This window comes from Tripterygium wilfordii, chromosome 11 (assembly GCF_013401445.1).
Source record: "Tripterygium wilfordii isolate XIE 37 chromosome 11, ASM1340144v1, whole genome shotgun sequence".
Taxonomy (NCBI): Eukaryota; Viridiplantae; Streptophyta; class Magnoliopsida; order Celastrales; family Celastraceae; genus Tripterygium; species Tripterygium wilfordii.
The window spans coordinates 10,986,850-11,051,136 of NC_052242.1; the positions used below are offsets into that span (position 1 = coordinate 10,986,850).

Below are 64,287 nucleotides of genomic sequence, written 5' to 3' on the forward strand. Positions count from 1 at the left end.
CAATCCTAGCGAATATCAAGTGTAGGTGTTCAAATTGGAGAAGTCATCAATACACACCACAATAAATCATGAACGACAAGAAAAGAAGAAGAAGTGGTAATGTGTTATATAATAGTTGGAATAACTCATATGACATTTGTACTTTTGGCCTAATTATTCAAATTTGGAATCACTCATGCAACGTGCGTGTTGTGTCCGATCTAAATACATAGAAGGACAAAAAAGAACACAAAAACATCTTTGTCAACATTTATTCGCTGTCCCCGGCCATCTATCTATTGTTTAATAAGCCAAAGTGACTATCATTGATAGGTTATAGATATTTTTTTTTTCATGGTCAAGAAGGATATCATACAAAAATGTTCAAACTTAAATTGGGATCGTCAAGTTTACACAAACATAAATTTTTTACCTGAAAAATATGATAAATTGGGTAAAAACTCATCGCGTGATCGCAAAGGTATTGATCTAACTTAGTGTGAATCAAACTCATGATCTTCTAAATCCATACGATTTGGCCGTAGAGAGATTCACCACTAGGATTGATAACAGTAACATGAAATTTTTTGATCCAATATTTCCTGCCTTGCTTATCAAGAAAAGAAAATATTTCCTGCCTTGATTTTTTTTCACCATATAAGTAAATTATATTATAAATTGGGTGTCCACACCTACGTACAACAATTTGTCCGTTTTGGACACATTGGAATTGGACCCTCACTGATTTGTCCTCCCTGGGTTAGGCCGAGCCCAACCGGCTGTTGTAAGTTAATGGAGTGAGCCACCCTTATATGTTGGACTATTAGTCCACAAACCACTGATGTGGTAGTTCTAACACTCCCCCGCACTTGTGGACTCATATGAGAACCAACAAGTGGACAGAATGGGTTAGGGTCCATCATGTGGTACTCCTCACCTTGTGGGTGGTCCATATCCAAAAGGCTCATAGGGATCCAAACGCCATTAGGTGGAGGTCCTAAGGATTGAGCAACCTCACTCTGATACCATCTTATAAATTGGGGGCCTACACCTACATACAACAGTTTGTTGGGAAATTTTATCTACACACCATGTAAACACTATCTTTACACCATTACTTAACTTTTTATAATTTACATAAATATATTTGTATACAATGACATATTTACGCACAAGACACTCCACACTCCTTTATCCAACACAAAACACATTCATTTCTTCACAACTCAAAAATGGTCAAGCCTTTCAACCTCAACAAACCCACAATTTGCCTCCTATTGCTATCAATCGCCCTTGAACTTGCCAGCTCAGCAAGAATTCTCGATGACTTGGACCCACAACGCCAAACATTGACCACTCCCACAGCAACTACTTTGCCTAGTAGCCAGGTCCCAGCTGTGGCCACGACCATCACTAGTGCTACTCCAGCAAATTCTAGCCCAGATGCCGTGGCAGCATCGGTAGCCCCTCCTGTTCCGGTGACAGCCACTGCTACAGGTGCAGGAACCACCACCACTGGTGCCACATCAGCGAATCCTAGCCCACACAAGGCTCACTTGACCTTCTTCATGCATGACATCCTAGGAGGGATCCACCCATCAGCCAAAGTAGTCACCGGGATCATAGCCAGATCAGTAGAAGAGGGTGGGGTTGAATATGAGTTTAGAGAGACAATGTATGTAAACTTAACAATAAAAATTCTAATATTTTATAAATCAAGGGTATAGTTGTCTTATCACTACAATTTAGTGTGTAAACTTATAATTTTTTAGTGTAAACTTATCATGTTTAAAAAATGATGTAAAGATAGTGTTTTTGTGAGTAGAAGAGGGTGGGGTTGAATATGGGTTTAGAGAGACAATGTGTGTAAACTTAACAATAAAAATTCTAATATTTTATAAATCAAGGGTATAGTTGTCTTATCACTACAATTTTGTGTGTAAACTTATAATTTTTTAGTATAAACTTATCATGTTTAAAAAATTGTGTAAAGATAGTGCTTTTGTGGTATGCAGATAAAATTTCCCTAGTTTGTTCGCTCTAGATCCATTAGAATTGGGCCCACACGAATTTGTCCTCCCTGAGTTAGGTTAGGGAGGCCAGGGAGGCCTGGCCCAATCGACCTCCAAGATATACTTAGAAAACCGATTGTTGTAAGTTAAGAGAGTGTGTCACCCTTATATGTTGGATTATTAGTCTACAAACTACCGATGTGGTAGTTTTAACAAATTATGCTCCTTATGTGAATGAAAATGACGTGAGGGGGAATTTGTGACACAAACAAACAAATTGAAGTTATTTTAGACATATCATGACCACATTTTAATTAGAAACTTTCGGCCTTACACTACAAGAAACAACGAATTTAGTCATGAAATATTCCGTCGTCGCTGACCATGGAGTAAGTTCCTCAAAAAAATTTGATTCCAATAAGTCTACTCAGATTTGATTTAACCCATAAGGTCCATTATTTTATAAGATATATTCTATTAAGGATAAATAGTTTAAAATATCTTCTTATTGTGTTATAGATTTGTCAAAAACGCCAAAGTAAGACCTATTGACTAACACCATTGTTAAATGCAGGGACCGACCCACGGCAGGAAGAGTGGGGTCAACTGACCTCAGTATAATATTTTTATTTTCAAATAAATATATTGTAATTTTGAAGTTGACACCACTAACATTTTAATTTTGACCCCACTGGGGTTAATATTTTATGTATTTATTGGGCCAAAAACAAATTGCTATGTCTTGTAAATCATAACAAATATATTTTAAAGGTCCGAAACTAATACAAACACAAAAAGCCCAAACATGAGTATTTGATGAGAAATTTTATCTACGCATCACAAAAACACTATCTTTACACCATTTTTCTAATTTTTTATAGTTTACATAAATATCCTTATATATAATGACATATTAACCCTTAAACTAAAATTTTAAAATAAATAATTTTTACATATTTAATTAGACACTTTTAAGTTTACACCAAAATTTTCTAGAGGAAAAAAAACAACATATGCTGTTGTTTTTCTGGCAGAAAAATAACACGGGCTGTTGTTTTTATGGCAGAAAAACAACACGTTCCTATCATTTTTTGGAAGAAAAATAACACGACCCTATCGATTTCTGGAGAGAAAATCAGACCTGGTTTGTTGATTTTCATTTCAACAGTTTTTAACAAAAAGTCAACACATGGAATACGTACACACCCACTAATGCTATGTAACAATTACTTTACCGATCTTGTTAGATTTTTTTGAGAGATTTTTAAGAGTAATATACATATTGGAGAGATTTACAAATCAATGGTCTTTCCTGTACTCGATCTCCGATTGTTTGACCTTTGATATCGAAACTAAGATCCTCAACGAAGCTTGTTGGATGGAACAATGTGAAAATTGAGATATGGACACATGCTATTGGTAGGAAATTTTTTCCAAGCAAACAAATCTCCTTGAGTTAAATTTTACTGAAAATTAGTTTGATCATCTCTCATTCCATTACCACATAAGCCCATTGAGATTTGAAAGAGATTGAATTGTGGATTAAATATGTGTGTAAACTTAACACTAAAATTTATAATTTTGTATAAAACAAGGGTAATTTGGTATTTTCACTATAATTTTGTGTGTAGACTTATAATTTTTTGACGTAAATGTGTCATATTCAAAAAGTGGTGTAACAATAGTGTTTTTGTGGTATGTAGATAAAACTTCAAATTCGGCGGATTCCGACAGCGATTCGTCATACCACCATCACTATTGAACTCCTCTCATTGAAGCATACAATGTCCAGTCATATACGGTCCAAAACGGCCATCGGATATCTCTTTTGAAATAGTAACATTGGTTGGCTAATGTTACTGTTTTGAAATAGTAACATTGATCGAATAATGTTACTGTTCTAAAACAGTAACATTAATCAACTAACGTTATTGTTTTGAAAAAAACTTCAGATCTGGTTGATTCCGACGGGGGTTTGCCACACTATCACCACCATTGGACTCCCCTTAAGAAGACGCACAATGCCTAGTCATATTTGGACCAAAAAGGTAGCCAAAAAAAGAGATGAGAGAGAGAGAGAGAGAGAGAGAGAGAGAGAGAGAGAGAGAGAGAGAGAGAGAGAAAGATGTAATAATAAGAGAGAGATGCAACAGGAGAGATAAAGATGCATTGATGAGAGAGATGTAGTAGAGAGAGACGATGTAGTGAGATGAGAGAGATATGCATAGAGAGAAAGTAACAAGAGAGAAAGCATATTAGATCTAATACTCTTTGAAAAAAGGGCAAAAAAGAAATTTGATAAAATTTAAATGATTTAAATAATTATAAAAAATAAAAATGGACTTAGAAGGGATAAAGTTTTTTGGAATTGACCTAGATATCCAACTGGTTTTAAAGTGGTATTAATATGTCAATTTTCATATATTTTAAAGGTCCAAAATTAATACAAACACAAAAAGCCCAAACATGAGTACTTCATTTGTCTTAATTTTTAACTCTAAAGACTATATTTTAAAGGCCCAAGACTAATATTTTGTTTGTTTTTGTTCATGTAGCAATATTGCAGTAGTATAATTTGTCTGAAGTTTTAACTCTTACGACTAAATGTGCCAATTGCCATAATTTGTCTAGTTTTATTATTATTATTCTTATTTATAGTGTTGTTTTCCATTACACTACAGTAGCATAATGTAGATCAGTTTTTAATTATTATTCACCTATGTTCGATTTTAATTTTTAATGTTGTTTTCCATATTTTTTAAGACATACTTTTTAATTTTATTAAACACAATTTAATATCACACTTACATAATGTAACACAATTAAAGTATTGTTAACCAACCAAGAAATCAAACAAAAACCTAACAATAAATCAACACGAAATTCAAAATTAGATATGCCTTGCATTTATATAGGGTGTTATTGAAGAGTAAGAATGTTACAAGAGCACACAGACACAATGAACAATCATGGGGTGGTGGGACCTGCTGTATTTTTATTATAACAGGTACTGTTATAATACAAACTAGTTGCATGATCGCGTTTCGCGTGACACATAATTAATTTAAAAAATAAAGATTTTTAATAATTTTTCGATACTTTGTTATCATGATGAACAACATAGCTTGAATTATAGAAAATGAAGATAATTGTGAGATGAACAAATAACTACAATACCTTTTTCTCAATATGTTAAGAAATAATTTCTTAAGAGGGAGCGAAAAATTTGATGTATAAGGAAAAAATATGCTCAGAGTTTAACAATTATTGTTTGCGTTGGTTTTTTAAACAAAGTTATCAAATAACTAAAAACAATCTCATAAATTCTAAATTCTACAGAAAATATAGCGCACCTCCTTTGTCTCATAGTTTTTACTTCTCATTTATTATTGCTTCTTATGTCAGCACAATTTTTCATACTATGTCAATAAACATATATAATATATAATTTGTTGTACTCTGTATCTCACATTTGATTAAATTCCTCATTTGTACGATCATCCACTAAGGGCATCCTAAACTGGATCTTTTTCATCATCAGGGTTTATTGAATTGTATAATTTGGTTGTTGTTTGACAACTAATTCCATGATTTGTAGGGTCATATCGTTAGAAATTTTCTTGAAATTGTTCATTTTTCCCATGAAGTTTTTGTAGTATCTCTTAGAATTTTATTGTGATCTTATATGTTTTTGTGTGTTATTTTATACCTATATTGTGAATATGTTTCATTTAAGCTTTTATCTTTTTGTTTTTCTATGCAATTAATAGGTGATAATTGATATAACTATTTATTGTATCATTAAATATGATTTTAAAATTATTTGTATATTATTAACGGTATGTGTTTGTGGGTATTAAAGTTATTCAATATATTTAATTTTTTCTTTTGTCCGTTACTTTTTGTTTTTTGTGTAGGTTTTTTTAGAAGCATCCACGTGGCACCAAGGAGAAGCCTTTTGGATCTTCCATTATATATATATAGATTGATGATGATTGATGATGATTGATAGATTGATTGATGATTTAAGTTAGCAAAACATTTTATTTTTATTTTTATTTTTAAAAATAATAAATGTGTAGTATTCTTCCTAACGAACCCAACGATATATTTTTTATTCGAAACAAAAATCATATTAAACATGAAAAATACAAGACAATTTTAGACCGTTGGATATAAACACAAAACATTCGTTGTCTCGATCGTGATAAATTTGATTTTTGTTTCTAACAAAAAAATTATCGTTGGATTCGTTAGACCGAATACTACACTTTTACGATTTTTAAAAATTAAATAAAAAATTCTTTGTATTCCAAAAGAGTTACAGTGGGGTATGTTGTAATTTTTACTATAGTAGACCCCGGCATCCACAATCATGTGCATAAGAAAATTTCAAACAAATATGTACCAAAAGTCCAAAAAGTGGTATGCCTTCTTGCTGGACAAAGCAAGTATGCAAGATGTCTGGATCCTGTTTTAAGAAGAGAAAGAGGATATTTATCTTGCATTTATAAGAATTGCTTCTTGTTAGAACTAACTTAAAGGAAAGATGAATGAAATAATTAACAAAAACAGTAACACGCCAATGGTACTGTATTTTTTACAGATGCAGAGTGCGTGATTAACTCAATATCTCCAAAACCAAAGAACTCACAAAGTAGAGCAAAAGATAAGAGGAAACCTGCACAACCCAATTTCAACAGAAGTTTTTTATAATTTTTTTTTCCAGAATAAGATATCAAAGACATGGAAGTGCAAGCACATACACCTGCAATTGCAAACCTCTAAAGTCACCACACAAAAGTGATTGAAGAATTTCCTCAGGGATCATATCAAAAGGCACGAATTCTTCAGAAAGAATTAGTCCTAGATTTAACATATGCAAAGTTCATTAAAGGTTACAACCACAATCCCTCAATGCCTAGTCAATTAATCTTTTTTCTTTCCATGAACTCTTGCAATTAAAATTTATCAATAGGAATACATCACTTTCCCCTCCAGTTTAATGTCACATAAGAAATCTCACTTTCCAAAACCTATTGATTTAGAATTTTTTTTTCACATCTTTCTGATTTGCAAAGACTAAAAGCTTCAGCTTTAAGTGATGGAAAACTACATAGGTATCAGAAATCACAGAAAACCACCTCTACACTAAACCCTAATTACCTACTTGCTTCTATAGATGAATAATGCAATATATAAAAAAATTATGAAGCTCCAGAGTTAATCTCCCATCTTCCATATTCTTACTACATCAACACTTTTTGTTTTTACATGCAACTATATTGGGTGCAAAGGCCAATTAACAGAATTGCATCTATAAACCTTATATTGAAATCATAGTGGTCATACTATTGCTATTATTCTTCTTCTATAGAAGACTCTGCCATGACTTCTGATTTCACATGGCATAATAATGAGAGTCCTCCTGAATGGCAACTTGAGAAGATGGTCGACCAAGAAATTTCCAACAAGTGGGTGCTAACTTATTAAACTGTTGAGTGAGTTAACATGCATAATACCTTTCTGGTAATGTTAGTACCAGATAAATCATCCTTTGAATCTGATTTAGTATAGCCCGATTCTTTTTCCTCCGCAACCACGTCACTCTGATTCAGTATAGCCCGACTCTTTTTCCTCCGCAACGACGTCATTGTAAGCTGGTGTTGTAATATCCTGACCCAATTATACACTGTTCATAGTATTTTGACACGTTGATCGAGGTGGGGTGAACCTCGGTAATCGTGAATCGGGATTTGGGGAGAATAAAAAGTAAATCAAGATAAAAATATGAAACTATTTTTAATAAATGGGGGATTTAAAAAGAAAATTTTTGGTGCAAGAATTACTTAAATCGGATTTAAATTGGATTTGTTATGAATTTTTGAAGTTAATTAGAACAATTTAGTTAGGAGTGTTTTTGAAAGGTGAGTGTTTTTGTAAGTAAAAGATTGTATAAAAGAACAATTAAAATAATTAAAAAATAAAAATTGCAAATAAGCCCTCTTCCTACGATTTTCTCTCTCTCTCCTATTTCTCTCTCTTCTTCACGGTCACCGACTGTTTTGACGTTTTCGGCGACGGTGGTGGTGGTGGTGGTGGTAGTAGGTACCAAAAGAAGCGTATTGACGATACGAGTGTAACCCAACTTGAATCACGTTTAACGGAGCTCCAGTTTGGGAGAAATCTGAGATTGAAGTTCCGGCCACCGTGAACTTCCTTTGGTCGATCCGGCCTATTCCGACGACCGTTTGGCTTGATTTGGTACCTATGAGTTCATTTCATCGAGCTCTTCAATTCGATATAAGATTTGACATGTTTGGGTGGCCGGATCGTCGGCGGTGGTGTTGAGTGGGTTTCGGCCGAGTTGACTCGGTTGACTGGTGTGTTGACCGGTCTGACCCGGTTTAACCCATTTGACCTGGTTAACCCGGTTTTGACCCATTTCACGCGGTTTGACCCATTTGACTATTGACCATAGTTGACCGACCGTATTTTAACTGTATTTTCGTATATCGTGTTTTTCGGTGTAGACGGTGATCCCGATTGAGATTCGGAGCGGGTTGACTTTTAGAGTCAGGGGTTTGACTGGGACGCGTGCGTGGTATTTGCATTCCGATTTTCAGGTAGGGGTTTTCATGTCTCTCGTGTGTGATTCTAGAGTTCCGATTTCACGGACTCTTATTATTTTATGGTTCTGTCGGTTTTCGGGGGGTGGAAATATGACCTATTTGTATGATTTATACGTATTCTCTATTGATTATCATTGTTGGTATGTTTTTGGGAGTGGGGTGATTGGAGGTGGTTGATGTACACTGTGGGGCCCATAAAGGAGCCAATCTATTGGATATGGATTTATGATGGATTATACAAGAAACTGGGTACGTACCTGTAGACCGTCTGAGGTGAGGTGCATCACAAGGGACGCTCTTTGATGTAGGCTATGCTATCGGGATATCCGATCCTCATCCAGTTTCGGTGTGGACCTGGATTGGGAGACACCCTACGGGGATTAGGGTGGGTTCAGGGGTGGATTATGTATTATGGATTACCGGAGACTGGTGTTTGTGGTTACGGTGCTGTATAGCCTTATCGGCTGTCATGTTACTTGGTTGAATTACTGATAGTTACATATTTATTATAGTTCATATTATGCATCATATTCATTGATTTCTTATTTCTGGATATCGGTGTTTCCTTTCTATGCCCTACTGAGCTTCTTGGCTCACCCCTCTTCTTGTTTCCCTTTCAGGTGAGTTGGATATAGGTGACGATGGTTAGCGGCGGGAAGCATGAGCTGGTGTGTAGCCTCGAGCTGTTTCTTTAGTAAGTTTTGAGGATTTTGGGTATTGTATTTGTATATGTGTTACTTATTTACTCAGTCTGATATTGGGTAGATATGTTTTCTTATTTCCGCTGTTGTATAGATACTCCGACTGTTTTTGGTGGGTGTATGTATGGTATTTTGAAGAGATTGTTTCCTTATATGTTTCAGGAGTTGTTTTCATTTTATATACTTTATTAGGTTTATATATTGGATTAAGGCATGGTTCGGGGGATGGGGTCCCCTGCCTATCATGTTCTTATGGGAATAGGTACACTTTGGTATACCTTAGGAGAGAGGGGCGTGACAGGTGTACCAATGAAATTGTTGAAAATGCAACTCAATGTCCTGCTGCAACAACAAATTATAAGAGGAAAAATCATCGTGAAAGGATGTGCGGATCTAGAACAACTTGAAAATAACCCACCAACTAAAAACCCAATAAAAGATAATGAAAAAAAAAGAACAAACCCAATATACGGAAAAGAAGATCAAACTCAGGACATAGAGAGAAGCTTTGAAACAAAAACACTAACACATATTTTCTCCAACTCGATCTGTGCTCCCGATTGTTTGGATTTCGACATGCAAGACCAATCGAAATCGAAGATATTGTCAAACAATGGATTCTTCTCTGGTTTCTCTGGTTCGCTTTGGATGAAGGTCATTGAGAACGAGTTTGATCTTCTTTGCCCTAATGCTTTTAGGCTTCTATTATTGGGTTTATTCTTTATCACTTTGGGCCTGCAACAAGACCTAATGTGACTTAGCCTTTTAGTTTGGCTACAACCCATACTTAGACTCAGCCAATGATACATTCTTTGTATTAAATCCTTTACAACTATGATTTGTACTTTATTATACTTGTACTGCTCCTGTCAACATCATGACAGTAGCCGTTACATTCAAATCTTCTCCTTGTCTATGTAAAGGCTAACTCAGCCATTGTAATGGTAACTTGAGATACTTAGAAACAAAGAAGTTAATCTCTGGTTTCTCTGGTTCACTTTGGATGAAGATCATTGAGAACGAGTTTGATCTTCTTTGCCCTAATGCTTTTGGGCTTCTATTATTGGGTTTATTCTTGATCACTTTTGGCCTACAACAGGACCTAATGTGACTTAGCCTTTTAGTTTGGCTACAACTCATACTTAGACTCGGCCCATGATACATTATTTGTATTAAATCCTTTACAATAATGCTTTGTACTTTATTATACTTGTACTGCTCCTGTCAACATCATGACAGTAGCCGTTACATTCAAATCTTCTCCTTGTCTATATAAAGGCTAACTCGGCCATTGTAATGGTAACTTGAGATACATGAATAAAGGTGGTTTCAAGTTTCTCTCCTCTTCTACCTTTCTTCATCTCCAACCTCTAATTCTTCTATTTCGCAAGTATATTGAAATTCATCATGGAATCGGAGACTATTTACAGAACTAAAGTTTCAAATTGGCCTTGCTATGAGACTTCACTACGACATTCAAGCGGCAATACATATTGCCAACAATCCAGTGTTTCACGAAAGAACTAAACACATAGAAATAGACCTCCATTTCACATGAGACAAGATCGAGGAAGGATTACCGAAATTGTCTTATCTCAGAACGGATGAACAACTGGGCGACATCTTCACCAAAGCAGTGCCTGCACATCGTCTCCAGACTATTTCCTCCAAGTTGAACATGATCAATCAAGTGGATTATGCTCAACTTGAGGGGGATGTCAAACAATGGATTCTTCTCTGGTTTCTTTGGTTCGCTTTTGAAGCAACCGGCTTGAAAAACAATGAAGTCGCCACCAATTGATTTTTAGGATGCAATTGGACATCCGTTCTGGTCTACGAGAAAAATGGGCAGGGGTCTATTGAGCATGGGGAAGGTGTTAGGCACCCCACAACTCCCGAAAACGGTTACCTTTAAATGTTTTCCTATTTGACTCTAATTTGTTTTTGGAAATCCCATTTTGATGGGTCTTATTGGAATGTAAATGAAAAATCCACTTGGAGTGGTTTGGAGAACAAGGTGCACGGGATCATTGGGGCCATTCCCGGCTTGGCCAAGGATTGGAAAAAACACCACTTGGAGTGGGTTTGGGGGTTTTGAAAAAAGGGGTTGCACGGGATCATTGGGGCCATTCCCGGCTTGGCCAAAGGTTGGATAAGGTACCACTTGGAGTGGTTTTGGATATTTGGGGAAAAAGGATTTTTTTGGGGACTTGGTTGATGTACCAAAAGGGCCCACAATCAAGGAATAATGTTCAATTCAAGCCTTACTCACAATTATGTTCTTCATGAGAAAAGAAAGAATCCATTTATGGCTCATTGAATGGGTCAAATATCTTTAAACCCACCGTTGAGTCCGTAAATAAATTCTCCTAATCCCTAAAAACACATTTGCTTTCCGGATCCACGAAATCCAAATGTTTTCAATGAATGCCTATGAAACCCCAATATCTTGAAGGCTCTTTGGTATTTAAACAAAACATAAGGATTCCATAATTTAATCTTGATGTGTTTTATTAATGTGAGACGGCTTGGATTAATTCTAATGACTAACGCGTTGCATTCATTTTTATTGCACTCAAACATGACCTAGCATATGTCCAAGCATCATGGCATAGTGTGACAAATCAAAATCCTAAGCATGCATTCTAATGCAATCATCATTCACAAGATCATTTCTTAATTTCTATATGCTTCTAACACCCTACAATATCATGTATGCATTTTCTATTTAACATTTCACTATTTTTGCTATACTATTACAAAGTTTACATCTTTACAAGGATATATACATGATAAAAATATAAATACAAATATATACAAACCCTCTGATATTGCCCATTGCTCTTCTTCGATCCAAATCTTCAAGTATACTTGCCACCTCAAATAGTGTCCAGCCGGGTCCATGTCCAAAATCAAACAAGAGAATGGTCAAAAGGTGAATTCACAATTATAAACATATACACATACATACACCCTATATATATAAACACATACAATACTATGATATGCACATATAGACACCTTGCACACACACATCGTGCATATGCGCACACATAAACCCAAACCATATGTATATCATCCATATATACATAATATAGCACATATAAACACATATATCATATACTTATATACAATCCTAAACAGTATCTATATACACGCATATGCATATTCGGATCAAAGAATAACAAAGAACACATTTTATTCAAATCAAACTTACAGACTTCGACACACTCGGACATATTTAAAATTAAATTCCAATCAGCATATGACATACAGGAAACAAAGTTTCAATCACTCATCATCACTAGATAACAAACACATGTTCACGATATGAACCTGACTAAAGCACAATGGCATAAAACTGCATACACGGGCAAAGCAAATATACTTCTAGAAATTTGCAGAAATGAACTCACATGCATCACCAGAAGCATAGAGTAAAGAAAGGACGGACATAGGGGAAAGTTTTTTGTTACTATTTCAGATATGAAAGACAGCCTGTGCAAACTAGAATCAGAACATAACAAAGAAATGAAATCAGATTCAGAGGGATGGATTACTACCCTCCCAGGAGATGAATCCCGATTTTCATCTTAGCTCCTTCCATCGGTCTTCATCTCCCAAACGGGATTTCTCCTTCTTGCAGCGCCTTCTCTCTGTTTTTTTCTCCTTCGAGTCCTTCTTCCCCTTCCAGTCTTTTTTTTTCCTTTTTTTTCCCTCCGCTGCTTCCCTCTTCTTCCTTTTTTTCTTTCTTTTCTTTCTCCTCTCCTTTCCCCCTTTTCTCACGCCATTTCCTCCTTTTCCTTTTCCACTTTCGGCCACTTTCGGCCACTTTTTCCTTTTTTATTTTTTGTTATTTTTTTGTTATTTTTTTAATATATTTTTTAATCATTGAGAACGAGTTTGATCTTCTTTGCCCTAATGCTTTTGAGTTTCTATTATTGGGTTTATTCTTTATCACTTTGGGTCTGCAATAGGACCTAATGTGACTTAGCCTTTTAGTTTGGCTACAGCCCATACTTAGACTTAACCCATGATACATTCTTTGTATTAAATCCTTTACAACAATGCTTTGCACTTTATTATACTTGTACTGCTCGTGTCAACATTATGACAGTAGCCATTACATTCAAATCTCTCATTGTCTATATAAAGGCCAACTCAACCATTGTAATGGTAACTTGAGATGCATGAATAAAATTGGTTTCAAGATTCTCTCTTCTCTTCTACCTTTCTTCATCTCCAATCTCTAATTCTTCTATTCCGCAAGTATATTGAAACTCATCAGATATAGCAACGACCCGAACCAGAAGAATCCCCAATCCGTTCCTAAATCAAATAAAGAAACAATTAGAACTCAAATGTTGGACGAGTTACACAAACATAAGAGACAATGCATGCATAGAGACGACAAACATAAGCTTGGATAAGAGAGAAATGATCAATCAATCCAAAAGCCCCGTGAGAAACAAGAAACATGCATGTACGAAGAAACGATTGAAACTGGGGATGCATGCACCAAACACAACTTAGACTTCGAGTCTGACTGTTGGATTCGACTTCGTCTTCGACTATTGCATCCCTCTGGAAAAATACATGAACCCTATCCCAGGAAGAAGAAAGGTCGCAGACCTCGTATGCAATTTCAAGGAGAAAGACTGCATTTCTCTGGCAAATCCATGAAATTGTGGCAGCGTTAGATCTCTTCTTTTCCTGACGAAGTCAGGTAATTGTAACAGTCGATAGATTGATATGAACTTGCGCTTATATGTCTTAAGCAATCCATGTGCTGACGTGGCCAAAAGTTACTGGCCCACATGGAACGAAACGTAAACATCAGAACCGTACAGATGCCACACTCCCGCCTTCACTAGATTGATTCCCCTCCAAAACAGGGTTTTGATTGACAGAGTAGGGTTTTTTCAATCACATCCTCTCCAAATTTCTCTTCTACACGGCAATTAGGTTGGGGCAGGCTTCAATTTTAGAGTGATTGAGCAAAGAAAACGAAGCGGAGAAAGCGATTATGGGTGCACCGAAAAAGGGTGCAGCTAGGGTTACAGATGACCCAGAGGAGTTAACCAGAACTCCATTGCAGGCTATTCTACTCGCCGATAGCTTTGCCACCAAGTTCCGTCCTATCACTCTTGAACGCCCCAAAGTATGTACTTTACGTTGTGCCTGTACGTGTAAATTTGCCATGAGGATTGTAGTTGGATTCAATATCTGATTCTGTATTACTGTGATTGTAGGTTCTGTTGCCGTTGGTGAACGTTCCTATGATAGATTATACATTGGCATGGCTTGAATCTGCTGAGGTTGAAGAAGTTTTTGTTTTCTGCTGTGCACATTCCAAGCAAGTAATTGATTATCTAGAGAACTCTGAGTGGTTTGATCAACCGAACTTCAGGGTCACCACGATAGAGTCCCACAATTCTGTAGGTGCAGGAGATGCTTTGCGGCTGATTTATGATCGTCATGTAGTAAGTGTATCTCCCCCACTTGTGAATATAAGTCATTATGTCTGTCTGCATAGGAAGTTAAAACATCTTTGAATGTAACATTTTTTTTGAATGTCTTAAGGTGGTGTCTACCTCCCTTGCACATTGGCCTTGCTTTTTGTTAGCTTCTTTTTTGTTGTTAATCTTATCATCCAACTTGCATCTCTTTCTCGATCTCAAGGAGGCCGAAAAGGGTTCATGACCCCTTGGGGCTTTAATCAAATTTAGCCTTCCAAAAAAAAGCAATATGATATTATTTGGCAGCTACGGTAGCATATGTAGTGTCATGTGTTTGTTCTATTGCAGCATTAAAATTTCTTATCTATTTGATTTGTGAAGTCTTCAAAGACTGAATACTGAATAGTGAACATAAAGTGTGATGGTATTTTGTAGACTTGGTACTCAGGCTGGCGCAGCTTTTATTTTTTTAATTTTAGAAGTAGTTTTAAGTTTATATCTATTCTCTCTCTCTCTCTCTCTCTAAAAAAAAATGTTTTTTTTTCCTAAATGTCTTGAACTGGGATTCACTCCATCCCCCAGTTGACAGTTGTCTTGGAAAGAGTTTTTGAAGGAACCAAGTTCAATAAGTACATTGCATTTAGTTATGCTTTAATACAGCATCTTACTTTGTTGAATTTGTTTCCCTTGTAACAATCTAATGATTCTTCTTCCTTATTGGTTTTTGAAGATACATGGAGACTTTATCCTTATTAGTGGAGATACAGTGAGCAACATGTCACTTACACAGGCACTCCAGGAACATAAGGAGAGAAGGAAAAAAGATACTAATGCTGTGATGACGATGGTTATCAAGCAGTCGAAGCCCTCTCCAATTACTCACCAATCACGACTTGGTACTGAGGAACTTTTTATGGCGATTGATCCCTATACTAAGCAGCTTCTGTATTATGATGAAAAGACAGACCACTCGAGAGGGACCATATCCCTTGATTGTTCATTGCTTGCTGATAAACCTTCCATAACTCTGCATAATGACAAGCAGGTTTCTTTCCCTAGTTTTTCCCAAAATCTCTTCATTTTGATATTATAGGTTACCCAAATCCTATCGCCTCTATTCTAGGTCGATGTCATGCAGTTTTGTTTCATTCTTTTTTGTTTTTTAATAACAAGCAGTTTTCAACTATTCTTCTGGCATTGGAATGCGACTGTCCTCTGTAGCAATGAAAGTATCTTTAAATACATTTAATTAAATGTGTATCTAGACATATTAAATTTCTATCCAATGTTGATGCTAATCACTGTGAAATTAAATTCAACCCTCTCTCGCCTCACTCTTGGGGCTGACATCTATTTTGGAATTTAGTTTACTAGGATAACTATATCACCATTGTCTGGCGCTTGTGGCGTTTGTGGAGCTTGACTTTCAGTTCTGATTGTTGTCATTTGTATCTTGTGTTTAACAGTGATTGTGATGATTTTGTGTGGAATAAAGAGTAGGTTCCTGGCATGAACATTCTCATTGTTGACTAATTCTTCTTTTTGGTGTAAGGTCATTGTAGATAGTTGCATAATGGGTGCACTTTATATTTAATACTGGAGAAACCTTTCTTAAGAGTGAAACTTTGGCCTATTGGTAATGTTGCTTTGCCGCAAGTTAGAATCATGGTTCATATCCTTGAAATAGCCTCTCAATAGTATGGGCTTATGGTTGCGTATGTGTTTTCCTTTCCTGACCTTGCCCTCCATGTGGGATCCTTGTGCATGGGAGTGGTTTACCACTTTACCTAGATGATTTTTCATGTAAGGCTTACTGATCCAGTCTCTCTCTTCAGGGGTTGCTCCTTGTTATAGGAACAGTTGTCTACCTTTGTGGACTGTGATTTTCAACTTTTTGAAGGAAAATCTTTTTAAATTCCACAAATTTGTTCTTGCCATATTTTAAAGGGCTCTTGCTGTGTGGACTTTCTTAAAAGTTCATCAATCTTTTTGGTGACACTCTTTGCTTAATCTATTCAAAATTTGGCTTTCAATCCCTCACATTTGTGTCTCGTTTCTTTTTGGCTTTAGTTTCATCTGTTGGCAGGGTTCTGTTAGTCCTCTTCGTGTTTCCTTTGCTTCTTCTTTTTCTTTTTCCTTTTCTTTTGTTTTTGTTTTTGCGTTAAGATAAAGACTAGAAGATGGGCCAGCTCCAAATTTTCTGTGTTTTGAATTATTACATGGGCCTAATGGAACTAAATTAGGCATGTTTTGAATTTATTACTTGGCCTGTGCAAATGCTAGCTTTGAAAAAATGGATATGTATGTTTTGGCTCAACCTACATTTATGTTCATGTTGTTGTTGCTTCAGTTTTTTTTAGTTTATGTGTTCTTTTATGTTTTGCACTTCTCTTTTATTTTTCTCTCTTGAGTCGGGAGTAAGATCCACTTTATGAAATTTATTTTACTTTCAAATGATCTTATTGAATACCCATGATTTCTTGGCAGGATTGCTATATCGATATATGCTCTCAAGAAGTTCTTACTGTTTTTAAGGACAATTTTGACTATCAGCATCTTCGCCGCCATTTTGTCAAAGGATTGCTTATGGATGATGTATGTGTTGCTCGATTTACAGTTAAATATACTTTCCTTATGATTCACTGATTTTTGTGAACGTGCTCACATGCTTGCATTAATCTCCATTTGTAGTAGCTGTTCACATCCACCGACTCTAATTACTATAATACTATGAAATCGTTAAACGTTTACTAACAACTTACAAGGTACATCTAGTGTACAAGGTGAATAAAAACTTCAATAAAAGAATAATAGAATGGAAGTAGGGTAAAATAAAGCTGAAAGTTCAAGTAGAAAGAACCTGCTCTAAGGGGGAAAGGTGTAGAAAAAAACTTTTCATTGATTGGAAAGTAGACTTTTCTTAAGGCATCAATGAGGTGTGAATACATAAAGTTATTGTCTGTGCTTCGTACAATATACATAAAATTATTGTATATTACGTTATTGTACAGCATCATGTGAGGAGATTTGAATGTGTGCCTTGAACTGAACTTGACTTTTGCGCATTGTCCAATTGAGGTAGGATAGATGCATCCTTCTCTAGTTCTCTTCCATTTCTTCCAATCCAAGTCTATACTGAATAGACTGAATACCTAATACCTGGTTAACTTATTACCGAAGAACTATCAAAAACTCTGCAAATGAGGCTTTGCAACTTGATTAAATTCTGGGATTTATTCCATATTACTTTGAATTACTGACAATTTTGTGTTTCACTAGCAAATATACCCATAATTAACGTAGTCATACATTCAGTTGTCACTGTTCACAACATAAATATATTACGATGGCTAGAAGCACCTTGTTGGCTTGTCTCTCAATCAACAAAAGAAGCAGTTGCTAGAATTTCTGATATTCACTTTAGGATTCATTGGCTTGATTTCTTGAGCATCATTTGGTTGGAGAGGGATCGTTTTTATGTTTGAATAGAAGTGGGCTCTACTGGAAATGCAATTATTATGGATATTGTGACAACCTAAATTAAATTGAGAGAAGGTTGTAGTTTAATGTATTTAAGTTATGCGACAGTAAAGCTTAACTAAATGTAAAGCTTTTCTCTCAAAAATGGTTTTGCGCGATTATATTAAGATGATTGCTTATGCTTTCAGATCACAGGCTACAAAATATTCAGTCATGAAATTCACTCGAGCTACGCAGCTAGGATTGATAATTATCGAAGTTATGATACCATCAGCAAGGACATAATTCAGAGGTGGACATACCCATATGTACCAGATGTAATATTTTCCGGAAATTATTCAGCTAAACTTGAAAGACAGGGGATGTATCGAGCATCAGGTGAGGATGTTATAAATGGGATTCATCAAGTTTCATGTATTTGCTTGCAAGAGTTACTTTCTATGGCCAACAACACCCCCCCCTTCCTTTTGAGTATAAATAATTGCTCGATGTAGCTATCTGGCCAATTAAAAATTTAATATTGCTCTATTTATCATTTTTCATGTGTAAAACGAATTAGGGCAACTCTGAGTATGCAAAGGAGGATGTAAAACTTATAACTGCAATTTTACATTCTAAAACAAAAAGCTTATTCCAACAGAGTATGTAAAAGAAAATGTAAAATTGCATTCAAAACCGGTTCCCAAATCGACAAACAGATTTCAAGAGAGAGTAAAGCTTAATGCTGTATATTTTGGAGGGAAGTAAACCAATTTATGTTCACGGGCTAAATTATTGGGCCGGGCTAACATACTTGTGGGCCATATATTATACTATATGGATAAATGATAAGGGAACTCATTTCATACCTTATCGTTGGGATGAGCTTTGGTCAAAATATGTAAATGAGTATATGTAAAAGTCTTTTAGAGTATGTATAGTACAGTTTACATACCCCATCATACAACTCCTTGTTGGAGTTACTCTTACAGGTTCTGTTATGCCCTATTTCTTTAGATAAATTTTTTTTCTTTTTTTAGTATCATCCATGCTTATTAATGTCTTTTGTAGATTTCTCTTCTGCTTTATGTTGTGTGTTGGACGCAGATGCATAGAAGGTGGTTCAACTTCTATGATGTTTGAGATTTCTGAGAATTGTATTTTATGATGTGCATGATTAGTTATTTCATATTGGTGCTTTACTCCTTTGATTTGTGTTTATTATTGCTATTGTTTTGAGGTGCTCGTGGTTTGGTAAACACTGAAGCCAGTTAGGCAGTTACAAAGTGAAGAAGAAATTGGATAACAAGGTTGAATTTTTTTAGTTAATGGGTGCCAGATTGAAATGCTGATGATAATCTATATTAAATATATAAGAGGGATTTTGTGCTGCTTGCATACATCTCTGAACATTAAGGATCTAAATGAGCTGAACTGAGGTGAGCCGCTTGGCTAGACTTAGGATCATCTTGCTTCTAAGATTACTGAGCTTGAGCTTCTGCTTGAGTCACGCATTTCCAGCCTTAAGATACTCATTTAAAATTAGTTGATCCAGAGCTCTAGCCCGAGCATAAACTCGATTTGACTAAAATCTTTAGAAGAGTTTGAATTTAACTTTGTCATTAAAATCAATCTAATTGAAGTGAAAACCACCACCTGAAATACAAGCAGGAGGAAGAAACTTTATCTCATGCTAGTTTGTGGTGAAAGATTTGCTCAACCTTTATCATAATTTTAATGTCAAAAAGTTAAACAGGAAAATAATGAAATAAGGAAGGAATATTAGGCAGTCCTTCAGTGATGTCATTTCTTTCTAATTTTGTGCCTTAGCCACCATATTATCGTTATATTCTAACTGGCACCTTTTCAATTGCCAGTTGTGATATCCATTTGCATGATATAAACTGAAACTATTACATTCTTTCTTTTGTAGTGAGAAACAATAATTTTTATGTTGTGTCCTTCCTAAAAGCTTCTTGTCGACTTTGATTTGATGTTAATTGTTGTCAGAAATAGAGCAATCACGCTCTGCACGAATCGGTCCTTTTACTGTTATTGGAAAGGGTACGAGAATAGGGAATGACACCAAAATTGCAAACTCAGTTGTCGGAAATGGGTGCAAAATTGGGTCATATGTCGTCATAGAAGGTTCATATATATGGGATAATGTCATCATTGAAGATCACTGTGAGCTCAGACATGCAATAGTATGCAGCGGGGTAACAATAAAGTCAGGAGCAGTTTTGGAACCTGGTGTTGTATTATCTTTCAAGGTACGTGCCACTACATATCTGTCATATCCTGTTTATTTTGGCTCCCTCTCATATTGTTAGATTTCCTTGTGAATTTCATTGAAAGGTCAGTATCCGGAGTTCCTTCTGACATGCCTCCAGATGTTCTCTGACTAAAATTTAAATGCTTTTTATTTAATTCACCAATATTAATGTAGTTTTACTTGTTCATCTTGAGTATGTTAAATTATCTTAATGTTGGTGGCTTTTGAAGAAACTTAAAATTTATACCTGCTATGGTCTTTTTTTTTGAGAGTTTAATTTTACTTGAGACGTGTTTGTCGTTGGTGCAGAGTATGATCTGTGTTATTTGAAGCCCTTAATTTTAGTTACATTCTTGTCTTGCCTTTGTTGATTATTTTTTTCCTTTTGTTTTTTCCTGATAAATTTATTATCTGAACAACAACAACAATAAATGGGAAGTTATGTCGTTTCAGTGACCTATTAGTTAATTTTTCCTATGTTGATCTTAGAGACTAACCCAATTTATTTTGCTCCACAGGTTATAGTAGGTCAAAAATTTCTCATTCCTGCTTACTCAAAAGTGTCTTTGCTTCAGCAGCCAATTGAGGAAGATAGTGATGAAGAGCTTGAGTATGCTGAAAATAGCAGTGGAACTGTAGATTCATGTAAGTTGCGAGTGTAACCTTTATTGTAACTTGCCTTAAATGTTCTAATTTTTTTTAGAGGATTTTTATGGAATTTTGTTCTAGCTATAAATATTCCTAGGTAGTTTTGGTATTGTCCTCAACATTTTTCCTCATCTAGCCTTTGTAGTGCATACTTTCTTTTTTTTTAAAAAAAATTTTGCTTCATGAAATTTCACAAAATTGTAACAAAATCAAGAAAAGTTGGCTTGAGTCATATCGTTCTTTTTTAGAATCAAGGAATCCTTTGTGGAGAAGGTTTCACTTTTAGTTAGGTCTTTTATTTAAGTCGTTATGTTTGTCTAGGTCAGTTAAGTTTACGAATCATAATGTTTCCTTAAACCAATGTTTGCAAACCTCTATTTAAATGCTTGCTTGCCTCAGAAATAAAGGAAGAGTTTTTATGCAAAATTGCTATAGGAGAGATTCCTTGCACACGCTCGGTGAGAGATTGAGAGGAGAAAGTGAGTTTATCCAACCCTACCTGTGAGATTTAGGGAAAATTTATTCAACTTAGAATTATTAAGTTTATGATCTTGTTTGCTGAAAGTTCTGTTTCAGTTTTAAGAAATCTAGGAATTGAGAATTTGTCCTAGGGTTCTCGATTTTGGTATTAATTTGGGGTTAGGGACTGGTTCGCTCAATCCTAAACAAGATTTACATCAGTAATTTAAAAGCTACATCAGTTGGTATTAGAGAAGGGTTCCAACCAATAACGTCTCTAACCTGTTTATGCCAATAATGAGCGGTATAAACTACTGTCTTAACATTGAGAAGATGACTAAACCTACTTCTAAGGGGGATAAACAATCCTCTGAAGTTACATTGGAGTCCATTGCAGCAGCCATTGATGAACTAAAAAGGGTACAAATTCAGGACCATAAGAACAATTTAAGCACATCTAAGCGTGTGAACTTTTTGTGGAGTAAAATTTTTTGAAAGACGAAGGAAGAAGTTGGTTTTAAGACAAGGGCGAGTTTAGTTGCAGTCAAAGCTGAGTTTCAGGAGGTTAAGGGACAAGAATGTGAGCAAGTGGCTTCAACAATTGAAGGAGTAGCATGACAGCATGCTATGGGTGTAGAAAAAGTAGCATGTTGTTTCAAAGGAATCTACTGCAAATTCCCACTGATGAAGATGTCAAAGAGCATGAATTTGCAACAGTGGCAGGAACTAATTTCGGACAGCTTAGAGTAAATGAAATTGATACCAATTCAAAGATGATTGAGATGCAACCCTACCTGAGAGAGTTGGCGAAAATTTATTCAACTTAGAAGCTTAAGTTTATGTTCTTGTTTGCCGAAAGTTCTGTTTCAATATTAAGAAATCTAGTAGTTTGAGAATTTCTGTCCTAGAGTTCTTGATTTTGGGATTAATTTGGGGGTAGGGTTTTGTTCGCTCGATCCTAAACAAAATTTATATCAGTAGTTTAAAACCTACATCACTTGGTATCAGAGACAGGTCTTGAGCAACCGACAATTTCTCTAACCTGTTCATGCCACCATGGAGTGGTATAAATTACAGTCTTAACATCAAATGGTATAAACTACACTATCTGCATTAGTGGCTTTTGGGAAAGCCATATTACTATCACGCGGGAGTGGCAAGTGGCAACTCTTACCTGCTATGTGGTGGCTATAGACTTTTGGTGAACTTTTGCATTGATGTGTGGAATGAAGCTTTAGGGAGGTGAGTGTTTTTGTCTATTAAAAGTATTGCCAGGAGTAAAGAGGCTACAGTGGGTGAGAATTTCACCATTTTTGTCCTCAATGCTGCTTTTGATATGTTCTGATGGACACACCTCTTGGAGTTGTGGCATGAAAATTAAATGCGTTTGTATTTTATGTTCTTGAATTTGCCTAGTGGTTGTTTTTGCAAGGCTCGCCTACATGTTATTAGTAGCAATACTATTAGTTATAATAATGGATAAGAGCTTTATTGTTTCAACTTGGTATTCCACAATGATTTGCAGTGATCACAGGCACAGTAGATAAGTTAAATGGAGAGATGATGTCTGAATTATCTGATATGCGATGTTGGCCTGCAGCTGAGGTTAGATATTACTATAATTTTCATATTCTGTTTCCCAGAATAATCTGTAATATGTCTGTTTATGAGTTTGTCAGTCCTGTGTATAGATGTTGTGAATTAGTTATATGAAATATCACTAAGCTTATAGTGTTGTGTAATGTGTCTAATGTGCAAAATATTGAGGTTGAACATGCCACCTTATCATAGTAGTCGTGAACGTAGTCCTTGTCAATATCATATGATACTCTATACGTTTTGGTTGTTGATTTATTCGTGTATCTTGTTGAGATGCATCTGGAGGAAGCTCAAATAAGAATAGACAATGTACATGTCATTCTTTCTAGTGTGTATCATACTCCACAGAAATGAGAAAACCTTAGATTTTTTTGGAGGTACAGAGGAGGGAGGGAGCGAGGGAGGGAAATCTGCTTAAGTTGTATCAAAATCTGGTTTTCTTTACTTTTTATCAAACTTTCTGGAGGCCATTGATTTTTTCTATTTGTAGTTCTTTCTTTCCACCTTCTCAGCGTTTCAGTAAATTCACTCAAAGCTGCTCTCACCTACAAAGTAATGTTTTTTTTCCTCCATACCTGTTTCAACTTCAGCAGATAGCATTTATATTTGTGAGCTATGGAAATGTTCTTATGCCATATATATGCACATAGATTTCAGATGGAAAATCTATTTCATGCTACAGTGATCTTGTTCATTTCATACTACCAAGATACCTGTTTGGGCTTATCTCATACTCTGCCTCAACACTCGATCGAGCTGTGAAATTCTGTTTTGTGCTCCTTGAAGTCACTAAGTTACCACTGACACACATATACCTCACCATTTGGTATGAAGCTTTCTGAAGCTCTACTCGTGGCTTTTGCATATCCTTACTAATGACTCCAACTCAGCTTACTGACAGATATACTTGTTTATCCATCAATCTTTGGTATCTCCATGGTTTATCAAACAGTTGAGATAACTGTTTATCAAACAGTTGAGATAACTGTTTATCAAACAGTGTGGACCTTTATCTTGACTGGATTTCACTTTCCGATCGATGAGTAGAAAATCTATGACGTATCTCCTCTCGGTCAGTGATAAGCCTTGCTTTGGCTGAGCTACTTCAATGTCAAGAAGTATCTCAAATCTTTTTTTAAAAGATATTTTGTTACAAAAGTAGACATCCTTGCTATTATTGAAGCCATCGACAACTTCTTGTTTCATACTAAATTTGTAGACAATCTTGTTAAATTATTAAACAAGGCCATAAATAGCTTTCTTCAATTTGCATGCCTTATATGACTGAGCGCCTAACTTATGCAATGAAAAGCGTCATTTTATGGAAACTTGGTCTCACAATTTACATGCCTTATGTGACTGAGCAACATATTTAGGCTGTTGCTTTATAGTATACCTCATGCAAAACACCATGTAAGCAAGATTTTTTACATGATGCAATGAAAAGCATCATTTTATTGAAACTTTCTTCTCAACAATCAAATCTTGTCTCTAGACATCATAACGATGTTCTTCATATTTTCAACCTAGAATAACCGTTGTTTTTCTTTCAATTCTTTTTGCTTCTCTGTTGTATTTACTGTTCCTCTTGTACTCTTTCTTTGAGCGGCACTCTCTTTGTGCCCTGGCATAGACTTTTCTTTTGCAGTAAATAAATGAGAAATGGTCTAAGATGACTATTAGGTTGAAATTTAATAATGCATATCGGCTCACAACCAGTATAAAGGTAACTTAGGCTCTTAGTGTTATTTCGATATTAAGGCATCCATTTGATCCTTTTGATCCTGGGAGAGGAAAGGTGATATGGAATAGAAATTATGAACTTTCATATATTTTCAAATTTATTAGATTGGGATTTTTCTTTGTATTAGGTATTAGTTTGATTTTTAATTATTAGGTCCATTCTTGGTATTATTTTTTATCTTAATAGTCAGATTCGTTGTTTGGTAAGTTTTCCATTACAAGTTTACAATACAATTTATTTTAGAGCTCGAGCCCTAATTGTTCTTGGGATAGGTTGCGAGTCTATATATCCTTGTACTCCCTGCTTAGGAAGATAACATTTTTGGCGAATAAATCTAGTATTTGAATTCTAATATTTGAAATATTTAATATTACTCCAAGAAAGTTAATGATAGTAACAGGAAGTAGTTATGGAAACAAATTGGTACTTTGGTAGGCGTAATTTAACTCTGACAATGGTCATTCAGTTGTGTTCCAGGCTCAATTTTCCTGCAAGGAAGCAAATTTGATAATCTTGTGTACAGTGTACTTGTTTAAGCTTTTCTTTCTTTTTTTTTTAACATTTGTTAACTTATCCAAAGGGAAATAAATTGTGTACTTCTTTAGAATGGTTGATGTGCATGCCTCTTAAGCCGTTTTTGCAATTTTGTTGCAATTCATCTTTCATGGCAAATGAAGAGCAGGAGACTGGAGTATATTAACTTATTATATCTGGGTGATTTGTTATGCATCTCAATATTTGTTATTTGCTCTGCTAATTTTTTGCTGTATTAGGTTGGTGATGGTGGGGCTGGCTATGTCTGGTCAATATGCGAAGGAGGTCATGAGGAGGAATGGCGGCATTCAATTGCCCCTATTTCTGCTGATAAACTTGCTGAGGCTATACGTGCAATAAATGACGATCTGGAATTGTTAAATCAAGAAGGTAATGTTCTCTCATCATTTGGGGAGGCAAAGCGTGAGTTGGATAGCGATGATTCTGAAGATAATGAAGATCCTAGAGATTTCGAGCAAGAGGTGAAAAACATAAAGTAAAATAACGGAATTGAATGTGCATTTTATACCAACGAAAGGTTCAAATTAGTTTGTTACGGTGTGTAGGTTGAAGCCACTTTTCAGAGGGCTGTTCTTGAAAACATTGAAGTAGGACATGTGATCCTAGAAGTTAACTCATTGCGGTATGCTACTTCTATTTTCCTTTTATCAATAAATGCCTTATTTTGATGTGTTGTAGAATAACTACTTGTCTAATTTTATCTTTATTTATAGTTTTTGTTGAATGGAAAATAAAATAAAATATATATATATATATATTTATAGTTTAAAATGTAAACTTAACTGTGGCACTTACAAGAAGCTTACTTTTGATAATCTCCATCATCACCCTATGGGCCGGCTAGAGCCCCCAACTGTGTGCGGCTTCTCTGATCTGCCTTTGTTCCCAACCAAAAGATATCATAACTCCAGTATTCCCTGAGGGGCCCTTGATTGCTGTTGTGACAACTAGTTGTTGGGGTGATTTAGACTATTAGTATCTGGAGGCTAATAGTGTATTTATCACATCTATAAAAAAAAAAAGATTAGTTACAAATACAAACTGAGTTAAGCAAGCTTTCAAACAATTTCCTTATTTTCTAATATATGCCGGAATCCTGGATAATACTTTGGGGTTTGGAAGCATACTTTCATTCACTTGTAAACTCTGTTGGGTTCCTGTCGATCATATCTATGAATTTAACTTTGCAAGATGGGTAACAGGGTAAGTAAGGAGCTGATGTCTGAAACCCTTGTTATCCATTATGTTTCACTTGAATTTCTTTGTTTAACCTTTTCGTATTCCTTTTTGATTCTTGATTAAGTGCTGTTTTTTAAATTTCTTTGTTTTCAAGTGTAGTTGTTGCTATACTGCTTATAAATTTGTTGATGACCACTATCAATGCCTGAAATTTTTTTCCCTCTAGGTTGGCATACAACATGAACTCAGATGATTGTGCAGGAGCGTTATTTTATTCAATGATGAAAGTGGCGCTAGAAAATAGTTCTGGGGGTTAGTAGTTTCTCACAAAGGCCTCCTTTCATTTTCCATTTCCCTAATATGCTCAATCTTGTTCATTTTTCTTTGTGTTCACTGGATATTAAAGTTACTCCATGCAATTTGAATGTTAAGATAGTTATTTTTTCATTCAACTCAATAAATTAACTTGTTGGGTTGGGACATTTCACATCTTTTATATTTACTCTTAACACTCCCCCTCACGTGTGGGCTGGACAATCTGACGGCCCAACACATGCACACCACAAACGAGGCCCAACATTAGGACTACTCACACAAGGCCCTCACTTGGGGCAACAACAAATAAACACAAAGGCCCACACTTTGGGCAACAAATGGGGGTTTAAATTGTGGAAGTTAAGGTTTGAACCCAAGACCTCCTGCTCCGATACCATGTTAAGATTAGTTACTTTGTCATTCAACCCAATAATTTAAATTGTTGAGTTGGGGCATTCACGTCGTGCCCCACATCTTATATATATTATATATATTCTAACGTGGAACGTGAAAAATTGTTTCAAATAAGGTTAAGATGTTTAAGGTGTCATTTTCCAAATACCATGATCATGTTGTCTTGTTGGAACATTTCTATAACTCATTTGTTTTAATTATATGGAGCTCGGTACTAGGGTTTTGTATCCTCCAGTTAGTTCATCTGCAAATATGAAAAATTTCGTATGCGCTCACTTTGTTGTTTCGTGTTTTTCTATGTGAATGACCTCTGCAACTTCTAATTATTATTTCTTTATTTTTGTCGCTTATCATGTGTCATGAAGAGGAGATTAAAAGTTCAAATTTCTCATCCAGGACAATCCTTCCCCCCAGAAATTCTCCTCTTTTTTTTTTGACTTTTAACCTTTTTTTCAAGGCTTTGCCATAGATTGGTTATGGTATTGCCAACTTATAAAACAAGAAGCATGTTTTGTGGTGATCCATCTTCCACGTACTTATCTTGTCATGCTAAGATGCTAATGCATATGGAGAAACATTTGATTACTAGAAAGCTTTTATGCAATTCAAAGATATATGAAGTCATCCTTAGCTACAGCCTGTGCCCCCATTTTTGTTCTAACATGCTATGTTTGTTTAAGCATCTGTTTGTCCTTCTAACTACTTTCCCATACAGCACATTGCCCTACCTGTGTGCCTATTATTGTCTTCACATTCTACAAAACACATAAATTGGTTTAGCTATGGCTTTATCATACCTGTCAGGTATCAGACATAACTTGGTCTGGTGATACTCAAGTAGTGTACCCCTATTCGGTCATCATTCTCAAATTAAATGTTTCCAATTACTACATTCTGAGGAAGGAATGCAAGTGGGAATGGTTATTTTACCACGAGAGAAGGTTGGGGAGTGCCAGGAGCATTCCACTCCCTCTTTCCTCCCTTTCTTGATTAATAACAGAAAATCATTAGAAATGAGTAGATCATCTCATAGCCTAAATGTTTTTGTTCATGTTTGCAGTCCTGTTATTATAGTTTAGTTGACACTGTTCTTATTTTATAGAAACACATGATTACAATCATCACATTGAAGTTTCACATGTTGGAGCTGGCAAGTCTCAAGAGGAACCTCATTCATAGTTCTTGCACATTGTTGGATGGGTCACCGACTCACCGTTTATTAAATGGATTACCAGTAATCCATAATTTGCTGCTTCGATATTATTTTACGAGATTTATGGAATTTCATGAGCTTAAAATAGTTTTTTTTATGAGGATATAAAAATTTTAATTCTGGTAAAAGGGTAACTGAGCTCAAGAGGGCTGATTTTTTGGGTCTCACTTCTTGAATGAAGCCTAAACCTGTTTCCTTACACCTGTATGTAAATTCCCCATCCTCTTTATTTTCTATGTTTATTTACATGTTAATATGATCCAAGCAAATGTGGATATATTAAATTTCAGATGGATGGGTGTGAATTTTGCCGTACCTTTGTGTTGTCTGCATCTTAAATCTTTCGAGGATTTGATTTTTGTCTTTCGCTGTTCATAGTCATGTGCTGTTACTGCATGCTTTCAGCATAAGATTATTGTTTTGTCTGTGGATGCAAGTTTGTGGTGTCTTTATGGTTGACAAAGGGAGCATGCAAAAAATTACGAAGTTCTATATGAATTACATTTTAGCCTCGACTTTCTCATTTTAGCATTTAATATTTGGCTTTGCTAACTGCAGTTCACTGTTACAGCTATTTTTCTTTCTTTCAGGTGAATTGCTTAAAAATGCTGCTAATGTTATAAGTACATGGCAGAAACTGCTGAAGTCCTACCTTCGAGAAATAGATGAGCAGGTTTGTACCTTTTTTGTTTTTTAATTCCCCAAATTACACACATTACTGGGAAATTTTATTTTGAAGGTTAATTCCTTTTAGCAAATTATGCTTTTTGCAAGAGAACCTCAATGATGAGTTATTTAGAGGTTCTCCTGGATTGCTTTTGATATTTTCAATTGGGAATTTTTCCTACCTTCTTGCCATCAAAAACTGTTATTGCTCCCCCACCTTTTTCCGATTTTCTCTCCTCGGAATGGTAAAGGGACTCCGTTGATAGTTTTAAAAAATGGAATTAGAAAGTATCGGTTTATATAAAAGTAAATACATTCTTCCTTCACAGTTATCTCTCGAGTAAATAACATTTTCTTTCTCCATCCGCTCTTGAGAATCCGTGTGGGAGTTTCATTTCCCTCAAAGATTCGTCTATCGCGTTCTCACCAAATTACTATTTGTAGTTCTTTCGTCCACACTTAATAGAATGTGTTGTCATGGTTACGTACCTTAGAGCAAGATTTATTTGTTAATCAAATCAATGCTAGGAAGTTACCACGTTGTTATGTGATGTTTTTGTTTCATTTTATAATTTTTTACTTCTATTAAATTTTAATGCCTCTGGTGCTCAACAGATAGAAGTGATACAAAAATTTGAAGAAATGTGTCTGGAAACTGCCAAGGAGTTCTCACCATTGTTTGCACAGGTATCTATATTGTCTTTACTTTATGATTCTCTGTCAAAGGGTTTTCTTGAGTAACTTTTTGAACATGTTTGCAATAATTAGGTTTAGTTCATGATAGTGATTTAAATTGCCTTGGTTTAACTTGACAAAATATTACGTTCAGTCTGGAACTATATAGCCTTACCAGCAGCCTCACTCATTTAACCATTGCTACATTTAAATGACCATGGATTTTTGTATTCTGGAGAGCAAATAACTGATATACGAAAGCGATGCAGAATCAGTTTTCTTTTTATAGCTATTTTGAATATTTTCTTGTTCTTCCCTTGCTTTATTTTGGTCTTAAGTTAGTAGACTTTTCGTGTGCTTTAGTGGCTCTTTTAAATACTTTTCTTTTGGGAAGATATCGTATGACCCTAGCATAAGTAGTTTTTTTTAATTATTTATAGAAAAGTAGGTTCTCAAGACTTTCTGAATGGCCTTTTATTTGCCATTCTGAATTTAAGTTATTATTCAACAATGGATACTATCAGTTCAATTCTGTTGCTTGTTCTAGACTCTGTTTTGCTGTTTCTATCACCGCAGCGCTATATTCGCTTTTGTAGTTGCCCTAAAAAAATCTCTATTTGCTCTTCCATTAAAAAAAAAAACCTTCTCTTTTGCTTTAAAAAAATAAGAAAAAAAGAAAAGGGATGAATCATTATAGAGCGCTTTAGAATATTCCAGGGTATTGTATTTGAGAGTTACTGTGAAAATTCTTTGGTTATGTTGATGAATTGACTATTAAAGGGTGTTAATGGAGGTTATCAAGTCTTTAAGGATCCTAAATTCTTTGGCTTGTTCTCTTGATCATTTTAAGTGGGGTCCAGAGTCTGTTTGTGTGAGGGAAGTGCAATGGATTTTCTGTGTACACATGGGGTGTTGGGGAACTTTACTTGTGGGAACAGAGTGATGTGTTATACTTCTTTATGTTTAACATGCAATCTTTGAAGATGCTACGTTTTTCCTTAAGTTATTGTTATTGTGACAGGCTAAACAAAGCATAACATATCGAAATATTGACTTATCTTTGGCTAGAACACCCAAGCAGTTCATACCGTCTATGTAATATCTGACATCCTATGAACTGATGTCTACATTAAATTAATTTAGCAAACTATGGTTTCTATCACTTTCCTGCTTTTATTAGCCTGTAATAACTGAAGATGACGGTAAATTTAGTGTATTACTTGATGTTCTGTCTGTGTATCTAAAATTGGCGGGGAAAGAGTTTCGTAGGGTGTCGTAGTTTTCTCACCCGCGTAAATAATTATTGCGGGTTCAGATTTGTGCTTTTTTTCTTTCGCTTATGTGCACAAATTTTCCGCTGCATTGTAGTAAACATTCTTATATTATGCTTAGCCTTCAATGCATTTGCTTGAGGGGAATGGATCAAGAATTTCATCCATTCATCTCAATGCAAAAATGAGTGTTATACAATGAGTCATATTAGGCATCTATAGAAGTTGCAATTCTCTATCTGAAGTCTGTCTTTAAGCCTTATGTAAAAACTAAGAGTTGATGTCTAAAACATTTGCAAAATGGAACTTGTAGATTTACAGTTTATTTTCCTTTTTTTCTCCTCAAATTGTTTCCTTATAGAATATAGATAAAGATTGAAAGAGATTGACATGTGGGCTTCAATTAACACTTGTAAAGTACCTCGATAGCTCACTGTTTGTGAGTTTTAATTTATTAATTAGGCTATTGGTCAAGTAATTGATCCCTTTCACAGATTTTGCATTATCTATATGAAAAAGACCTTATAGCGGAAGATGCTATATTGAGGTGGGATGATGAAAAGAAGGATGCTGATGAATCAGATAAATTGTTTGTGAAGCAGTCAGAAAAATTTATTCAGGTCAGAAATTTATCCCTTTTTACGTGGTATTATCTCAATTTATTAATTGCTGTATGTAGTATCCTTGCATTATACTATTCTGTGGTCATCATTTGTGTGCACGGTCACCAACTAAAAACATATCAGAAACGTTGACATTTATGTGTCCTTAGATCTAATGGTCATATGGGCATGCTTGGGACTAGTGCTCTAGTATCTTTTCAAAAATTAAAGTAAAAATTAAAAGTACAAGTGAAACAGAGAGAGAGAGAGAGAGTAGAGAACTGAAGGATTCTCCATTTCTCCTTAACCCTCCATCTCACTAGACTAAGAAAAAGATCCAACTCTTAGCAGTTGAAACTTTGGGTTGTATTTGCCATCAAATATCTGTGCAAGTCAGTTCCATGTTATTGGCATGCAATTGGCAAATCACCATAAGACTGCTAATGCACAGCCCTACTTCTCTCTTTGAATAATTATCTGTCCCAGAATGGTAAAAATGTTAAATTGTTTCTTGATGAATCGTGTCAATGTCATTTCTACGTATGCCCAACTATCCTAACATCACATTGCCAGTAATATTATAATGTCATAGCAATGACATGAATAATACCTGTCTTGTGCAGTGGTTGAGAGAGGCTGAAGAAGACAACGAAGAAGACGCAGAAGATGATTAAAACTCGAAAATAGAGTTCTGCTTTTTGCTGTACAATCTTTATTTTTGCTAACCACTGCCAAATGTGTAAATGGGACTTTACCAATTACCACCTTTTTTAGTGTATGTAAAGTTGAAATTTTGATGCGAAGATGATACTTTTTTCCAATGAAAATGAGATCTAAATGAAATAAGAATATCTTAGAAAGATTTGACTAGAAATGTGGAACCATTATTTGAGTTACTCCACTAGAGTTATTTATACTTTCTATTGAAAAATTTCGATTTTGTTTTTTGGTGTGCATTGGATAAATCTATGTGTAATAGCCCACAAACCACGCAGATCGGACAAACACAACACATGAAAAATTCATGTGTGGACTCATTCCTTTGATAGGATTTGAACTCATTGTGACAGTGACAAGAGAGACTAAATGTCAAGATCCATTTTAAGCAGTGATGCATTTAAGAACCCCAATTCCTCTACAAATAACTCATACATACATGGTTCCAGAGACATCAGACGTCAACAGATGCACATTGATTACATGATTTCATTGGATGGTGTTCATATAAAGAAGGATTTTATTTTTTTCTGTTGCTAAATGAAGCTTTTAGCCACAATGGGCTTATCAAAAGCGAGGCGGCCCGGGTGGCCCAGGAGGACCTGGAGGCCCACCAGGTCCACCAAACACTGGTCCACAGCAACTTTCAAGAATACAGCAGCAGCACAAGAAATAGAAACTGTATCAAGAAAACAAACCAAGTTACATTAATCTCAACATATATAGCATATCAACAACGAGCGGTGGCTCGATTGACAGTTGGCTGGATTAGACATATGTGTGCTCAAAGTTTGATTCCAATGAAAAGTAAATTTCTCAATGGTATTTAAAAAAGAAAACATATATAGCATATCACGTTAATCAAATGTGTGTGTATATGTAAATGTATACAATTATTGAGTGACTAAACTTTAAGTATGTCAGTTAACCTCTCGATCTCTCCAGTTACAAAATGAAGAGTACTCCAACTTCAAATTAATTTTTTGTGATGAAATTAAAGGGTTGATATTAGTTGGCGTTCTTGACGAAATTAATTTTGGAAAAAGAGGGAAGTTGGAGCGAGAGATCTTGCTTACCATGAAGACACAAGGCGGCATATGCCTCCGCAGCAAAAGTCGATGCAACCGCAACACCCCGGTCCACCGGGAGGCCCTCCCGGTGGCGGTCCCCAACCTGGCGGCATAGCTCTCCTCTTTCTCTCTCTATATGTAAATGCGTATGTATATGACTTGTCTCTCCCTAGATGTATGTAATGAAGCCAATGGAATCGATATATTCACATACATATAGGATTGTCAAGATAAAGAGGACTTGAGAGTCTTAGAGGCTGATGTTAGACTGGTAAGTAAAGGCAAATGTACGCTACCTACCATTCTTGGATGATTCAACCTAATATTCAAACTTGAAAATATTACATGATAATTGGCAACCAAATTAGAGCCATGATTGGCCATTGGAAATATGTGATGCAATATCTAGGGCGGACGGAAGAATTTATGTCAGGCTAGGCAAAGTTAACGGGGTCTGGGGACCGCGTCTCCCAGAATTTTTTTTGGTTATTTATTAATTATACTTTCGAAAGTACGAACACGACACTAAAAGAAATTTGAGGGTGGGTAAATGTCTAAATCTCCTTGAAAATATCACTCTACTTTTATATTTTGAAAATCCGTCCTCTGATTTTACCGGCACAGTTCAACGGTTTTTATGAAAAACCATCCAATTTAACTAGTTTTTTCCGAATCACTTGTATATCTGGTATTTTGACATAATCGTGTCAGTTTGGTGACCGGTTCACCTATTTTATGGTCCGACTGGCCGATACAGTTTGGTTTTAATAACACTAGATTGAAGTACATGAATGGACCAAGAACAAGAGACTTAATAGTTAATACTCTGAATTCGAATAGGTACAAAACGTGTATTTTAACTCTCATACGGGAACATGACATCTATGGTAGAATGGAATGTAGGATTAAATGGAATTGTCATTCCATCAACTTGATTTGTTGTTTGTTGTTAGTTTTCTTCCTTTTCACTAATTGTTTTAGTAAATATTTGCTAAATTTAGTAACTTGATTCTGTATCTCTGTTGAAGTAATAGAAACGGTTATGTGGGGTTAAGTTATAAGGACTTGACTTGTATGCTTAACATGGAATCATCCATACCTACCAATTTCAAAACAAATGGCAAAGTTGTTGGTTCCATCACCTTCTCCTTAAACTAACAGTCAAAAGTGAGTTCCTGGTGAATGTGATCACTTTTGTCTTGGTTGAACAAGGTAGACAACACTACCCACACTACATATTGCTCAACTCTACTATTTGATTCACATTTCACACACACACAGTTGTACACCACCAATTTAATTCTGGAAAGAGGGTTCCAGTAGCATAATAACACATAAATATTCTCAATTATCACACTAAGTTGGATTTTTATTCCATTTTTATGAGATAGGGGGAGCTCAAAAGATATAAATACAAATAAATATGCCATGTTATCAACAAAATCTATCAATAAAAATAACAAAAATACAGAGGAGCAACTGTGGTTTTTTAATCCACCAAAGAGTCTTCTTATACTTTTGGGGTAGTGTTATGGACTGTCACAAAATTCCCAAAGATTTCCAGTTCAAATTTCTTTGTGGGTAACCTCAGGGGGCAACTGGTTACATCTGCATTTGGTTGAACAGGGCAAATTGAAGTGCTTTTTTTCTACATCGGCCTTTGGTTGAACAGACCAAATTGAAGCGTCTTCTTGTCTTCTATGTCGGTATGTTGTAATGTTAGTCAGACCAAAATGTCTTCTTTTTGTTTCTTAATCTTGTCCCTGTACAACAACTGTACTATCATCACGAGTGTCTCTCACAATATGGCTGCCAATCCCAAAGAATCTGCTTCATCAGTTTGGGCTTCCGGAACCCCAGCTGAACTGCGAGGCCGAGCTGAAAGTAGGAATTTCAAAACACAGAAAGAACATTTATCAAACATGAAAGCATGCATCTCCTGAAATAAGAAACTGCCATGTACATTCTTCTGCATAATCTCATGCTAGAATTTTAACATGCTCATAGAAAGTGAACAGCATATATTAAGCTGAGGAAAGAAAACTTGAGATCGAATAAGGGTGGAGAAAATGCAGAAGTATATGAAGACAGTGCTCTTACATGAAACATTTATAATAACGTTTACACTTTTCTGAGCAGCAAGTGCCTTCAACTTGTTTCCAGTAGCTAGCATGAGCAAGCTTTTCATATGCTGCTTTTGTTCCTTGGAACTCGATGTTTTTGTCAAAGCTTCCTCAAAAGCAAGCAAATCTTGAGGTGTAATAGATGGGAGAGAAAGTAGAACCTGAACACGTAAATGAAAAACATCCTTTGTTCAACAATTTCTAAGAACTTAAATCAGATTGCTCCATGCCTAGCACATCAATATAGCATGAGTATCAAATCTAACCTGTCGTGGGGCTGGATCTCTATTGCAGAGATAAATGAATATTTCTCGACACAGACCAACCAAATCAGCACTGACAGTAGCATTTGACTCGAGGGATAAACCTTGGACGATAGCAGAAAAAAGATCTTTAGAAACAAACTCCCGGAGCTTCACGCTATTAGTTAATGCGGCTAGCTGAACAACAGCAGCACAAAATGAGGAAATTTTTGTCACTGATTCGCAGTCTGTCCATGTGAAAGCTTCTAAACTGATCCGCAATGCAGGAACAGCCAAGTCTTTGTTATTCAAAAGGAAACTGCAAGTGAATAACAACACCATGAGACATGCTAGAACAAAAGAGGCTTTTCTTTTGGTTCGCTTATTCCCGTGCACAAGGTGGAAATGAATGAAAACTCTTCAAAATAGAAACAGCTACTCTTATGATAAGGAATGAAAATCAACATACCCAACCATAGAGTTTGCCGCAAATGTATCCAAGTCTTTAAGAGAGGACATATCCACACGATTGATGTGCCCAGACTGTTCTAATGGAGGAAGTCCACCATTCAATACAGGTGAAGCTATTGCCGAGAGAAGTGCACATATCTCACGAGTCAGATCTCGAAGTAATTTTTCCTCCATTACTTCCACTTTCAAGTCTGACCCAGCAAGTGTGCCATGATTATCTGGAACCTTTGCTCTCCCATCATGCAGAAGGCTGGACCATGAGCAACTAAGAGCTTGCTGAGTGTGGAACAACAATGGGTGCAGGAGCTTTTCTAGCCAGATATCCCGCATATCAGAGGGACAAGATTTCACCAGAGGAATCAATATAGAATGAACAATCTGTCTTATGTGCCTGAACTCCATTGATTGTATATTCTCCATTAGGGTCACACAAACAGAATGAGCATCCAAGCCCTTGAAAAATGAATCTCCTATGGTTGCTGATAGGCCCAAAACATTATACCTAAAATCATCATAAAAGAACCATCAGAATAAAGAAAGCTTGACCTGAAGTGAACAAATAAAATACAAGTGCAGCATTAATTTAGTGTGAGTTCAGAAAACTTTTAGATGCTTTCTATCTAAATTATGAAGCAACCAAATTTTGTGTGTAATTTGTTTCGAAAATTTTAGAATTTGCTACCTCTGACTGAGTTCTCAATTCTCTGGCCATAAATCGAGACTTTACAGTAGTAGTTTAGAATAATCATTACAAAAACTTGAAATCATGTTGCTTTAAATGACTTTAACCCTCAACATTTTGCCACAGTTTCAAATTCTCAACTCTCATTTCAGAAAAATATGTATGCATTATCATATAAATCCTACAACGTAAAAATAATATAAATCCTACTCCTTAGACTCAAATCAGGATAAGGTTCGAGTCCCCTCTCACACTAATAATAATAAAAACAACATTACTTATCAAAGAAAAAAAGGATCTATTGAGTACTAATTTTTGTCTTCATCTCATTCTGAATAATTTAAGATGTGTGCATTGAGTCAACTTATAAAAGATAACATTAAAATATCTCCCTCTATCTTTCTTTTCTTTTATTTTCCTTTTTTGGTTTTCCTCTTTTGGGTTGTGTTGTGTGTCTGGGTTAGCTCTAACGGTGAGATGATTCTTATGAAAACCATTTTCTGTGCACCTGTATGAATCTGACAGTGAGGTATTTCCCCACAAAACAAGTGTAAGAATAAAAAATTATTGTAAATCATAATTTCTACCCTTTGGTTTATACTATCATATTACCCTCTCTTTTCTTCCTCTCAAAATTATTATTGAATTCCTCAGTGGGACATACTTTCCGCTTTCCAGTTATCTTTAACCAGTTTTTATAATTAATTCTTCTATCCCTTGTTCTTTTAATTTTGGGAGTTTGTTTATAGAACAGGGAGGTAACAATGTACAATCAACCTTACAAAAAACAAAGTACAATCACAGCAATTTCACGAACAAAGAAAACCTCCACAAAACATTGATACTTACCCACTATCTCTGATACCTTTTAACCAATTACGTATATCAGATTCACTGTCCACAGATCCTTCCTTATTTATGTCCGTATGAGATCCATCTGTGAAAGTGAAAGTTCCCTTCGATGTTTTAGGGTTCCCTTCGCCAAGGAGACTAAATCGTTCAACTTCACTCATAATCATAGCCGCTTTCATCTCCTTGGGCAAAGTTTGAGATATAGCTGGAGACCAGAGGGAATGTATAGCACGAAGTAGCTGCAGATCAATAAGAAAAGGCTTGATCATTACCATATTGCTCTTGTATAGTATTATAGTTATTTTAGTTATGAATATCAAAAGCTCTTTGTGGTTGGATTAAAAAAGTACTATACATACTCTTAGAAGTGGTGGCAGCATCCATGATAGATGAGAAGCCATTGGATGCAAAGAAGTCGAACTTGCAATGGAGCTGCTTTGCAAATTCAGATTGCCTTTTCGGATACCACTCCTCTTTAGGGCTTTCTCGAAGAATGTCACCGTATGGAAAATTGACCACATAAATGATGTGTCAGAGCACAAACGAACCAGACCTAGTGGTTCAGATAAATAATTATTTTGCCATTCCAGCTGTGTCCACTGTTGGCTCAAAGGTTCAAGCAACCAGGCCAAAACTTCTTGCTGCTGTTGTATTCTGCACCAAGTCAACAAATAGCGATAAGAACAAGACAACTGGTGCTATGCAGCTAAAAGAATAGGGTCAGCTCAGCCTAAAAAGTATTTACCCAGCAGTAGTAGCCATAACAAGAAATGCTTCCCCTAGAATATTATGCTCTCCACGTAGCAAACAACCTTGTCTTTGCAAAAGTGCCATGGTATCAGCTATGCCCTACATTATATGCAAAACCACACATTATAAACAAATGCTTATAGATTAATTGCTTTCAATTAGAACCTATATAAATGCAAGGATCTTGTTGATTATGCTCGAGAGGCATTTAAATTGTAGTTCTACCGTAATTGTTCTCTGCATGCATATGCTGCATTAGGAAAGTTTTTTTTTTTAATATATGAACTCTCTCTCGGCGCACTACCCAGCGTATGAAGCTGCAGAGGAGTCAAAATTCTTTTTTTTTCTTGGCATCATAACACATTGAGTCATGAACTATTTTAAATGAGAGAAAATCCAGGCCACCCAGAAAAAAGATGTACATACATGTACACAAGTGTGTAGCTGGATAGAGACGGGATAATAAGTTCATTAGCTTGTTCATATCAATGAATATTGAGATAGAAAAAAGAGAATATTGAGATAGAAAAAAGAGAGGTTCTAACTTCTATTACACAAGTCACTGATCTACATCATTGCATCTAATTTTAACCCAAAGTTCAACACTTGCAGGGACAATAGAAGCCAAAAGATATATTATCACTTTTTCCTTGGTAGTATGTTACTACTCGTCTCCCAAATTTTCCAAACAGAGAGGAGAAAAAACAAATTCACCTTCATGTGAGGGAGAATGCTTTTATCCGCAGCTTTAGCTATTCGAATAAATGAGGTACAGATCTGCAACCTTGCATGCCTTGCACTGTTTGTTGAAGGATCCTGTCAAGCATACAAATAATTAAAAACAAGATGATATTTTAAACCTCTAGAAAAATAATGATAAAGAACGAGAAAGGCAGCAAGTACAGGAACCTGAACAACAAATGGTAAAGAAGTCAGAAGCTCAAATAGTTTATTGATGACACTGCCGACTGCATCCGGAAAATACTTCAGAAATGGGCCCAATGCATCTAAATAATGCCCAAGCACTTGCACAAGGGCTGGCTCAGCCCACTTTAAAGCAAGAAGTTGCTTAAGTAACCCTTCAATCGAAAGCAACCACGGTTATCCAATAGGCCCAAATATTGTAAACCTAAAAGCTCTAGTAAGATAAGAGGAGTTTCCCAAGAAACCTTCAAATACTCTACACAATGCAACGTGAACTTCAAGACTACCCCCCGCAAACTCATTTGATCCTTCGAAAACTGTGCTCACAACAGTTTCTAGAGCCAACTGCACGCTTTCCATCACAGACAAGCCCTACAATTTTGAGTAGGCGTGAGCAAAATAAAGAGAAATTAATGCAAGCATTAAGTGAACCTGGAAGATCTGAAGATTGAAATCTGCAATACAATTGTCGAGCGTCCATGAGCAAATGCATTTTTAACCACACCTTAGTAGGCATTGGAGAACTCAAGAGGCTCTCGATAATTGCAGTGGTTCTTTCAGAAATTTTAGTAGCAGCTATAAGAGGTTTGTAGGAAGCAACAAATCTCACCAGCTCCAGCTACATTAAAAGGTTACAATGGTCAAATGAATAATAAAAACATGAAAAGTAAAGAAGAGAGAAGAAAGGCATGGGATATTAGGAAAACTAGTTTACAGGGATAAACAGCAAATGCAAAAATGAAGAATCAACCACTATCATTGGATGGATCTGCATTGCTCTTTTTTCACCACATAAAGAAAATGAAATGGACGGGAATTCCATGGACTGGGATGGCGGAAGCAAGTAACATTTATGAGTTTGACCAAGCCAATGGGGTGAAAATGTGACAACTAGTCCACTTTCTGAGCAAAAGGTATTAAATAAATCAGAGTAGGTTTTCGTAAGAATAATAGCATGTGTAGGCGGCCTAGTGGCTAAATCAAAATTTCTGTTAATTAACAATAGAAGTATCTACTTATCAAAAGAAAGTATCTGATTTCAGCTTACAAAACTTGATTACTAAGCATCAAAAAATTAGTACACACTTAATTTCTTTTCTTTTTTTGGATGTAGTATAAACTTAATGAACAGGAAAGGTAAGTATAACCTCCTGCATATTTGACTACAACTTGCATGATAATTATATAAAAAGAACTTCCTCCCCATCTTTTAATGTAAAGAAACTTCAAAGGGAGAATGCATTAATGGTGGTACAAGGAACATGACGTCATATACAACACACGCATATGTTTTCCATGGAATTTTCATCTCCTCATCTAATTGAAGTAGACAATATGGAAGGAATAAAGGAATGAGTCAGTTTCCAAGGGTATCTTGCAATCCACAATGTCCAATTTACAATCCAAGCCAGTCGAGTAGGTGGATAAGATCACCTAGTCCATGCTGCTAAATGAACCCGGAGCTCCATTGGTATTTGAGTCAGCATTGTATTTTATGCTCAACAGAATGTGTTCTTAGAAAGATAATATTATAAGGATGAGAAAAGGAAAAGAGATGGTTTTCTCATACAATAGACACAAATGAAGCAGTGATACAAAAAGCAGACAAGGGTCATCGCATTTGGAAGTATGAAGTAAAAAAGAAGTTCAACCTAAGATGCCAATAGAAAAATTCTGGTGTCTGGTAATGTAAATCATACCAACTTGGAACGATACTGGCCAAAATCTCCCTTGCCTTCAAAATCATCACTCCACAGTTCCAATGGGCCAAGAGACATGACAGTTTCAGGATGAATTTTTTCTCGCTTAAGCATGCGCTGGAACGAAATATCCAGCATTGCACTATAAAGATCATCATGGAGAAAATTCAATATCTTATTCTTTTCATTGTCCACAGGTCCCAAACCCGAGCCCACACTATTTGTAGCTGAGCCATCTCCAGCTGAAAGTGAGACACTCTTTGGCTTTGACATAAGATCTCGCATAAATGCCTGTAAGAACATGTAAAAAAAAACAGCAAAGACATTAAAAGACAAAGTACTGACTAGCCCTTTAAACACATATAGCAATAAATTTAGAACATTCCGCTTACCACCCAAAATAGTAGGGATTGAAAATGAAGAGCAAGCTTAAAGTGTTTGAAGAACCCAAGCATCTGAAAAGATATAGGAGCACTCATGTCATTGGATACTTCAATCACCGCATGCACATAAAAGAGAGTGTAATTGGCAGAAAATGAGCCTAATAAACTGCCTCACGGCAAAATGGATTTCCATAGCCCAAAAATCATTTTTATAAATACACTTCCTCATCAAAGCCATGAAACAAGGGGTTTTCAAAGAACTTACAATGACCAAAAGGAAGTAGTACAATAAAATTAAAACAAATAGTTGTTTTCTATGATGCCCAGATTGCTTTAACACCTAACTTTCATCTGAACCTATTTATTTTCTTTATTAGGCGCGAGTAATTTGATTAGAAAGAAAAGATCAACAGAGATAGTCAGGGACCGTAAATTTTTTTTGGGTCATTTATCAATTATGCCTTCAAGAGTATTGAAAAAACACTTAAAATCAAAAAGCTTATAGAATAGCGATAGGTAATAATTGAAAGTTGATTTGTGAAAGTTCTCAACTATTTTTCATATTTTGAAATTGTTTGATGATAATCTCATTTGGAACAATATCAAAAATGTATTTCACAATGTACACAACTGATTTAACATTTAACCATTGGTTGCTCATTCGATTCCAAATCCGATTCTGCTCCAATCTTCAAGGCAGAAACTGTTATCTTTACAATAGCAGTTGCAACTGGTAGGATCAATGTCAAACTTAGTAAGTCTATAAAACTAGTGTATACGCTATGTCTTATAGTATCAATCATTTTTTAAGTAAGATCATTGATTCCTTTAAGTTCCTAGAAATCAACCTAGAGCGTATATAAATAACAAAAGTATCAAGTTAATCTGAAAGTGTCAAAAGCTCCATGTCAAAGAATTCTATTGGATAACATATTAACATGTTTTGAAGATTCTCTTTCGTCTTCCTATTTGTAAACCCATCAACAACAAAAGAAATCGCCACCCCCTTATCTCCAATTTCTTGTTTGAAAAGATAACAATAAAGGCATAAGAGAGCATCTTTCTTTAGAGAACAGAGTTAGTATTATTGAGCTTGATCAATTAACATGGGCTTCAACTGAAGCATAACTGAAATATGCTAGTTGGGCCTAACCAAGGATATGACTAGTCAGATGGCCTATACTTACCTAAACCACTAGTCCAATGGGCCTAAAAGTGTTTTGATATGTCAAAATGGGTCTCAGATCAGTATTAGTTAACTGGCTTAAATAGGCCCTAATACTGCAGGTACTTTTAAACATCAGGGCTCTAGAATGTATATACTTAACATAGATGATTTAACCCTCACTAGCTGAAAATCTAAACAATTTCTAATAATTTTACTTATAAGCAAAGCTCATTAGGTCAATGTTGCATCAGATACATCAAGGAGAGTGGAAATCTATGCTATTCCATCTACGCATGGGTTCTAAAAAAATTAACATAAGCTTGAAGAATAAAAAAAGCAAGGAAACACACACAAACAGACACAAAATACACAAATACACAAATACACACGAACACAAAGTAGATAGTCTTTTTTAATTAAAAAACATGTCTTTTTTAATTAAAAACATATAATTACAAGAGCATGGATATGTAAAATATGATATCTTCTAAGAAAATCACTTCGGGAATAAATTCAGTAGATGCCTCTTCAAGCCATGCAAAGCTGGTGAATGGACCAAAGTAGTAAAAAGATCAGGCTCAAGTGCTCAAGAAGGCTAAATTGCAACAAATCAAAATGCATGTGTAAGAGGCACTGTTTAGGACCATTCAAGACATAGATGTAATCAACTGAACAAGACGAAATTGCAACAATCGAACAGCTAATGTTAGGAGAATCTTGATTCTGCATCAACTCAACTCACATTCAAATTTATCAAGTTTATGACCATTCAAGACACAGATGAAAATATCAAGCCTTCTGCCAACTTGACTAAAAACTAAAAATGAATGTTGTTCACAAGCCTCAGTACCATGCAATTGCGCTAGTACAGTCAGATCAGCAAATTATTACCTCTTGTAGATAAAGAGAGAGCAAGACGCGATTGCCAGCAATACATTGTAAGTTTGAAGAACCCAACAACACCATTCCCTCACATATATATTCTGCAAATTCAAACTCACTTTCATCTATAGCCCCGGGATTAGAGCTGGATCTTTGCAAAAACTCTTCAGAAACATGCATCAAGACTTCAAAGATTTGAGTCATTGCAGAATCAAATTCAGTAGCGGAAGCATCAAAGGGTCTCTTCCTGCAGCCGCAATTTGGAATTTACATTACTCGTCAGCATGTTCTGCGGGAAAGAAGGCATATAATATAAGCATAAGGCATTGAATGAACTAGATGGCATACCTTGGGGAGACAAGTTTGAAAAACTCGCAAGCATGAAGCCGGAAGTCAGGAGAAGAAAGTAAGAAACCACAACTGTTAAGGGAGTAAGAAATATGGAGTGAGATGAATCCATACCAACATGACAACATCTATATCAAACTCTTTTCATAAACTGCAAAGAACAATCTCATACCCACGAATTATGCCATATTTAGCAAGATCAGAAAAAGGAGCCCACTCAGCATATGCATTAATAGCATTCAGCGTAGCTGTTACTGCAGCCGCATGCTGTTTTGCAATGTCCAATTGTTGTCTACTTATTTCGCTTAATGCAGCACCAAAGTGCTTTTCTAGCAACTGTATCAATAACCATAGCATGAGGATGCAACAAAAAAAAAAAAGGAAAAAATTTAACTACAGGTAAAGACAAGGCACACAGTGTATAATAATGGCAAAACTTCAGGCAAGGATTCAGTTAGCCCACGCAGCAACCACCGACGTCGATCACCTGAATAATAAACCCAGCACACAGGTAAGATAGGCATCACTTGAACAATACATTAGATGCCAGGAAAAAATGGCATGAGGAGACTACAAAGAAAAATAAACACTTGATTCTTCTTTAAATTCATAAAGAAGGCGGAAGGAACACAGAGAAAAAGAAACCACAATAAATGAAGCAACAACAACTTTCAAAAGAGTAATAACTCATGCATACTGGACATATTGGTTTACAAAATCTACAAGTTCAATTTTTCTCTATTTGAAGCTTGGCCAAAGTACGTTTGAAAATATAAGGTGTTCTTGTTTAAAATATTAAGTATAATTACAAAAGTATTAATGCTCAAAAATTATTGTTATTAAACCTTCCAGATCTTCATTGTGAACAGTGATATCTTCGGGAAGCCACCTCAGCATCATCGAAACCAACTCAGCCTAATACACAGATGTACCAATGGAGGGGATTAGAACATGTGTATTTTTAACAAGCAAAAGACGAATAATATTTACTTGTGCAGGACCGCTGCTAGAGAGGGAAACTATAGACGGAAGCAGTTCTTGCCACAGACTTAGACCTTCTCGTCTGACCATCTGTAACATAATACATGAGTAAGCAGCAGCAATTGGCCATTAACAACACAGAAACTTAAAAAACAGTGCACAATAATTGAGACCTCAGCAACAAGGGCGGCTGTCTGACTTTTCAAGGCCCATTCTTCGCAAGGATTTGCAAACTCAGACATCAACTCAACTGTGACATTTGAAAAGTTCCTACGATCTGTCGGACTTAATTCCTCCCACCGCAGCCGGACCAAATGCTGTAGAGAGAAGCACAACTTGTTAGAAGATGAAAACAATGCATGTCATAGTTATGTTATTTTCCATTGAAACAGTGTTTTTGAGAACAGTTAACAAATCAAGTAGAATAAAGAAAATCTCCTGTACAACTGAAAGCGCAAGCTATAGAAGCACAAACCTGGAGCATTTTAAACGCATACAGACGAATTTCAGAAGACCAGTCCTTTTTGACCAAAAGGAATGACGTTCCAGCTAAAACCCCAATATCTCCTGCTTTGATCTGCAAATATTGGAAAGATATCTAGATTATCGAAACGTGCATACAAAGATCAAAATAAATAGATAAGTATTAGCTAATTATAGGTAGAGACAAATTAAATTACCATTTGAAACTATAAAATATTTGGTTTGAAAACCCACAATTACTTTAACCTGTAACCCGTACGCGTATATAAGGTAAATTCTCAAAAGCAATAAATGATTTTAATGACGCGAGCGTAGTTTTTGTTCACAGTCATATATATGATCAGCATCGGCTTCATGGTAATGGATCAGAGAATATCAACTGTTTGCAGTGGAAAAAAAGAGGACCAGCCCTCAGCCTCATCCCGTAACTTCCTTTTTGTAAAATGATTTAAACAGAAACTGACGCAGCATTTCTTTTACCATGTGGCAGGTTCAAATGTATTTTATCAGAAATCATGAGTAATAAAATGTTTTTTATTTTCCATTAACACTTTAAGCATTGTAAGCAACAAAAATAAACCATTCCAACCAATGTCACATGAAAAATATGCCCTATTCATCCGCTACATAAAAGCCTAAAACCTAAAGAGATATGTCTAAAAGAATCAGCACAATCATAACAATCATCCCCTATGAAAAACTTAATCTAATTACCAATCCTCAAAATTCATATTTACAACCAAAAACTGGTAACAACCTAGCAGTTTCACAAATTAGTGTGTTGCCTGAAATGTAAAGTCACATTACCATGCAGAAACAAAAAACGTTACCAACTTTAATAACCCAATCACTAATGCCCTATTGCTGTAAGTTTGAAACTTCATGGAATTACCAATTACTGGAGTTTAAAAGTCCAAAAGTTTGAAACTTTCAAAAGGTTCCAATTATGTATGCATTAATACGTTCTAGGGTGCCTAAAATAGTGTGTCACCTAGAAAGACAAACTATTGTACGACAATCTCATTGAGGTTCCATTTTAATAGCACAAACATTAGTGAATCTATCAATTGATCACAAATACCTGTCTACCTATAGCCTGGAGTTAAATCAATTGATCAATTGACAACTCTATACTGAAGTCTGCAAGTTTAACTACTAAAAATGGTCAAAAAAATCAGTATTAGTGATCAAAGCAAACTCATCAATATCATTCCAAAAAAAAACAGAGAAAACCACAGTAATAACATCTCCAGGGAGAGAAATTAAGAGATTTCTCATGTTTTCATCATTCATTTATTTTCTAGGAAATCACAGAAAAGCTAGAACGACAGCAGCTCTTGAAACGAAACCCAATTCACTAATAACCTTTTGCTCAAACGCCAAATTTCAAGCCAAATTAAAGTATCAAAAACTTACAAACTTATCAAATCACAATTCCAGTTCAAAAATCCAAAAAACAGCCGCAAAGCTTCAAGACCAGCACAAGAAGAGAAAAATAGAGTGAGAGAGATTACGGAATCAAGATAAGCAACGGCGGCTTTGCGATCGTCCGGGGTGCTGTTCCAGTCAGAAGCTACAACAATGGCTCGTGCTACATTGCTTGCTGTAGTATTAACGTTGTTTCCGCTATTGTGCTCCATCGTACACCGACTCTTACACAGAGAGGGGCGTTATAGATTGATCGTTGATGGAGAATCTCTGTTTGTTTATGTTAGAAGAGAGGGAGGGCACACAGAGAAAGGAAAGAGGCTTGTTTAGTGCCTTTTGTTAATTGGGGTTTTTGAATAGAATAAACTGGTGTGAGGTTTAAGTTTTCTTTTTTCGGAAAAGTTTTTGTGATTTTTTTTTTTCACATCAAACCTACAAAGGCAATAATTTTTCACCCCACTCCTCATGACAATGGAATCTACCATATCAATATTAGGCTAATCCCCTCAATTCTCATGTCGCGTTGGTGTTTGATTAATAGAAAATTTCTCGAGAATAGGAGATAGCATGGTTGGTCAGGTTGTCTACCTTGAGATCCAGGGTTCTATTCTCATCAGGGGGTTTGGGATTTGGGTAGTTTTTCATCCGTTGTAGTGGCCTTCATGCCCCTCAGCCTTTCAAAAAAAAATAGAAAATTTCTCAAGTGTTTAAATTACTTGGGTGATACTTGATGGTGAATCTATAGGGAAAAACTTTATGAACCGAAAAATTGAGATTCTCTCTCATTCGGTTATCTTCTTGTTTTTTGGGGACATCATGTTATGAGGGACAGGTAAGGTTTGTTAAGAGAATGGTGAAGAATGGACTAGGTAGTTGCAACCTCTTTCTTCTATTTCTAGCCATTACTCTTAGGGTAGCTCCCTTGATAAAATGGAGCACACTTACATGATATAGATGTTCTCTCGATTTGATACGATGATTTTGCATTGTATACCATAAACCCTAAAATGACGAATTAAGAAAATTAAAGGTTAAAAAGTACTGTTAAAAAAATGTCATATTTCATAATTGACATTAAATTTCATGTAAATATGGTCAAAAAATTGTATCTCTATAATAATTTGGAATTGTAGGTAGTAGAAAAACTTCATATGTGAAGGATACCTTCTCATAATTCTATCCAAATACACCCACAAAATTAAGAAACCAAGAAAAATATTGTTTCGGTAGGGTGTAAATGTGATTGGGGCATGTATCATCATCAACCTCATCCAAACCTTTTATCCCAAAAGTTAAAAAAAGAACATATATTGTTTCAGTAGGGTATAAATGGAAAATACGGAGTCCGTCTGAAAAATATGTAGGAAAATTAATTACTCCGCAAAGACATCTTAGGCGAAACAATCATATATTCTTCTATGTGACAATGTGCCAGTGTGATTTATTAGTCCTATAAAATACTAGCAGTGCTTCTGACGAAAATGTGTGAAACTTTAGCAGGTTCTGCAAATCTTAATCTGGGAATTTAAGCTTTATCTTTCCTTCCTTTGGCCCTACTTCGATCTCTCTGAGTTGCAGGTGGTGGTCTTGAGGAGTCTCGTGCGTCACTTGCTCCATTCTTCTTCCGTCTTGAAACACCATTACTGGTATGATCACCCAATGGACCTGACCAAGTTTGGATTGGCTCTTTTGAATAGGAGAATGAGGAGCTGAAAGGAACGTTAGCGGGAACAAAAGCAGGATCAATATGCTGTGACATTCCCAATGGATAGCCAAGTGCACCGTCCTGGTGTGGTGGAGGAAATTTCTCGCTCTTGCTCTTCGCATTTGCATGATTGATCAAGCGCCTTCTCTGTTTTAGAAACATATCAAACAAAATTACAACAATCAATAACAGAGTTAAACCATAGCAGCAGCCAACTGGAGTAATCGATCATATGTATATGACATATGTACATATATAATTCTCCTATGAAGTCCTAACTTTTAGGTTCAAAATATTTTTTTAAAATTTGGAAAAAATATATTTATATTTTGATCGGTTTTACGAAACCAAAGATTTATTTTCTTGTTCAAAACAAAAATTAAATGCAATCTGAAAAGGGTATGAACTATGAAATGTCTTTCGCTTTATATCCAACGATACAGAATTATCAAGCACTTTTCATGTTAAATTTGATTTTTGTTTCGAAAAAAAAATATCCATGGGTCCGTAAAACCGATCAAAATACAAATATATTGTTTTTCTAAATTAAAAAAATATATATATGTTTCGAACCCTAAGACTTAGGAACTCATTTTAGAACCTCATAGGAGAATTCATGTATATGTATATTGATTTCAAAGTGCCAAAGAAAAGGATCCTATGTTGCTTTGCTTCTAATTTGAGAAATTGTTTATGATAGTTGTAGCTTACTCTGTTCTGTAAAAAGCAACCAATTCTTTTGTTCGTTTGCGTAGCAACAACTCTAGATTTGATGATAAACTTAGAAAAAGATATTCGACTGTTAAAGCTACTACTCACAAAATGATGATGATTTAGAAAAGTAACTCAGACATACATCTATATTAGATTGAAGCTCTGCGTTTGCTTCAGGAGCAGCCATTGCCCTAGCACCACGTTCACGTGTACGTGTTTTCTTTGAACTATCACCATGGACCTTACCGGCAGCTCTTAATCTGCACAATACAATATAAATGGTCAATACATCACGTTGTATACAAGATTTAGTGTGCAATCGAGGTATAGCATAAGCAGAAAGTACAGATATGTAACTAATGATCATTATATAAACTGTATTTCCAGCAGAATTGAATGGAGATGTGCATCCAGTATATAGTAAGAGTAGAAGATATGCCACAGACAGAAAGGGAGACTTGATTGAGCCAAAAAGAAGGCAAGAATTGATTGAACCAAATGAAAATGGAGACTTATTCATTGCACTGACTCGGTAACTTTAAAATGATCCATGAAGTTGAAGCAATTGCAAAAGTTACTAGGGTAAATTACACCCTTATTATTGATTTTGCAAACAAGACAGCAACAAATGACATTATAAATCACAGATGAAAATCCGCATATATAAATACATTTAATATTTTGAAGAAGTACATGAATTCTATGGTGTCAGAGTAGGCATTTTTGTCAATATCAGCCCATTAGCTAGCAAAAAAAAATTTATGCAGTTGATTCTCACTGATTTCTCTGATGGATTCATGTAGCAAACCCCAAACAGCTTGGGAAAAGACTCAGATGATGATCAGCCTATTAGAATTATGAACAGAATACCAGATTGTCCAACTCATCCATATCGATTAAATGCTTTAAACTGTCAGCATCTTGTCCAGACCCGGGTAAGAGAAATGTTGAGATTTTGAATAAGATGACCCTTTTCTTTTTCCTACTTCAGCATACAAACATTCAAATCACTTGGCAATTCTAAACTCATAATCATTGGAGATATTGTATAGTAAAGTAGAAAGAGAGGAGAGAAATTTGGTTTTTTAGTAGTTTAGAAAACTAAGTTTTAACTTGACTATTAGGTTGGAGTAAAAGTATATTGTTTTAGACAAGAATTATTTTTAATAATTAGTATGAATTAATTAGTGAGGAACCATATAACTGGAATAAACAACGATGGTGCAAGATGACAAGCAAATGTGATCTCAACAGACTAAATGGTCTTAAACATAGTTACTTACGCTAAAAAGTGAATCACTTCAAAGCAAGAACATGTACCAAATCACTTATTGGAGGGAGGGGGAAAAGTGCCAAACCATTATTAATTTTACACTTAATACGTTCAAGGAGGTATTTCACTAAATCTGGGTTGCACCTTCTTGGTGCTTTAATAAATTTTTTCATTCAAAAAAAAAAAACCAATTAAGATGGTAGTGCGGCTAGTTTGCTGGTCAGTTGTCTGTCACACAAATGTGTTGACATGTATGTGTGTGTCTGGTTTGACAACGTAGCGTGGAATGATATTAGTCACAATAAAAATAATAAAAACAATATATTATATATGTATATGAGAAGGCAGACCTCCGAGCTTCATCATCTCGTCGTTTGGCATCCATTTCCTTACTTGGAGGATATTTCGGGAGACTAGAAGGATCACAAGCATGAGGCTCCGTCAAGAAGAACTGTAGAATTAGAAATAAATTAATGATAAATGAACGTTTAAGGAGCATCCTCACGAATGAAACTCTTATAGAGTGAATGCAGGTAAAGTATTCAATAACATCCCTTTATGCAATTATAGGGGAATCTGCCGATGGCCTTGTAGCCTATTGGTATCTCCCCTCAATGAAAGGTGCGATGAAGGTCAAGTCACGGGTTATAGTCCATTTGAGTGTGCTATTACACTAACCAATCCAAAGCAAAAGGCCCTTGTCCCCCTTCCCCCCACTCACCTCCGAAAAAAAACTACCTACCATTTTGCTAACCCAATAACTATATTGGAAACACAAAAGACCATGTTCCCACAACAGCCAACAATAAGAATACGATGGACATAAATACTCAATGGCATGCCGAGTTACAGAGCAACCAACAACACTGCCGTGGAAAATGGATAAGACAACTTAAATTCCCAGCTCTAACAAAGGGGCAACATAGATTGTTTTTATTTCAGAGCCCCAACAATCTAATAGTTTCATATAACTAGAAGCTTTTCCAGATTATACATATCAAACTTCACCAATGTATTGCAACCATATTAAATTCCAATGTCAAAGGACGCAATAGATTTTTTCAAAGATCTAGAAGATTGAAAAAGGAAAATAATTGCTCTTGGAAATGTAAAAGCTCACCTCACTTTTTAATGCTGCAGTTGCAGTCTCACGTTCAGCGGGATCTATTGCAAGTAGGGTCTCTATGAGGGGAACTGATGATGGAGGGAAATCTTTAAAGGTTGCTCGTATGCACCTTTTATAAGGCTCCCGGGGCCTAAATAAGGTTGCGTTGGGCAACCTTGATTTTTTCCAGTATTCATCAGAAGGTGAACCACATAGCTTGTATATCTTATGCAGTTGCTCTACCTAAAAAACAGACAGAATAATTGAGAATACAATTAGAAACATCAATAAAATTGTAACTGAACCTTCAAAATCTTATTTCCGAATGGTGGTACATAACAGAGGATACTGAAAACTTTGAAGGAAAAATAAAGTGCATCTCGAATTTGACTACAGAAAAAGGCCCAAATTTAAATCACCCAGATAAACACACAACACAATTTGAATCTTTTTATTTTTTATCGCAACACAATTTAAATATACAACAATCCAGCGGCAGAGATGCAAAAACCAACCAATTTAACAAGCAAAACCAAATAGCAAAGAATCATGGCATGACTTAGAAGAATCCAACATAGAAACATGTACCTAGATGGACAAAAATGATTTACTTTAAATTATTCAGCAATGTCATTTCCATTAAAAAAACTTTCTGTTCCACATTTCAAAATGAGAACATGGTCAAGCACTATTAACGTCAATTCATTGCTTGTTTTCAAGGGGCAACATGTTCAAAGTTATTAGAAAGCCATCAAAGCTCAAAAACCTTGGTTAAATATGCACGAAGATAGAGAATGTCAGAGATATGAATCAAGCCACATTCCTATATCCCATCGAGAGAGATAAAATAAAAGCACTAAACTTCACAACTCTTCCATTGACAATCAAAATATATAAACACCCCCATTGTACCAGCTCATCAAGCAATGAAATAGGCCAGATCTATGATTCCGAAGATACATTGAACCTCAGCAAACAAATAGGATGAGGAGACAAATTTATTTTTCTTTTCATGAATGCAAACAAGGATAATATTATTAAAAGGACACCTAAGAAAATACAACCCAAACTAAAGAGTACATACAAAAGTGAAACATCAGAGAAAAGACAAAGAGCAACTTTGATATTAGCGACAAAATGACTGAGGATCCCAAGATGATTGTTATGAGGCTACAAAAACTTGGTCGTAGAGAACCAGTCATCTATGAATATGTTCAACTGAAACTCTTTCTCATGGTCCATTGTTACCTTCCAACCACAAAACTAACAAGTAGTCATAGGGATTCTATGCATAATTTTCTCTTTAGTCCAGGCATTACAGAGTAACCTCCAAAAAAAACTCTGAGGCCATGTTTTCACTTCTACCCAGCTGATTCTCATCAACGACCAGATTTTTTTGCCTAATATTCAGTCTAGCAACAGTGTAGGGGCTAGGGGGTGTGACCAGTAGATACTGCTTTGTAGATTATCCATATGTCAGAATTCCATTCCACAGCACTTCCCACAAGACAAGGGTTACAAGTTCATATCCTGGAAACAACCTGCTGCTTATGTCTTATCTCCATTGTGCAAGATTTTTGTATGGTTGTTGGTTGTTGCTTAACATTTAAAATTTTAAACTACTTCACACACGAAGGAGAGTTTATAGGAGGTAGTTTGGCTTTCCCAATCCAGTCCCAAGGGAAGTCTGTCCCACAAGGCTCTTTCTTCTGATTTATGATCCAATTTCTATACTATCCGCCCCATACTTTGCTATGGAAAGTTTCCTCCAGAGGTCATCCCTATTGGTGTTAAACCTCCAAATGCATTTCACGGTAAGGCTTTGATAAAGTCTGTAGAAAAGTGATGGCTATTTTCCCACCAATTTCCCCTTAACCAATTTAATCCAATCGTTATAATTGATATTCCCATAGCAACCACTGATGCAGTGGCCAGCTGCCAGTCATTTAATTAGAATTTTACATTATATTATACTCAGCAGTTGGCACTAATATAATAATCCAATTGTAAAGAGAGAATATATTCATAAAAAGTAATTGAAATAAGAAAACGTGAATGCCAAATAGGCAAGACAAATTCTGTCGTGGAACAAATGCAGCGTCTTTGCAGAAGTAATGTGTAAGTAACAAAAGACATATACACTGGTTCTTTGTATTCAATACCACAAGGATAACTGGTTTTCAAGCATCCAAGAGCTCATAGTCATAGTTCCGCAAGATTTTATCTCCAACAACCATCAAAATATATATATATATAGAGAGAGAGAGAGAGAGGGAGAGATTAATACTAAGGCAAGTATTACATAAGTCGAAAACTAATACGACAAATGGTAGAAGGTAGCTCATAGGGCAAAGATAAAAGCTTATACCAAAGTATGTATGTACTTTAGTTCATTACAGAATAAAATTAATGCCAGTTCATGCTTAGGATAGTGATCAACCAAAAATAAAATAAGCTAGCTATTCACCACACATATTTCTAACTTCCTGTTTTCCATTATATATTCTATTGGTATCCACGTGGACCACATCTTTTCTGTTATCCGGTTTATTTTTGGCCCTTTTTTTGTACCATAGTTGGAACCTTCAGCTAAATTTTGTATGAGCTCAGCCTATCAGCACTACTCTTTCTGCCCATCATCCTTCCCTGGTAAGCAAAAATTGAAGTTATCTAAATATACATTAAACCATGACGATAGATCTTCTTCTTCTTCCTTTTTTCTTTACTCCAAATAATTGTCCACCTTCTCACTAATGCCTGCACTGCTTAGTAAATAAATATGCAACTTTTCACATCCCAATGTAAGTACTTTTCTATTATTGATACATTTATACATATATTAAAAGAGAGAAGAATAAACGTGTGAGTCTCTCTCGCTCTCTCCCAGTGAAGTAACTTAAATGGGGAAGCATCGCAACAAAATTAAGTAAAGAGCTAAAACATGAACTGCATCAGGAATGGACTACATTTTTAATATGAAGCAAAAAAAAAAAAAAAAAAAGAAGCTACCAAAGGAAAGAAGGAAGTTACTTTTTACCTCCGTACGACCAGGCATAATAGGTTTCCCGGCCAACAACTCAGCTAGAATGCAACCAGCACTCCAGAGGTCCACACCCACACCATAATCAGTAGCGCCAAGAAGCAGCTCAGGAGGCCGATACCATAAGGTGACCACTCGACTAGTCATTGGATGCTTGTGATTTGGATCAAAGAAAGAAGCCAGTCCAAAATCAGCAATCCTAAGAATTCCTCCATCATCAATGAGAAGATTTGAACCTTTAATGTCTCGATGAAGCACACCACGATTGTGACAGTGCTCAAGTCCAGACAGTAGTTGATGCATGTAACATTTAACCTAAATGATGAACACACATTAGGAATCAATGAGGAACAGAATAATGCAACAATACGCTTTCGTAACTTGAAGTGTCCAGGTACCTAACTTGTCTTAAATTTCAAAAAGAAACTTGGACAAACCTGTGATTCCGTAAATTTTACAGCTGGGCTTGCAGCAAGTCCAGCCAAATCATGATCCATGTACTGAAAAACCAGGTACAAACTACAAGACATTCTTGAGGTAACTAAACCCTCCAACTTGACAACATTGGGATGATCCAATCTTCGCAGAATAAGGATTTCTCTAGCCATAAATTTCACACTCTCAGGTTCCACATTATCAAAACAAACCTTCTTCAGTGCAACAATTTTACCCGTTAATAGATCTTTAGCTTTATATACATTGCTATATGTTCCTTGCCCAATCTATCATGAAGAAAGAAAAAGATATCAGGTAAACCTAAATTCTGTCAAGTTAATAAGAAATAAGAGTAAGTACCAAAACATTTCAAATTATCAAATCTGTGAATGTCAAAAGCAAGGGGAAGCGAATGCATCACATTCCCCAATGTCATATGATCTAACAAATCAAATTTCACTTCCACGACAAAGCAAATTGACTATCATGGTAATGCTACTTTCAAAACCACCATTGCCACATTATTTGTCGCAGACATGATGCATCGGGACTTCGGGAGCCATATGCAAATTGCTTCAGACTTCCTTTTCAAAGAGAAATCTCCATGTGGCCATTAATTTCAAAAAGCTATAATTACACATCTTTCAGTACATACACATGTAAATTGTGAACCACGACTAGAATTTTTTTTAAAAAAATGGTACCCACCTTATCAATCTTCTCAAAGGTGTCTGCCCGTCGTGGAATCCATCCATTGAGTGCCTCTCCACAGACAGCTGAAAGCCAGGATGGCCACCCAGCTGCCACCTGCTCCCCGTGCAAGTGCTTCGGCGGATTGCTTAGCCTTGGGTTTGGCCGCGACTTTCTCCTCTCGCGTCTTGGTTTTATCTCCCCATCCACCTTCTCCTCCTTCTGGGAGTTACCATTTTGAGCCTCAACAACACTAGCATCTTCCTTACTAACAGTAACATTCTCAACTTCCCTAATAGTTTCAACACTTGGGATTTTCACTTCTCTAGACTCCGAAACTATGCCGGAGGATACCTCTCGGCCTAGCACACACCCCATCTCTTGCAACTAAACCTCATTGCTCAACATGGTCCATGCGAGTTCTCTCTTTCTTTGGTTTCTTTCTATCAACTACTATTCTTCATAACCAATCAGACACCGTAAATCGAGCACTTACCAAGCTTGATCAGGCACCTACATAAACCAACCAAATTCACTAATCATATGATCTAAAAAGCAAAACCCATCTCAGCATAATAACTACAGAGTACAGACGATCAATAGACATGAAAACCAATGAATAAATCCAATTTTGATATCAGAGGCTTCAAGATTCACACAAAATAAAAAAAAAATGGTCAAAAAAATGCAGCAGTAAGGAAAATAACTTTAGAGTCAATATTGATCCAATAGAACGATAAAGAATGAGAGAGAGAGAGAGAGAGAAGAGACAGTAGATTGTTCTGTATTTTATACTGACCCGAGTAGAGACGGAGACAGAGAAGTATCTCGCTTCGATTGATATTTTTGGGTGTGTTGTTTCAGACAAGAAGAAGAAGCAGAGAGAGAACTTGGACAAGAACAGTAGATCTCTCTATCAGAGATAGTAATATACAAATATATATGATTTTCTTTCCCATTTTTATGCTCAAGTCATACCTCTGCACCCATCTGTCTCCCTCTCCCATAGTTTTTCTTTTTCTTTTTTTTCTCCCTTAATTACCGGTTGGCTGGCTCCTTTTTTTCTTTTTCTTTTTCTTTCTTTTTTCTGCTTTTAATATTACATATCCTCTTTTTATTTTCTGGATTGAACATTTGCAAAGGTTAAAAATGGAAAATACATAGAAGATTATGTGTGATATATAATAGAGAGAAATTTTGGATTTGGGGATAAAAATTCCTAATTTTATTGGGAAATTATGGCATGAATAATTTAAGAAACATAATTTTGAAATACCATTGGTGAAATTGTTTTTATTTCAAATGGAAAATCAGCCCTTAATCTCCTCAACCCACACAAAACTTGATACGTTGCAAACTTTTTCTCACTTTTTTTCTCTCTCCACCCCACTACACACGTTGCTTGATTATTATAAGTTTTCTTTTGTGTTTGTTGTGTCATTTTCTCATTTTCCTCACGCTCCGAGAATCGAGACTTGACATGTTTATTCTCTTTTAATTTCCTCTTCCTCTCGTTTTCCTTTCTTCTTCTTTCTCTCCTTCTTCTTCCCTATTAAGACTACACCAAGGCAGCACCACTCAAACCTTCTCACCAAAACAATAAGTATGATGGTTGGTTGAGGCCACAAGAAATAAGTGCGGTGGTTGGTTGTACACTTGCACGTGTACTCGAGAGAGAGAGCAAAATAGAAAAGATGGAGGCAAATGGTAATTGGTAATTTTTGTTTGGAGTGCTTGAAAATGTATATCATTGTACACTCATAATGTAGAGGAATAGGGAGTGTGCACAAATTACAAGGCATATGGAGTGTTTAATAACCGTTGACCATTGGAGTTGTTGAGCATCCACAGTGGAGGCTCTTGTGCACACTCTCCATATGCCTCTAAACTTGTGCACACATTATCATTTCAAGTGCTTATTTCTCTCATAGCATCTTCAATGGCAAAACTATTTCAAGCCCTCTAAAATACCTTGTAATTTGTGCATATCAAATTATCAAGACTATCCTCTATGATGGTACACAATATGAAACACTCCAAACTCAAAATTTTCAACTACAATTTCCCTCTTTTTTTCCTATTTTATCTCTCTTTGCTAAATTTGCAAGTGTCAAGTGTTGATTGGTTGTGCAACTCTAAAATGTACTCTTAAGTCACTCTTGATATATCAAGAGTCCCTACAGTTTGAAGTGTGTTTCAAGTGTTATTTTTCTCTCATTGTAACCATATAACACTTGGAATTTGATGTTTTGTGTGCATGAAAAATAAGTTTCAAGTCTTCCATGGGAGATGCTTCACACCCACAATGGGTATCAATGTCAAGCACTCCAAAATCATTCAACAACCAATGACCAACCTTGAAATGATGAGAGAGAAAGAAAAGAAGGGAGAAAAATGGATAAGAAAAGTAAGCGAGTGGGTCCCGCTTGTGCACTCATAAAGTGCATTGTCAAGTGCTTGATATATAGCTCTCATTGTGGATGCAACTCTAATGGTGCTTGACTTTAAAATACTTCATTTTGACTTGGTATTTATGCATAACCAAATTCTCAAAATGTCACCTTTAGAGCATGTCCAATGGACACTTGATAACACATTTTCAAGTGTTGAAAAGTGAACTTTATGGAAAATTTAGAGTGCTAGAGTTCTACAATGGAAGAAAATGAACACTTGAAAACACACTTTCTTGATAATAACACTTGAAATATAGGTTGTTGTTAAAAATGACACTTGAAATATGAAGTATGTATATAGTTGATGAATAGTGAAGAGAGATGATGAAAAGGAAGAAAGATATGATAAAAAGGAAGAGAGAGGTGATGAAAAAGAAAAGAGAGATGATGAAAAGTATGAGAGAGAAAATAAAGAAGATGAGTATGAAGTGTTGATGAATAGTGTATATTGTGGGACCCACTCATCCAATTAAGTTATGCCATGTAGGAGAGAGTAGAAGAGAGAGAATGATTTTGAAGTGCTTGATATAGTTTTTACCACTGGAGTTGCTCTTAAATGGTATAAAATTACAAGCACTTCAAAAACAACTATCATTTACCATTTATCATTTACATCTCTTTTCTATTTTAGTCTCTCTCAAGTACACTTGCAACGTGTTAAGTAAAGTGTGGTTGTGTGAGTCTAAATTTTTCTTTCAAGTGGCTCTTGATATATCAAGTGTCCACTAAATTTAACTTTAATATCAAGAGTTTATTTTCATCCATTATGGGCATCAAGGGTTTCAAGTGCTCAATAAACCTAATTTCAAACGTCCATTGGGCATAGCAGATAGTGTAACTATGTAGGTCAATGTTTGAGGATCAAGAGGCCCTCTAGTCACAATAGTCCTTTTTCACTAAAAATTGAGTAAAATTTTATGAGAATTGTATTCACTATACCTTTACACTAAAAGGCCTAATGTTTTAACATAAACTAACATTCAAATAAATAATAAGGAAAGAAAAAGAATATTTTGTCAAACTTTGGTGTAATTGCTAAATATACTTTTAATGTCATTTTCAAGTTTTAGGCAAAGCTCATTTTTGTCTGATATATGTGTGACGTGAAAAATTGCACATGTTAAGGAATTAGTCAATACAAAAAAAAAAAAAAAATTGATAAGCAAGTCAGTTACAAAATATCGTGAAAAACATGTAAAAAAAAATGTGTATTCAATATACATTACATTAAGTTCCTGTTTGATTTTAACATAATAAAATTGTAATAGAAATCATATTACGCGTAATCGGAATTCTAAGTTTTGATAATTAAAAAATTAAATTAAACCAAATATTGGCATGTATTACATATAAAAGTAACCAATCGAGCCCTAAATGTGATGAATACAAAATATTTGATATTTCCATGAACTACTACTAAAAAAAAGAAGCAGAATCTTCTGGTATAATTTAGTATACATTAGAGAAAATAATTGCAAGTATAGTCAACAGAAAATGGCAAGATAAATTTGGTAAGTAAGAAATAAGAAATTTTAATAATTTATAACTATATTCAAAATCATAATTATAAACAGACAAAAAATGGGTATATGTCACTCTCATCTCCACAACCTTTCAATTTAGTAGGGTTTGTTTGGTCGGAATTGATGGCTTCACTTGTCATTTTGTGAGGCTTTTGACCCTTCTTCCCCTTTTTCTAGTCACTGTACAAGACTTATTTTAAAAAAAAAAACGTAATCATGTTCAATCTAACCAAATCTTTTAAAAATCTTCGTCAATTGGAATATTTTTAGAAAATTCAAACAAAATTTTATATGTTCTGTTCATAATTTTCAGTGCAAGGAGGAGGATTAGAGCCAGAATGTATGTGTTGGGAGACATTTTATCAAGTAATAACATTAATATTAAAATTATTATAGTAAAAAAACATAATCTTAAAACTTAATTAATGTTATACATATTTACTAATTACTACCCCAATTAAATCCTTAATATTTTGATAACCTAATGTCTTATACTCCTTAAAATTATTAAATATATTTATATTGTGACTTGAAGTTGGAGTGATTAAAGGTTCTATCATTTTTTAGTAATCGAAAACGACACCATACAAATTTGCTTTTTCAACATTATATGAGTATAAGTTCGGACTGTCAGACCCGCGCGTATAGAAGTTTCTCACTTAGGATAGTTTGGGCCAAAACCCAACGTGTGATCACAATTATATTGCTCTCAATAGAAATCGAACTCAGAAGAGGTTCAATCATGACTTTTAATCAACTTGTATCCATAAAAAAAGACTAGTATATATACATGAAGAGACAGCTTGTGTCATCCAAAGTCTTAGATTGAATAATTAAAATTTCAGATGGTGATATTACCAAATGTTTTTAAGACATCTATTAAGGGATGAGTCAACACCAACCTATGTGTGATTAGATAAAACCATGTGTACCATAAATTAAGAAAAAAGATAGGTCATATGGTGAGCCCATCACCAATTAAAAACATGCACAACCAAACCTAACCCAAGAGGAAGCCAACAACCCAATCTTTGAATAACCTATTTTGTAACCACCACACCATGTCCAGCTCAACTCTCATGGACTCATCCTTTTATATATGTATTCTCTTACAGAAAAACTGGACAAAAGAAAATGGTAAGATCAATACAATTTCCCAGATCTTAGCATCATCATCATCATAGTCTTTATCTAAAAAATTTAAAGTGAGCTATATGTGTTTATGAGAATATCAACGAAAGCCCATCACATATATTTGTTTTCTCCATTCATTAATTTCCGATAATTTATGAGGAAATGACCGAGCTAAAATACAAAGCAATCCCCTTTTCAATCTTATATCCATCTAAAGATACTTCTTAGATAAGAAAAAGCATGTTTAACACAAATACAACAGGTGGGTCATGAAACTGTTCTTCACCCACTTTTCTGATAACTTTTACGTTATGCTTACACTCAAATAGAAATCCTGAAAGCGAAAACCATCAATCAAAGAGATGTGGATGCTTTTCCTTGTTGTATTGTAGTTACTCTTTGACCAAAATAGCATCAATCATATATTTAACACCATCTCACTAGTTGAAAAAGTGAAATCCATCTTCCACTCTGTGTAAGGAAACAAAAGGAGAAGCTTGTCCAATAATAAGTAACTTAACCAGCACATAGGTAGAATTAAAACACCACCATAACATTCAAAAAAGAGTCAAAGTTTTGGTCTAAAAAAGCTCAAACTCTATATGTTCCTTTACAATTGAGGAAAGGAGACTAAAAGAACTATAATATACTAAGGAGTTTGACAAATATAGTTTGCAACATTGTTGGGAGTTGTTTTGTTTAGTTTGCAAAATTGTTCTACCGGGAAGCAACTCTTTGCAACCATGTCCATAAATTAATGTAAACATAAGTTACAACTCCACATCAACAAAGGTATTGCAGAAAACCAAATTGCACACATACAAGTTCTCAACCACTGCCTAGGTTCTCCAAAACTGAGGTGTTGTCGTTCCTGTGTTTTTTGGATTCTTTTAATCCATATCTTTCTTCTTCTTCCTTTTCTCCTTTTTCTTGCTTGGAATTTCAGAATCTTCTTCATCTTGATCAACATGTTTTCTCTTCTTTTTCTTCTTTTATCCAGCAGCAACATTGTCCTCCTCCTTATTTTACACATCATCGTGAATACATGAAATCATTATAATCCGAGATCCTTGCTAAACGTTAAAGCTGATTTGAGTTTATGTATATATATATATATATCTTAAGTTTATGGATTGTATAACTTATAAAATGCTATATGTTATTTCTAGAATTCATTAACTTAATTTTTTTTTATTTAATAGATAAAAACAAGTAAGTATACTAATAGTTATTAAAAAAGACTAGTTGACGTAGAAACACTTCATTCTTCACTGTGAAGATTTCAAAGATGATCGATAAGGTAGCGTTGGAGTTGAGAGTGAACTTCTCTATCTCTTATAAGATAGTGATGACCAACGAAGTTCATGACTTTAGGCGTGTCGTTTGACATTACTGCTAAAATAGGACTTTCATTGATTTGTTCGTAAGTAGAGATATGAATCTACTTATATGAATCTCTCTCTTATCTTTGACAATCATATTATGCAATATGACATATGCAATCATGATGTCGTTTAGTGTATTAGTCTTAAGAAATCCAACAGGAGTACGCTTAATTGCAAAACGTGCTTGAAGGACTCAAAATGCACGTTCAATGTCCTTTCTTGCAGATTCCCGACATTTGATGAAATGCTTAAGATTGTCTGTTGGTGGTGCATGAATTGTTTTCACAAACGTAACCCAAGTAGGATAGATTTCATTTGCTAGGTAATATCCCATTGTGTAGTTATGCCCACTAATTGATTAATTGAATAATTGACTACAGGAGCACGCCCCATGGCTAGGTCTTGGATCACAGTAGATCGTTCCATGCCCACGTGTTCCCTGACGTCCTTGTCTTCTCACTGACTTGTTTCTTATTGGATTGGCTACGATATCATCAAATCGATTTCTCTCACCAAGCTCTTCCATGATGTTTCGACAAGACGACAACTAATTAGTTGCTATGGTGGATGCAACATCATTCACAATACCATCGATGGCTGCGACGGCTCTTCTAGTCTTATGTAAGACTACATCAATTAAAAGTAATAGCATATTTGCATTGGTTTCCAAATATATGCTAGGTTTAGATACTTACAACTCTCTGAAGCTTGTTCACTTGAGGCTTATACTCCTGTCGAGGACGCTTTGGTAATATGCTGGGTGGCGTGATATGACGACACGTAATGGATAAATACCACTATATATACTCTTCGTTCTTGATACTTTGTAATTGAACTATTACAATACGCACCGCTCATTCATTCCATTAGGCTATTCACAACTCATTTTTGGTAGTCCATTTACATCTGATCTACCTCTACACGAAAGGTAATATAGATTGTCACCGGTCAACCGAATATGGGATGTGTTACAGATGTCTGAATTGTCTCATCACGTAGTTTGGACAGTGCAACTCAATCATATCCAAGCAAATAAGTGGTATTGATGCTTGCCAAATAACCCGACCTCTCCAGGCAAATAGGTGGCGCTAATCGAAAACGAGCATGCGTGTAGTTTAGTTTCATATTTCTTACTTCTGCTTCTCTTTATGTCTATTAGTGTAACATTTTTTTTACAATCATTTTCAATATATTAATTTTTGGCCTTTTGACCGTTTCAATTCTTATTTATACGAAGCAAAGAAAATCTTCACTTTTCTACCTTTTGAATAGATGAAAAGTGTGAGAAAATTTGTTCATTTAGTATGACCTCATGTTGGTGCTGCTTTTGTTTCTCTATGTGAAGTAAGTGATGTTTTGACATTCTTCCATAATTGCATTTCTTTTGGGTGGAACTAATAAATTAAACTCTATCAATAGAAAATCACATGCAAAGGTATTTTGTCACTCTAAGTTGTTTTTTTCTGGTAATGACATGCTTTTGGTATTGAGAATAACGTTTATTTTTAATGAAAGACAATTAACGCTTCCATTTTGTTTTATTGCAGAGATTTATTAAGGGCACATATTGCTAGAATATGAAATTTCTACTACTAATTTTCTTTTTCTTTTATAACAATATCTGAGGGATTAGAAGGCTATTCAATGTTTTATTTCCTTGACTAATTGAGATTCAATCAATGTTCTCAATTGTGATTTTCTGTTCGCAATGGAAATTCTAGGTCACAAACCACAAGCTACTATTCGATTACGATTTTGATTTCGTTTTT

The 64,287-nt window shown here is 35.4% G+C and overlaps 4 protein-coding genes and 1 long non-coding RNA gene across 6 annotated transcripts; 2 read left to right on the forward strand and 3 right to left on the reverse strand.

The window, feature by feature from the left end:
- Positions 1-1,175: 1,175 nt before the first annotated feature.
- On the forward strand, positions 1,176-2,601 carry LOC120008793 (dirigent protein 9-like). The gene is made up of 2 exons (XM_038859163.1): positions 1,176-1,700; positions 2,566-2,601. The coding sequence occupies exons 1-2, from the start codon at positions 1,212-1,214 to the stop codon at positions 2,599-2,601; spliced, it is 525 nt and encodes a 174-aa protein (XP_038715091.1). The 5' UTR covers positions 1,176-1,211.
- An 11,197-nt stretch (positions 2,602-13,798) lies between these two features.
- On the forward strand, positions 13,799-33,218 carry LOC120009948 (translation initiation factor eIF-2B subunit epsilon-like). Of its 2 annotated transcripts, XM_038860684.1 has the most exons (15): positions 14,113-14,485; positions 14,577-14,807; positions 15,514-15,828; positions 17,271-17,378; positions 18,452-18,641; positions 20,253-20,515; positions 21,036-21,162; positions 23,150-23,229; positions 25,741-25,983; positions 26,068-26,144; positions 26,928-27,013; positions 29,234-29,316; positions 29,925-29,996; positions 31,750-31,875; positions 32,481-33,218. In XM_038860684.1, exons 1-15 carry the CDS (start codon positions 14,351-14,353, stop codon positions 32,529-32,531), a joined length of 2,187 nt encoding a protein of 728 aa, XP_038716612.1. In that variant the 5' UTR covers positions 14,113-14,350; the 3' UTR covers positions 32,532-33,218. The 2 variants fall into 2 exon arrangements, with proteins under 2 accessions (XP_038716613.1, XP_038716612.1); XM_038860685.1 differs by lacking the exons at positions 31,750-31,875; positions 32,481-33,218 and adding an exon at positions 31,006-31,261 and having other exon boundaries at positions 13,799-14,485.
- LOC120009949 lies at positions 32,974-33,841 on the reverse strand. The gene is made up of 2 exons (XR_005470771.1): positions 33,651-33,841; positions 32,974-33,253 (listed from the first exon to the last, which is right to left on the reverse strand). It is a non-coding gene; the product is annotated as an uncharacterized LOC120009949 (long non-coding RNA).
- Positions 33,842-34,992: 1,151 nt separating this feature from the next.
- LOC120009510 (protein HASTY 1) lies at positions 34,993-47,415 on the reverse strand. The gene is made up of 22 exons (XM_038860130.1): positions 47,148-47,415; positions 45,626-45,727; positions 45,324-45,467; positions 45,160-45,240; positions 45,015-45,084; positions 44,586-44,656; positions 44,342-44,505; positions 44,170-44,241; positions 43,831-44,068; positions 41,781-41,843; positions 41,389-41,679; positions 40,194-40,307; positions 39,934-40,060; positions 39,674-39,843; positions 39,479-39,580; positions 38,760-38,863; positions 38,374-38,668; positions 38,012-38,253; positions 36,479-36,982; positions 36,034-36,328; positions 35,745-35,928; positions 34,993-35,522 (listed from the first exon to the last, which is right to left on the reverse strand). The coding sequence occupies exons 1-22, from the start codon at positions 47,271-47,273 to the stop codon at positions 35,443-35,445; spliced, it is 3,639 nt and encodes a 1,212-aa protein (XP_038716058.1). The 5' UTR covers positions 47,274-47,415; the 3' UTR covers positions 34,993-35,442.
- Positions 47,416-48,312: 897 nt separating this feature from the next.
- On the reverse strand, positions 48,313-57,000 carry LOC120009575 (probable serine/threonine-protein kinase At1g54610). Its single transcript, XM_038860218.1, has 8 exons — positions 56,823-57,000; positions 56,042-56,536; positions 55,336-55,620; positions 54,896-55,213; positions 51,874-52,101; positions 51,104-51,204; positions 49,623-49,740; positions 48,313-48,913 (listed from the first exon to the last, which is right to left on the reverse strand). The coding sequence occupies exons 2-8, from the start codon at positions 56,399-56,401 to the stop codon at positions 48,587-48,589; spliced, it is 1,737 nt and encodes a 578-aa protein (XP_038716146.1). The 5' UTR covers positions 56,402-56,536; positions 56,823-57,000; the 3' UTR covers positions 48,313-48,586.
- Between the last annotated feature and the right edge of the window lie 7,287 nt (positions 57,001-64,287).

Excerpts from the sequence above, each read along its gene's own strand:
- LOC120008793 (XM_038859163.1), top strand. The coding sequence starts at position 1,212 with ATGGTCAAGCCTTTCAACCTCAACAAACCCACAATTTGCCTCCTATTG. Across the intron at positions 1,701-2,565 it reads TAATATTTTATAAATCAAGG|GGACCGACCCACGGCAGGAA; the intron begins GTATAGTTGTCT and ends TGTTAAATGCAG.
- LOC120009948 (XM_038860684.1), top strand. The coding sequence starts at position 14,351 with ATGGGTGCACCGAAAAAGGGTGCAGCTAGGGTTACAGATGACCCAGAG. Across the intron at positions 17,379-18,451 it reads AAGGATTGCTTATGGATGAT|ATCACAGGCTACAAAATATT; the intron begins GTATGTGTTGCT and ends TTATGCTTTCAG. Across the intron at positions 27,014-29,233 it reads GCTAGAAAATAGTTCTGGGG|GTGAATTGCTTAAAAATGCT; the intron begins GTTAGTAGTTTC and ends TCTTTCTTTCAG.
- LOC120009510 (XM_038860130.1), bottom strand. The coding sequence starts at position 47,273 with ATGGAGCACAATAGCGGAAACAACGTTAATACTACAGCAAGCAATGTA. Across the intron at positions 40,061-40,193 it reads GTTCTCCAATGCCTACTAAG|GGCTTGTCTGTGATGGAAAG; the intron begins GTGTGGTTAAAA and ends TCAAAATTGTAG. Across the intron at positions 38,669-38,759 it reads GTTATGGCTACTACTGCTGG|AATACAACAGCAGCAAGAAG; the intron begins GTAAATACTTTT and ends GACTTGGTGCAG.
- LOC120009575 (XM_038860218.1), bottom strand. The coding sequence starts at position 56,401 with ATGGGGTGTGTGCTAGGCCGAGAGGTATCCTCCGGCATAGTTTCGGAG. Across the intron at positions 52,102-54,895 it reads TTATGCCTGGTCGTACGGAG|GTAGAGCAACTGCATAAGAT; the intron begins GTAAAAAGTAAC and ends TCTGTTTTTTAG. Across the intron at positions 48,914-49,622 it reads AGCTTCAATCTAATATAGAT|AGAAGGCGCTTGATCAATCA; the intron begins GTATGTCTGAGT and ends TTTCTAAAACAG.